The sequence below is a fragment of the Convolutriloba macropyga genome, chromosome 4 (assembly GCF_964194025.1).
Source record: "Convolutriloba macropyga chromosome 4, txConMacr16.3, whole genome shotgun sequence".
In the NCBI taxonomy this organism is placed as follows: domain Eukaryota; kingdom Metazoa; phylum Xenacoelomorpha; order Acoela; family Convolutidae; genus Convolutriloba; species Convolutriloba macropyga.
The window spans coordinates 18,517,900-18,589,988 of NC_134471.1; the positions used below are offsets into that span (position 1 = coordinate 18,517,900).

At 35.0% G+C, this 72,089-nt stretch overlaps 2 protein-coding genes across 2 annotated transcripts; both read right to left on the bottom strand.

Moving 5' to 3' along the window:
- Positions 1–6,709: 6,709 nt before the first annotated feature.
- Positions 6,710–26,528, bottom strand: LOC142337500 (golgin subfamily A member 7-like). The gene is made up of 5 exons (XM_075386776.1): positions 26,120–26,528; positions 18,806–19,019; positions 15,122–15,272; positions 10,785–10,937; positions 6,710–7,524 (listed from the first exon to the last, which is right to left on the bottom strand). Exons 2-5 carry the CDS (start codon positions 18,814–18,816, stop codon positions 7,393–7,395), a joined length of 447 nt encoding a protein of 148 aa, XP_075242891.1. The 5' UTR covers positions 18,817–19,019; positions 26,120–26,528; the 3' UTR covers positions 6,710–7,392.
- Positions 26,529–26,611: 83 nt separating this feature from the next.
- LOC142337498 (NADPH-dependent 3-demethoxyubiquinone 3-hydroxylase, mitochondrial-like) lies at positions 26,612–49,793 on the bottom strand. The gene is made up of 7 exons (XM_075386771.1): positions 49,654–49,793; positions 45,508–45,801; positions 34,261–34,375; positions 33,822–33,906; positions 31,596–31,659; positions 31,459–31,527; positions 26,612–26,919 (listed from the first exon to the last, which is right to left on the bottom strand). The coding sequence occupies exons 1-7, from the start codon at positions 49,657–49,659 to the stop codon at positions 26,842–26,844; spliced, it is 711 nt and encodes a 236-aa protein (XP_075242886.1). The 5' UTR covers positions 49,660–49,793; the 3' UTR covers positions 26,612–26,841.
- Positions 49,794–72,089: the final 22,296 nt, after the last annotated feature.

A 72,089-nucleotide genomic window follows, 5' to 3' on the forward strand; every position in this document is an offset into this window, starting at 1 on the left:
TAAGAAAAATGAGGCATTTTGATATATTTATCGCTTACATCTATTTAGTTACTAACAGGGTGTCTGTTTACAGTATTGTTGATAAATTGTATAAGGAGAACATGGATTGTATTTTTTACGAACTAATTTATCCCCTTGTATGTTTCTTCAATGGTCGCAACTGAAGGCTTTGTGAGGTTTCTTTAAGTGCCAACTATTTAATCGGAATTCAAGTCTCAACGCCACACAAACCCAGATTGAAAAAGTAGACACCTTACATTACTACTTACCTTTCAATTATAATCTTCTTTTTTTTTAGCAAACCAGTGAATCTCGTTCGATGTCGCGCTTCATCGAAGTATGTTCCGAGCAGTGACCGAATACAAATTTTGAACAGTTTTTTTAGAAAGGTTTTTCTACTTTCGGCTTGGTACTCTGTCAGAATGGCAATCGTTTTTTGTTTCAGAAAACTGAACGATAAAATGTTTTGTTTTGCTTTTTCGTCAATTACTCTGGGGGCCTACTGTATTTTGGAATCGATGTCTGCTGGGTTCCGCATGACCCTGTCTAGTTTTGTCTTTGCCCTGTTCTCCTGGATCTGGTCTTGTGCCCCGTCCCTCAGATCCTGTTGTGTCAGATCCTGTTTTTTTGCAGGCTTTTGCTGTCTCTTGGGATTATTTTGCCTGTTTGCACTTCACTTGAAATGATCGGACTAGTGTTCAGAGGACTTATCAATAAACAATTAAAAGATTTGTTGGCTGGAGCTGTTGACAATTGGCACTTCAATTGGTGCGGCTTCAAACTCAAATTCTGATTTGTAGAGACTGCCATCAAACTACAGACACTACATGCTGACATTTTTACAATGTGAGTTTTCGACTTCGGGAAAAACGGACTAAGAAAATTTATTTCTTTCATTTTCCGATACTACTTTCTTAACAGCTATGTTTGTTTCAAAGTATTATACATTATGGTACCAAAAAGCTACTGATAGCAGAATTAGTACCCATGAAGCTTTATTTTCGCTCATAAGTTATATTTGAACTAAGGCGTGAAAAATTATGAAGTTTTGCATTTTTAAGCGAGATATCAATCTTTTTCTGCCAACACTGAAAATATGGGTACGTTGCTTTATTTTTTTACAGTTTCCCGACTCGTACGATTCGAAAGTTCCAATTTTCATGAGCAAATAACAAAAGCAACTCAGTTTACAATCATGGCCAAATGCACGGCGTGCATACGTAATGTCATGCTTATCCCTAAAATAATTATTGCACAATTTCACTTGTGAAGTAAAATGATCTAATCAGCAACTAATTTATGTGGAGGTCGTTTTCCGGCATTATAATTTATTCGTCTCTTTTGACTATAGCGTGTTCACTTTCATGTCATGGGTTACTTATTCCGCTTTGTGAACAACTATCTGTTTATATAAATTAGCTGATGCTAATTCATTCTTTTCGTTTTGCACTTCGTGTTTAAGTTGCACAATTTATTCTTCTACTCGACTCTCATTTCTAAGGATAAATTGATCTAGTGACAATTTGAATTAATTGTCAGTGTATACGATCGGCGAATCTAGAGTAGTAAAATTGCAACTCAAACACGCTCAGCAAAATCTCTTCCGATAAATTGGAAAGCTAACTCGACGTTCACAATGGGTACACTGACGACCAAGTCTACGACACACACGTGCAAAAAAAAGGCTCAAGGCATCTACAACGACAGAATTGTGCGAGTTCTTCAAGGAAATGAAACATCGCTTCTTGACAAAAAAGCCAAAAAAACACAGTTTGGAAGAGCAATTATTTATGTTTTGGGGTGTAATACAATAAGATGGACTGCAAAAATTTGTTAGAAGTATACACAAGCTAAAAACTCTAGGTTACGTGGAAATGATAAGAAAGAAAGATAAACATAACCGACTAACGTCGGGCGGATTGCTCTCAAACGACCGGCGAGTGGTTGGCTTGTCAGCACCTAGTCATTGTTTAGTGAGGCTATCTTTAACTTGATTGAATAAACGTGAGGTTAGGGAAATAGACGATGACATCACGCCTCTTAACAGCCGCTGAAGTGCGGCGTCAACAAAAGAATTAAGGACGGAGAGAGAGAGAGAGAGTGCGAGAGATAAAATTTGAACGACAAAGAGAAGGAAAGAAACTCCAATCAACACAGATAGAGAGAGAGAGAGAGCTAGAAATATTGTCCATGAAGAGATTCGACTCTGCCACTTACAGTTTTCTAGCCTTGTTAGTAATTAAATCATATAGAAAAAAACTAAAAGGCAAAATTTATAAAACATTTCGAGATTTTGCAGTAAAAAGTTCAAAACTATTTTTTTTGTCTCTGGATTTCTCTCAAGTAACCCATATGCAAGACTTAAAAAGTTGTCGTTGGCAAGTAATCGCTAAATTCAGAAAAGGACAAATTTTAAAAACAATAGCAAATTTTAACAAAATCTTGCTAAAATTCGTGATATTGATGTTTCCAGAACCAATTCGTTGTCTCAAGAGGCTACGCAGATTCCCTATTTCAAGCTTTAAACAGTTTCACTGGCGTATAAAGATCCATCAACTTGTAACATGATAATAATTTTTCAAATAATAGAATTTTATCAAAAAATTGCGAAAAACGCAAGTCATTAAAATATTGACATTTCAACATCTCTAGAAACTATGCAGCTTACTATCAAACTTCAGAGGAGGTTGCTAGGCCCCTGGTGCACGAAAAAATCCCAAATTCAAAAAATATTTTAAAAAACTAGAATAGTTTGCAAGATTTTTAAGAATTTGCCCGAATTCGTGATATTAAAGTCTTGGAAAACATTCCATTATATCTAGAAACTATGCAATAACCTATCGTCAATCCATAGACGAGGTTTCTCGGCTCTTGAGGCTAGATAAACCTAAAAAACTACACAAATTTTTTAAAAACTTGAAAAAAACTGCAAGTTTTATCAAAAAATTGATAAAGCTTGTGATATTAAAAAATTGAAAACTACTCCATGGCCGGGAAAAAATTTTCAATAACTTATTATCAAATCTTAAAGAGTTTTTCTGGCAACTGGGTAGGGGAAAAACTTGAATAATGACAAAAAATGACAAAAAAAATGAAAAAAATGCAATTATTGTTTAAAAAAATGCTAAATTTCGCGATACACCCATTACCCCACGCACAAGCCTTGAAAGGTTTTATTGGCCAATAAAGATAGAAAAACTGGAGGAAAAAAAATAATTTTTTAAAAAAAATGCAAACTTCCATTCAAAGTTTCTGATTTTCCCAATATTAATATTTTCAAAACCATATTTTTGCCTCTCATATCTGGCCAAAAACCCCACTGCAGGACCTAGAAAGGTTTCAAACTCTTAAGTACCACTCTTCATGCCATGTATGCGCGTCTCAGGACGTTTTTGAGGACGAAAAGTCAGATAGGTCAAACCAGAATTTTCAAGCAAAACATTGCATAAAAAATACCACAGCGGACTAATAAAATACAACAAACTTTGTTTGAGACCAATTAAAAATCATATCTGATTTTATTGACTAGGGTCTCTCAATAAATAGTTCAAGTTTGATATAGAGCGCACTGAATATTAGAGTTTTAAATTTTTGCCTAGCATGATTTTTCCTGTTGCTCTGAATGCTCTTTTACATAGGAGACAGCTAATTCGCTTTAAATTTTTTTAAAGTAATTTTAATGTCTTCGCCGCGTAAAGTTGAAACCAATTCCATGTTTTTTTGCATCATATTTGATTTTCCACACTTAGAAACATTTAATCTAAATGAAGGGCTATTAGATTAAGGCTATTAGAAGGGCGCGTTTAATTAAGGGCTATTAGATTTTAATCGAACCGGAATGTAATCAAAGTATATCACATGAAAGATATTAAGGTCTGAATTAAACTTTGCCAGAACTCAACATTCGAAATTGAAACTTTTTGCCTACCATAACTGAGACCATGTTGGTCTCAGTAGCCGTTAAATCGGACTTTAGCTTGTTTTTCTCTATTTTAAAGCTATCGATCGGCCCATTTCCGACTTTGTATTGGCTTCCAAGGACCATCAAGGACATCGACATATCTTTATGAAAACTCATTCACGATAGCATGTTCATATAACCAACCAGAACATTCTCGACAGAAAGGGAAAAGAATAAAAATCCTGATTTGTTTCATTTCAAAATTCAGACTTTGTTGCTTCAACATCATCACTATATCAGTGCAGCATATCGCAGTTTTTAACAATAGCCAAAAACTAAACAAAACCAGAAAGAGGAAAAAACCGATTCTTATTTATGAGTAAATGACCAGCCAATGTATGCACGAATAAATTCCGAAAGTCATTGAAACTCGAACAAAGTTTAGTAAATAATAAAATAATCAAATTGGTGCAAGCCAAGTCAAATGGTCCGGTAAAGCATGAGACACTAAGCCCAAGCAATACTGCATCCTAAAAGAGAATAACTCCAAATTGGGGCAAAAGTAAAAAAAATAATGGTATAGGTCCTTAACTTCTTAACTTAAGCCAAAAAAAACGTGAAAAATATTGGAATTATTTTTGAAAAACTTACCCGGCAGATTGCCACCGTCGATTCCCGCAACCAAGATTGAGATTGAAAGAACAGAAAAAGCTAATGAACAAAATGATTTTAAAGTGCAAACCATTTTGATGTCATTTTAGCCGAACATACTCCTTTTTCGTAGGGAGACGATACAGGGGCTGGCATCAGTGCCAATAAGCATTAGAGATGGTAACTAAGAACAAAGCTCCAGTGACGTGCATCTAAAATTGGGCTTTATGGGTTTATCCCGTTTCTATTTCTGATTTCGTTTTTTGATATTGACTGTCCATTTTGAATAGCTTTGCTGAGCAACTGCTGTCTAAAAACACTTTTAGCAGAATGAGAGAAGAGTAAAACTAGCCTACAGAAGCCAAAAAGATTTTACGCAAAATGTTGAATAAGCAGTGAACAAAGGTAAAGCGCAAAAAAACTTATTCAACCAAGTAAAAAAACATAGCAGGACAAGTCCTGACGTACAATTCATAGAATTTTCATTGACTTAACAGAAAAACTAAACCTAGAATGGACTATGAGTGAATTGAGAAAACCATTTCTAAAAAAATTAGAAAAAAAATCAGAAAAAACAGAAAATCAATGTCAAAATACCGCATGTGAACAAAAAAACCACTAGCGAGAAATGAAAATTTAATTCAAACAAAAAACTAGGACTAGAATGGCTTTGAATGGATTGGGAAAACCATTTAGAAAAAAAAATCCGATCCGAAAAATCGCAAAAACAGTACAAATCAGAGTGAAATTGCCGCATGTGAACAAAAAACCACTACCGAGAAACCGAATTTTTGTTCAAACACGGTTTTCTCACTCTACTTTAAAATTAGAGCAAAAAAAATTCACGCCGCAAAACCACTCGCTTTTTCGCTCCATTTCCTGTTCCGGTGTGACCAAAATCACTGCTCCAATTTGACTTCAAAAATCATGAAAATGTGTGAACAGATCTTAAAAAAAAGACAGCGCCCCAATACAATTCAAATTCTTGGAATTGTAAAAAAACATAGCAGGGCAAGTCCTGGCGTACAATTCAAAAAATTTTCATTGACTAAACAGCAAAACTGGACCTAGAATGGACTATGAGTGAATTGAGAAAAACATTTTGAAAAAAAATCAGAAAAAAATAAAAAAACAGAAAATCAATGCCAAAATGCCGCATGTGAACAAAAAAACCACTAGCGAGAAATGAAAACTTGGTTCAAACAAAAAACTAGGCCTAGAATAAGCTGTGAATGGATTGGGAAAACCATCTACAAAAAAATCGATCCAAAAAATTGAAAAGACAGAAAAAATCAAACTGAAATTGCCGCATGTGAACAAAAACCACTAGCGAGAAAGCGAACTTTTGTTCAAACACCGTTTTCTCACTCTACTTTAAAATTAGAGCGAAAAAAAAATTCACGCCGCAAAACCACTCGCTATTTCGCTCCTCTTCCTGCTTCGGCGTGACCAAATTCACTACTCCAATTTGACTTCAAAAATCATGAAAATGTGTGAACAGATCTTAAAAAAAGACAGCGCTAATAGCCGGCTGAGAAGCTGAGGCGGCTACTAATCAAAACAGACGAAGGTCGGGCGAATTGCTCTAACTGTTGAGCGTCTGGCTTGATCTGTGGCTAACTGGGTTTTAAGGAGGCTATCTTTAGCCTAATTTCCATGATTATCCCGCTTTTGAGGACGAAGAATTAAAAGCTTAAAAAAATCGGTCAAGCGAAAATGACCAATATAATTGCTACAACTTCGTTTGAGCCAATTGCTCGATTAACCTGATTTTCCCCTTTCTTTCAATGCTTCGACAGAAAAACGAAAAAATGATGTCAGTCAACTTTTCAGTGCCTCATCTGTTTAACTTGCACGCCGCCCCTATCAAAAAATATCAGAAAACCTATATCCTCTGTGACGATTATAGTTTGCAGTCTGTTTTTTGTATTAAGTTGTCTCTTGCGGTTATGCTGTGCATGCGTTTGTGTGACTGTTCATTGAGCCTTCGGGTTTTCCATTTTTTTTCTTGGCGTGTTACTTGGAAAAAAAGACGTGTTCAGTACTGATTTGCTCCGAGATCAGAGTCCCGAAGACTTCTTAACAATAATCGATCAGGACAAAAGTTGTCACGCAACTTACTTCTGGTCCATAGACCAAGAATGTCGTTAAAAACAATAGATGATACATAAAATTACTAATGAAGAGCTGAAATAAAAGAAATAATCATTAATCTAACATCAAATATGTTACAGTAAAAGGATTAATTAAATTGCTGCTCAATTTTCTGTTTAATCATAACTGCCTTAATTATTGTTTCAAAAAAAAATTCATCGCTGACAGATTCTGCGTCTTGTATACTCAAGCAAGCCTTCATAGCAAAAGTAGATCCATTTAAATTGGTTATTTGATGTTTTCATGAAGTTCGGATAAAGGACAATAATTATTTTGTACACAAGTTTAAATATTCACGATTTTCCCTATCGAGTTTATTCGCATTTTCCAGTTGGGAAGCTTTCTCATTAAAAAGGCAACACATTTGTGTGTACTGTTTTGTGAATGCGGTTGAACAAAATGTAAAAGGACGTCTTGTTTGTTTGTCGAAAGTTGGAAAATGAGGTGTTTGTTGCACAACTGTAATCCTGAAAATCACGCTTAAAAGTGCGTTGTTGCAGCGTTGGAATTATTTCCACATTCCAATTTTCTTGTTCGAATGAAGGCTATTGTTTTGCCTTGTCAGTTGTCCGAATAACTGTAAAGATGCTTGAGTTAACGCGTGGATGTATGTGGTATAGGCAGGTTGGTGTCTTGGGTTGTTGAATAAAATGGGGGTGGCTTTGCGGTGGGTGAGTTGAAAGGTGTCATCGCTGGTTGAAAATGAGAACTTCTATCACCCTTAGCCCCCTCTCCATTGGGCTGATCATGTGTAGACCCATTGGGTTTAGGGTGCTTCTATTCACGTTCTCCAGGAAGTGATGCAGGCGCTTTAAGCACTGAAGCAGAAAGCAGAAATGCAATGTCAACAAGGCGGATAGGATAGCTAATGTGGGCTTAAATTAGATCCGGGATCTCGTTGAAAATTTGAAATTAAAAATCTTGATATGCAAATCCAAAGTTAATACCCAAAAATCAAACGATTTCCAATGAACGCCGAGCTTCGGAAACATTAACTTCTTACAAAACACAAAGGGCTCTACGAGAGAAGGCAAAAAGGTGGGTTCATGTGAACAAAAAAATAAAGTCTGAAAGCTGCCGGAAAACAGCCCCGATTGACTTCGTTCTTCATTGGGATTGAAAAGGGGCAACGCACAGAAAAAAAGTATTAAATGACAACTAATCTTAAAAATTTCAGATTTGGTGTGTAGTTTTTAACTGAACTCAATTAATCCAATGCACTCAGATTTCCTTCAATGCAGAAGTCATTTCTTTAGTGAGGTAAATCAAGATAATAAAAATCAAATTTTTAGCCTAAAAACTAACGCTAAACATTGTGAAAAATGGTTTCAAATGCCAAAAAAGGATGCTGAGCTATAGAAGTCACCGAAAAGCTGAAAAGCCACCGCAACAAACAATTTTAAGCGACAAACTTACTATCGAGCTTGTAAAAAGTTCACCAAAAATTCAAATACGAAAATGACCCTGTAACAAAAATCCGTTTTTAGAAAATTTGTAATTTAAAATTTCAAACTTAAAACCAATAGCTACATATTTGTACGTTTTCCACAGATCAAAGCATGCCTCAATCACTAGCACTAATTTTCGGGGAAAACTCCAGGAGTCACCCTATTCATGAGTTTAAAGCACACATACACACAACACTTTCTCATTATCATCGGTAAGAACTCAAAACAAACAATTATTGCAAAAATAAACATTCAATTATACTTTTGGAAACAAAAATATTTTTGATAGCCATGTATGAAAAAACAGCATTCTACCTTTGTCAATGCATTCACGAGAAAACAAAATCAAATGTAGCATGTAAAGAAAAATACTTTCGCGACAAACGAATGAATGTTAGCTCACTTTTTCAATGTGGCCACGATTACTAGTTAAATTTGACACATCTAAAAAAAAAGGAAAAGCAACACAATATCCGATTCTTAGATTGCAGAAACTGCGAAAATAGGGTGACTCAGCGGTCGCTTCGGGGCTACTAACAGTCATAAAATGTTCAATTTTCATTTAAAAGCGCTATAAGAATAGCATGAGAAATGTATTACAAATAGAGAACATAGATATTTAACATTCCCCGTAACAAAATCTGCATGTAACAATGAGTCCAAGAACGGACTCGGACAAACATTTAAAAACAAAGCCGATCAAAAAATGGAAAAACGAAGATTGACAATCGGAAACAACTAATTTTTGATCAACAAAAAAATTTATACCGTAAAACCCCTTACTTTGCGCTCCATTTCCTGCCTCGGCGTGCAAAAATGTGTCAAGATATCTTAAAAAACATAGCTAGCAGATTGCAGTAGCTCAGCATTCTCTAAAAAACGATGACGATCTTTTCATTAATGGTTCAGATGTTATACTTCCATTAAAAATATCTATAAATTATAGCTACTTCTATTAGCTGGTCGCAAATAGCCTTCAATAGGAGTGGCGCACACTCAAACGACCTTATCTTCTTGCATTAAAGTAAGAAAAGTCATATCAAAAGCGAGGAAAGTCATTTTTGAGACTGAGTAAATCCATGTGTGACCACGCTAATGAACAAAAATTAGCTACATTAAGAGTGAAAATGACGGTCACGCACGCAATTCTTGAAATTGCATGAATGAATGAAGAAGCAGACTAGAAGTGATCGAGACGTCATTATGAGCGTAACAAAAATCTTGACGACGAACAACAACCATATCAAAAAGTCCACAATTACAATCAATAGAATTTAATGACCTCGTGAGCTGAAAATTACCACCTTTACAGCGTCATCAAAATAACGTCAACAAAGCCCAAGACCCTATTTGAGCAAAAATGAACAAAAAAATCTAAAAGCAATCAAAAATTGTCTTTTTTACAAGATCTAGTGCTTTAAAAATTCGCAATAATGACAACACTTTATGAAAACATTGACGCTAAGCATCCTTAGAATTATTACATATTACAACAATTTTTCGTGAATCAATGTAAAACAAACTATTGAAATTAGCAAAATCTGATTTTTTTAAATCAGTGGCTCAAAGTAAGAGAACCACATGTCAAAATCCTTAACCACAGCGTACAAAAAACATTAGAAATCATAAAAATCCTATAGCAATTCTAGAGACTGAAAATTGCAAAATAAAACTACAAATGAAGGCCAAACTCACAAATTCACTTACCAATACTAAGTTTTGGAAATGGTGTCGAAACCAGAAAACAATTGCTTTCAGCTCAAGCAACGAAATATATTCACTTAGGCCTCATTAGCAACAGATAAAACCAGTCATTTTGAAAAACAGACATGAAAAAAAAACTTACGACAAAAAAAAAACAGCTATAAACTTTGATCATCGTCAATTGAAGACCCATTTAACAAAAAACTACATCATTTTGTGCTCGAAGACTTGGGCATTTCACTTTGCACTTAGGCCTTACCGGCAGCTTCAACACAAGTTACAGAACACAACTGCACCAATACATTCTAAAATCTTTGGATTGTGAAAAAAGTACATTTCAAATTCTTTGGATTGTAAAAACAGCTCCTCGATAGAACTCAAATTCTTTGCATTGTAATAAAAATTACGATGACATCAGCAATAGCCATGTTACCGTTTAGCGGCTATTGATAAAACTACGCTCCACCAATATTGCTCTTCGAGTGGTCGGAAACCATTAGAAAAATTTTGACGTGTAAAAACCACGATGCCACAAGTAACAGGCTCAGTATAGCTTCGCCATTATCATTAATAAAATCGTCAAAAACTGAAGCAAAATTGTCACGCTTTCCAAAAATTCTGCGAACCACGATCAAATCTGGCATGTTCACTTAGCGTTATTGAATAATATTTAAGTTTGCGCGGGTAGTTTTCGATATTAATAATGATTTTTTGTAACAAATATTTTGCTAACGAAGCATTGTCTTGAGGAGTTCTATAGTTTGTTTTGTCTGTATGTATAAGATCATTTAAGCTGCTCATATGCGGTGCAGAGACAAACTAATCAGTACGAGTTTTATAACGAGACAACTAGCTGGCAATAGATTTAAATGGACATGGCAATAATTTTTTTCGAGACTGATGAAGTGATGACTGAACTGAAGTACCTTGTCGTAGTTGGACTCGAGACAGAGGAAAATGATGTAAGCTGTGAGACAACCAAAACAGCCCTCAAGATAAGTCCTTGCACCTAATTTCTCTGCATCTGCGAAGATCTCGTTGATACCTTTGATCACTTTGCCAAACATATCGGCAGGGATCTAAAACGAAGAAAGACAGTCGACAATCGATCATCTAAACAACAGTCCCCCTAATTCGTGATGTTTATCAAAGAGTTCTAATTGTGATAGAGGAATTAAAATTGAACATATTCTTGAGATTTACCTTCTTAAAAAATACTTAACATTTTTTCTATCGTACAATTTATTCAACATTTCTTGTGACTCATTGTTCTTTATATAAAGTAAAACAGTCTGGATAGGTTCTTCCAAAAGGATGAAAGGCCCCTAGAATTTTAAAAATTTCATCAAGAAATTTTACTGAGGCTGGCTCTAGCTTAATTGAAGGGGCTTGAGATGAGCGCAGCGGGGGGGGGGGGGGGGGGTAATGGGGCAACAGTTTGCAACGGTTAGAAGGGGGGTTTGGCTGCACGGGGGCCCTTACGGCCTGAACGATGTGCAGGCGTGGGGATTGGTGGGGGGGGGGGGTGTGAAGTGAGAGGGGGTGTTATGGAGTGGGGGGTGGGGGTGGGGGGAACCTCTAAGAACCACCCTTCACACCATAAGTATAAGGCTCCAAAACAGTTCCTGTGAATCGCATACTTGCAGACTAGGCTCTAAGAGAACTTAATGACAGCTGGGCGCTACCTGTTTATCCCGTTTTCGAGGACGGAAAGTCAAATGGGTCAGACCAAAAATCCGTCAAGCGAAAAATCGCATAAAAAAGACCGCCAGGACTAATATAATTGCTACAAACTTCGTTTGAGAGCAATTAAAAATAAAGCCAGGCACGAATTCAGAATTCATGGTATTAACAATGTCATAATATATCAAAATAAGCAACTTAATACTAGAAGACTATGCAAAAAACAGAACACTGGAGAAATAGTTAGAAATCATTTTAAAAACCAAAACAGGTCGAAATTGGCCTTAAGTTAATAATTTTGGTTGACAAACAATTTATTACTAATACCAATCAAATCAAAATATGATCAAAGCCACTATCGAAAGCTATTAACATAATCCGACTACCGTCGGATGAATTGCTCGCGAACGGCATATAATGGTGACAAAAATCCTGACCCCAGAGGGGATCCAACACAAAATCTCTAGAATAACAGTCTAACATCTTAACCACTAAGCTACACCGTCTTTGCGTCTGATCCACTCACAGTCGCTTTTATATTAGCTACAATTTTTATTTCCATTTTTTTGGAATTTCTAGGGTTTAAATCAGCCAAAGTGCTTCTGCTCCAGAAAATATGCCGCAACAGCTGCATTACCACGTGTTTAATCAAAATGCTACTCAAATAAAGCCACTTTTGGTAGTTAATCATGCAATTGCAGAAGGCACACAGAGCTAACTTTGTCACACAATGAGGTGATAATGCCTCGTTGATTCTTCTATTCGGCTGAATTAAAAAGCGGCACGATCAAAATTGAGATACCGCAAGCCACGATAGAGATATAAAAAGAAGTCTGACAACAAGTAAGATAGATAGAAAGCAGAAGGAAAGAAAGACCGAAGGAACGTTCACCACTTTGACAAGCTATTAACGACTTGATCTAATTTGAGGCTAAAGGGCACGTATAAAAAAAACCCGGCAGATTGCCGAAAAATAACCGCCATCGATTCTCATAACGACGACTTGGAATGAAAAAAACCAGAAAATAAATTTTATTGTACAAAAATGACTCCGTTGAATCTAGATACCTTTCCTGTGCACCTGCTGCTCAAAAGCACTTGGAGCTAAATGAGAGAAGAGTGAAACTAGCCAAGAGAAGACAAAAAATATTTCACGCAAAATGTTGAACAAGCTACGGACTAAGTCAAAACGAAAACAATTTTCGTTCAACGAAGTAACACTTCTACGAAGTAGTAATACTTCTATAACAGCAGTCTGAGATGAGGCCGGCTTTAAAAAAAACTACTACAACATAGCCAAAAGACTCCGGAACCGAATTGAATTAATTATTCAATTAATTCAATGTTCATTCTAATGCACCAGTCAACTACTCACTAAATAACATGAACATCATAATTAGTCTACTAATCATTTTGAAACAAATATGGTTAAAAAACCCATTTTTTTATATATTGCGAATTAAAAATGCAAAAACCATACTAGCAAAAAACCTGCAACATCAAAATTTTGCAGTCCCTTAACAACTACCAGCTCATATCAAACAACGGAAACGGCATATAAAACAACAGAAAACATGAAAAATTGCCATTTTGTATCATTTAAATCAGTGAAAACTGCCCTGTCTAACCGCGAAGTGTCACGTTTTAGTAGCACCTCCTACAGAAATGCTTGCTTGAGATAATAAAAATTTAACGATAAAATATAAAAAAGCTCACAATCAGAAAATTGGTTAGACAAACTGGTTAGAAAACAGACCAAAATTGCCTAAATTTGATTAAAATTTCTGCAAATTCTGAAGCAAAAACAACTGAAATAATAAAAATCAGAAAAAAAACTGAAGCAACTAAGTGCAACAAAAACATCCCTCAAAAGCGATAAGAATCAAAGAATGTTGCAAAAACGGCTAAAGCGCGGGACCAGTAACGAAAAAGGTGATTGAAACGTCAAATGAACTTCAAAAACATAAGACAAGTCGTGAACTAGAACTCAGAATTCCTGTACAAACAAAAAAACTAGACCAGGAAATGACAAGAAATTGATTCGGCAAATAACTTCAAGAAAAACAACCGATCGAACAAAAGAAGTCAAAGTTCCGCATGTGAACAAAAAAATCACAACTGGGAAAGTTTTATTTAAACATCGTTTTCTCACTCTACTTTAAAATTAAAGTGATTAAATTTCACGCCATGGGTGAAATGGACAAATTTGAGTGATTAAATGGGCAGATTAGATTGATTAAATGGGCAAAACTACTCGTTTTTCTGCTACATTTCTTGTTTCTTCGTGACCAAAATCAACAAATCAACACTCCAATTTTTCAAAAATCATCAAAATGTGTGAACAGATGTTAACATAGCCCGCAGATTGCCATTGCCAGATTAGCTGGGAAAGAATAGACTTGCGTGCCGTATAATACAGATAGAAACAGATACAGATCTAAATTAAAAAAAATCGACGCCGCTCAAAAAGCTATGTAAAAAACATTCAGCGATAAATTAATTAAGCTTGTTGAAATTCATTCCGCAGAAACCTTTTATTAGGGACCTTTACTGCACATATGAGTTCCTTTGACCTTAAACTAATTCAAATTAAAGCGCAAAAAAGATTTTATTGAGTGAGGTAAGTCACGTATGATCAAAATCTAATCACGCAAATGCCTTTAATTCTTTTTCTAGAGAGAGTGAGAAATGACGTCACGCGCGCGAACGCTGTTAGTGAGAGGAAGAAGTCATTCAGAAAATTTGACTTTTTCATCTTTGATGTGTGAACAAATGTAGAACGAAAAAGAGCGTCAGACGACGAAACAAAAAAACATAGCAGGACAAGTCCTGACGTACAATCCAAAGAATTTTTATTGACTAAACAGAAAACTAGACATTGAACGGACTTTGAATAGATTGGGAAAACCATTTAGAAAAAAATCGGATCCAAAAAATCGAAAAAACAGTAAAAATCAAAGTGAAATTGCCGCATGTGAACAAAAAACCACTAGCGAGAAATCGAATTTTTGTTCAAACACCGTTTTCTCACTCTAATTTAAATTTAGATCGGATAAATTTCAAGCCACAAAATCACTCGCTTTTTCGCACCACTTCCTGTTTCGGCCTGACCAAAATCACTACTCCAATTTGACTTCAAAAATCATGAAAATGTGTGAACAGATCTTAAAAACAAGACAGCGCCCCAATACAATTCAAATTCTTTGAATTGTAAAAAACCAAGAGCACCGCAATATAGCTCCGCTCAGCTTACAGCTTCGCAGCTATAAAAAGAGATTACTCCAATACAGCTCAAATTCTCTATGAATTGTAAAAAAAGAAAAGATTCTAAATAGAAGCCTTAGAGAGGCTGATGGTGACAATTAAAAATCACTCCAAGTTCTCTAGCGGCCTTCGACTTTTGTTCAGCAGATTGACCTAAACATAGATAAAAATATAGACCTAAAATATATCACCGATACTCCTCTTTAAAAAATTAGACCATTATAAAGGCCGGCTGAGAAGATGAGGGCGGCTATTAATCGTATTGCGACTCAGTTTGTTGGTTAAATAAAGAGAACACTGTTGCGCATCTACTAACTTTTCCGTTTAGCTCTTCGGGTAGTTTTTCTTGGAATTTAACGGCTGTACCCTCACTGTAGTCTCGCTGGACAAATGTTTTCGTAATGGGCACATGGCCTACTGGCTGGGCACCTCCATGAATCACTGATCCCGGTTGTTGCTGGATAGAACTAAAATTTAACAAAAAGTGCAAAAAAAGAAAAGTTGCTTAACAAAAAGCCTTAAAATTTCTACCCTATTCCAACCTCATCGCGCATTGCACATACGTAAAGGTCAGATACAGATCTAGTATAGCATACATCCATTACTTGCGATAAGTTGACAAATTAAGTTCTAGAACACATTTAACAAATTAATGAATAGACTGAAATTAAACAAGACAAGCAAACTTTGTGTTAAGAAAAATTACAGGGTTCTGGAATGCTGAATTGTATTGGGTTTTATGTTCAAATCAAGTTTTACATGGCGATAATTTTACTTGGCTTTAAAGAGTCGGCATGTTATTCCCACTTTTTCCAGCTTCTAGAACTTCTAGAAATAAATAACATAACCGACTAACGGGTGAATTGCTCTCAAACGACCGACGAGCGGTTGAATTCGTCAGCAGCTAGCCACGGTTTAGTGACCTCTGGGCTCTACCTCTTTACCCGTTTCTGAAGACAGAAGTCAAATGGGTCAGACGGAAAATCGGCCAAGCGAAAAATTGCACAAAAGAGACAAACAGGATTAATATATTTGCAACAAATTGCTTTCGAGAGCAATTAAAGATGATTTCCTAAAAAATATATGTTAGGTCATTTATGACTTAAAAAAACAATTCTACTATAACTCATTGTTAATGAGGATCACAGATGATGACATAACGCCTTATAACAGCAGCTGAAGTGCTGCATAAACAAAAAGAGAGAGTGTGCAAGAGAGAGAGAGAGAGAGAGAGAGAGAGAGAGAGAGATAAAACGGGAACGAGTAAGGGAAGGAAAGGAACCCTAACCGACAGAGAAAAAGACAGGAAAATTTTCCATGATGGGATTCGACTCTGCAACTTCTAGTTTTCTAGCCTTATTAATAAATAAATCATAGAAAAAAACTGAAAAAGGCAAAATTTAAAAAAAGTTTTCAATTTCGCAGCAAAAACAATACAAAACCATTTTCTGTCTTGAAAGTTAAGTCAAGTAACCCATCTCCGAGACTTGAAAAAATTCGTAGGCCAGTAATGGTCGTTGAACTCAGAAAAGGACAAAAAATATTTAAAAATTTTGGAAAAAATTTCAAATTTTAAAAATCTTGCTAAAAACTCAAAATAATAATATCTTAAGAACCATCTCACTGACTCAGAAGACTATCCGGTATTCCTATTTCAAACTTTAAAAAAAAATTAAAGGCTCATGAAGATCCATACAATATGGAACATAAAAATTATCCAAAAGGATTGAAAAATTGCAAATATTTTAAAATTTGAAAAATTGCAAATATTTAAAAATTGCTTAAATTTGTGATCATAAAATATTGAAGAACATTCCATTACATCTATAAACAATGCAGTACCATATTATCAAACCCTAGAGGAAGTTCCCTGGCTCTCTAGGCTAGAGAAACCTAAATATTGACAAAAAATTTCAAAAAAATTAAACGTGCCAGCTTTATAAAAAAATGCTAAAGTTGTGATATTAAAAAATTGAAAACTAATCCAAGACCAACAAAAATTTTCCAGTAACAATATCAAACCCTAACGGAGATGTTCTGGCCCTTGAGGCTCAAAAAACCTGAATAATGACTATAATTGACAAAAATGAAAAAAAATTGCATGTTTTGACGAAAAAATCTTAAAATTCGTGATGTTATAATCTTGGAAGACAATAGATTACATTTAGAAACCGTACAGTAACCTACTGACAAACCCAAGAGAATGTTCTTTGGCTCTTGAGGCTGAAAAACCCTACAAAAGGACAAACAATTTCAAAAAACTTAAAAAAATTGCAAGTTTCATAAAAAAAATTCGTGACATTATAAAGTTAAAAAACTATTCCATGACCAACAAAAATTTGTCAATAACTTATTATCAAATTCCTCAGGATGTTTTCTGGCCCCTGGGTCTGGAAAGACCTGATTAAGAAAAAAATAAAGGTCAAAAAATTTGAAAAGTTATTGCACATTTTGTCAAAAAAATGCTAAAATTTGTGATGTTAAAAAATTGAAACAATTCTATTACCATTAGAAACTAGGCAGAAAAAAATTATTAAAACCTAAAGGAGGTTCCTTGACACCCAGGGCTGATAAAAACAAAAAAAGTCAAAAATTTTCAAAAAGCTTGCAAAAATTGCAAAATAGTATAAACTTGCGTTTTTAGCAAGCGGTTGTTCGTCAGTAGCTAGTCACGGGGGGGGGGGGGGGGGGGGTGCACCGGGGGCTGATGGGTGGGGGAGGGGTGGATCAACACTGGGGTGTGGGGCAACAGCGCGTTGTGGGGATGGGGTACAATTGTGGTGGGGGTCAACAGTGGGGGTGTCTTCAACCTCTAAGAACCGCCCTTCACTCACACCATAAGTATAAGTATAAGTCTCCAACAGTTTCAGCTGAAACAGAGCTGAACGACTTTAAGAGAACTTAATGCCCTGGTGGGTGCTACCTGTTTATCCCATTTTTGAGGCCGAAAAGTCAAAAGCGTCAGACGAAAAATAGGTCAAGTGAAAAATCGCATAAAATAAAGACCGACAGGACTAATATAATTGTTACAAAACTTCGTTTGAGAGCAATTAAAAACTGAATGCAATCGTTGAATTATTGATGATCAAATGTATGTTGTTGTTGACTTCGTAGCTGTTACCACAGGGTGCTGTTTTGCGAACAAAAGTTTAATTAACGCTGCAAAAGAGATGCTATCCGAAACATACCCGGCAGATTGCCGGAAAATAGCCGCCGTTGATTCGAATAAGCATGATTGGGATTGAACGAATAGAATATATTGAAAAAAAAAAGATTTTGTACAAAAATATTTTTTAAGTCCGATTTATTTTGATGGCATTTCGTAGTTGAGCATACTTCTGTTTCTTAGAGAGAGGCTACAGGGGCTACTATCAATACCAATAAGCATTAGAGATGGTAACTAAGACTTATAGGAACGACGTTCAAATAGCGGGCATCTAAAATTGGGCTTTATGGGTTTATCACGTTTCTACTTCTGACTTCAATTTTTATACTGACTCTGTTCATTTTGAATTGCTTTGCTGAGCAACTGATGTTCAAAATCACTTTTAGCAGAAGAGAAGAGAGAAACTAGCCTAGAGAAGTCAAAAACATTTCACGCAAAATGTCGAAAAAGCGGCAAAATGGTAAAGCGAAAAAAAGTTTGACGAAGTAAAAGAAAATACGAGCGCAATAATAGCCGGCTGAGAAGATGAGGGCGGCTATTAATAAATATACCATTAAAACTCTAGGATCACCATAAATTTGGATCACCATTAAAAGTCATTAAAAGTTATTTTTTTAAAAATTATGAACAACCAGGAGTACAGATGTAAAAAACTGGATCCAATGAACACAAAAACTTGTGCAACTCAATATTTAGTTCTAAAGAGTGTATGAAAAGCATAGTCACGATGAAAAGGAGAGTTCATCTTCACAGAAAACCAGAACCACATTTTCATCTGTCAAAATTTTGTTCTCTTCATAAAAATTCCACGAACATTCAATTGAGCCAATTTACCTGGGCTGCATGACTGCCTGTCTGCCCCAGAAGTCTTGACTGCTCTTGGACAACTGGAACTCTTCCACTTTCCAATTTGCAGGCTCCGTCTCTTCTCTCCCCTCCCCCTCCTGTGCCTTCCTCTGCTGCTGCTCTCGTTTACTCGGCTGCTGGCCCGCAATGACCGCTCTCTCTTTCTGAGACAACTGCGATTGAGCCTCTAGGTCAACTTGAGCTGAAAACACCCACTGAAAGTGATATTTTTCTTCAAATACCAACAGATTCTGCGAAAGAATGAACTATACACAGGAGTTCAAACCTCTTCAGATATGAAAAGGCTAGAAAACTCGGTTATGTGAGTTCGCACATTGTTCCGACACATCAACTGACCGCAAAAATCAAAAAGAACAAAAGTTTAATTAACGCTGCAAAAGAGATGCTATCCGAATACATATACCATTAAAACTCTAGGATCACCATAAATTTGGATCACCATTAAAAGTCGTAAAAAACCATGTCTTTGTAATTTTTTTTTAATTATGAACAACCAGGAGTACAGATGTAAAACTGGATCCAATGAACACAAAAACTTGTGCCACTCAATATTTAGTTCTAAAGAGTGTATGAAAAGCATAGTCACGATAAAAAGGAGAGTTCACAGAAAACCAGAACCACATTTTCATCTGTCAAAATTTTGTTGGATTTGGTAGAAAGGCTTCATATTTCCTCTTAATAAGATAGATGCGAAAAGATAATTGATAATACCAATATGCATAAGATCAGGTAACGGCGACTGAGTTAAGACAAAGTTTAAATAACGGGCAGCTAAATCTTTAGAGTTAGTCCCATTTTAATTTTATCGGCGTTTACAGCCGAAAGAAGCCGACTTCGGACGAATTGCTCTCCAACGACTTGAAGGGCAAACAATTTAGAAGGGGGCATTATGTTAGAGAAAATTTTATTGTTAGCAAAAACTTCAGACTCGGGAGGGTCTCGAACCCGAGACCTCTCGGATGAGAGTTGTCGACATTACCGTCCAGACGTCACTGTCCATTTACTCATTGCTCGCAGCCTGTTTTAATTTAGCGACGATTTAATTTCTGAATGCGCGTAGTTCAAATCACTCAAAAACCAAAAAGTCAATTGTCAAAAAATCACACAAGAAGTGAACTCGAAAGAATGTTCTCGATTAAAAATTGTTTCACTAAACCACTTTGTTTCACAATTTGGTTTAGTAAAACAATAAATTGTTCCGACCCCACTTGTTGTGGGAGGAACTATATACTCAAATGGTTTTTTTTTGTTCAGACTATTTTGGCCGATCGATATAATCGTCGTAGAGAAATGTGAGTTTTATCATTGAAAAGGACGTCAAGCGTAGAAATTGAAACAAAAAAAGATTTTTGTGAATTTCTTTTTTTTAAAGAGTTATCGAGGATTGAAGTTTTGGGTGATCACAAAACTTTGGCTTCATTTTGTCCACTTTTATTGTAATTTTTCTTCAAATTAAGATATTTTTTGTTAAAATATTAATTCAAAATTACATTTCACGCCATAAAAAGGAACAATTTTGAGTTCCTAATAGACGAAAGGCGATAAAAAAAGTAGTTCTGGTCTCATAGGGAAGTTTACTATCAAAAAAATTCGAATTCTACATGAGAGCTTTTTTTGAAAACTTTTCAAATTTTTGTTTTCTTGGGTCACCTAGAGACTAGTCATTTTTCATATCTAGGTGCCGTTAATGACAAACCTGACTAACAGTCAAATGAAGTCCAATGAGCAAAAAACTTCGTTTTCAAGGGATCGCGTTTTCTGCTTCGACTCTTGAGTTTTCGTAATTTTAAATGTAATTTTGATTTTTTTTGAGGTTTTACTAAATTTTTGGAGTCCTATGGCATAATCTCGTGAACTAACATTGCAATAGAGTTCGTAATGAGCATTATGTGAACCTATCTAGAGCTTTCAGTGGACAGCTAATGGCTGTCATGACTTTAAAAAAGATTTTTTGAGAATTTTTTACATTAACGGATAATAAACTTATTTTCGTAAGTCAGTCTCAGTAATGACAGGACCCCCTTCATTTCTACTGCAACCACAGTAGTTCTGTATAGCTGTTTTATCTTCTAAATAATTGTTATATAACTTCAACGCCACAGGATTTTAAAAATTCTTAAAAAATTTTTGGATATTTTCTTATCATTGGTTCCTATTGAAATTTTATGACATTATCCTGATATTGATATCTCGCATTGGCTTGGAAGAGACTTTCAGTAGATCATGGATAACGTTTTCAGAGAAAAGCTTGTGGTTTAAATGGCTTTGACAATTTCTTCTCGCATTTTTCTCGAATTTTTGGTTTTTGCCTGTGTTTGTTGTTGCTTCCATAGTCATAAGACTTATTGTGATGTCTTATTGATTACCTATGCATGACAAATATCCTTGTCCTGCAATTTAGGCGTACGCTCTAAATGAGCGTAGTTATTAACTTCCGTTGAAAGCTATCAAATTTAATGGCTGTTAAGACTTTATAAAATTTTTTTTGAAAATTAACCGACCTTAAAATATTTTCGTGATCTGTAAGTCAGTATCAGCAATGAACGGACCCCCTTCTTTTCTACTTCAACCAAAAGCAATCTAATTAGCGGTTTTATTTTTCTAACTATTGGTCTTTTGACTTCGATACAAGAGTTTTCATATTTTTTAAAAAAACTGTTGGACTCTTTTAAATTTTTCGTAATTTTGTTTCCTTTTGGAATCTTGACACAGTATCCTTATATTGATTGTTGCATTGGCTTAGAGATGACGTTGAATGAATCAAACACAGTGTTTTCAGAGAAAAAAATGTTTAAATGGCTTCGACACTTTCTTCTCGCTTTTTTCTACTTAATTTTTGGATTTTGCCTGTATTTGTTGTTAATTACATAGTCAATGACTTATTGTAATGTTTTATTGATGACTTATGAATGACAAACAACCTTGCTGTCTCATCGGGTTGTAACTTAGCTTATTTATTAGCTTCCGCTGAAAGCTATCGAATTTAATGACGTTGATACTAAGGGTTTTCTCAAAAATTTCGTGGTTTTAATGTATTTGTTCATGTTTGTTGATTTATTGGAGTCAAATTGTTACTTCACTAATTTGTATTTATGCAATGTTTGCAATTTGCTGTTCTTAATTTTTTGAGCTTTTCTGTATATTTAGTCCATTCCTATGGCTTAGTCTAACCAGAGACAGGTCCTATTTGTTTAATCATGACTTATTAGTAAATTTATCAAGAATTATTTCTTAAAAGCAAAATATTTTTTGGGACTTTTGAAATTATTTGGTTTAAAAACGTTGATCGATTTTTGAATTTCACCTCTTTATTTCTTCTTTTTGTCGACTTGATACCTAGTCTCATTAAGAAAAAAAAACCCAACTGATGTGTAGTTAGAAAAAAGTAAATTTCTGTAGTTAGAGTTTTGTCTGATTGTAATTTGCTTTTAAATTAAGATATTGAGTTTTCGTCGTGAAATTTGTGTTTTTGCTTTTTTTGTTGTTTTTTTTCTCGTAGCGTTTTCAATGGCAGATCTCGTTTTAATGAATCATGGCAATAATTAATTCAATTAATCGTTTGGTTGTGTAACGATTTTTTTTAAACTCAAACATCTATTTTTGATCATCTCTTTGCAAAATTGTAAATCAAAAGACAGTTAGGTCAAGAATATAGATGAGCGCGGGTCGGAAAATCATGTGCAAACGCACATTAAGAGCCTCCTTGTTGTTTGACCAAGTAAAGGGCATCGGGTTAGAGCGCGCTTGGTTACGGGTGTAACGATGTGCAGGCAATGCGGGCGGCTATACACAGTTGGGTCGTTAATGGAAAAATACGAAAACCCATGTCCGTGATATCTATCGCTCGATAGATGTTTCAATAAGAGCGAATAGGGTGATAGATAAATGAATGCAGTGGAACCAACCTTAATTGTTGCGTCTAAACAAAGAATGAGAAATCGGATTTTTTCTGCTAGCGCCCCCCCCGCCTTATATAGCCGTTAAATTTGCACCCCCCAAAATCTAAGTTTTTGTGAATTGTAAGAGCGATATTTGCATTTCATTGAAACAAGAGTGTCTAGGTAGATTGAAGGCACTTTTAGAATAGTTTCCTTAAGAAGTTTTAATAAATCAAGCCCTTATTGTAGCCGATAACACAAAAAATGATCTAATGCAGAAATTTTTATTGATGCTTACATTATATGCAACAAATTTTGGTTGAATACGTAATACTTTCAAACCATAGCTGTGCTAGCTTTTAGTAAATGCATATTGCTCATATATGTTCACGTATAAGATTACTTAGCTTTAACAATATGTTTACACATTCATAAATGGGGGGTCAATGAAACACGGAACTAAAACGAACATTTCAGCATCTATTGCACTATCTACCAATAGAAACAATAAATCAATTTTAATGAAAACATTAAGTAGACGACGCAAAAAAGTAGCAAAAATACAGGCAACGTCGAAAACCAAGGGTGTCGAAGCCAACTAATTTATTAGCAACAAACCAAAACCATTCAAAAGGTTCAATTTTACTTATTTCGAAAGCAAATGAGATCTATTAATAATGACACTAACCAACAGGACAACAGAAACATTTACAAAGCGGACATAGTCCTAAAAGTCTCGAGTAATTTTTAAAAGAAGTCGTGTTAAAGTCGTTAAAACCTGCAGCTTTGAACTTCAAAAACTATATGAACTTAAACCGATGTCTAATAAAACGCCAATGAGACCAATCATAAATGAGATTTAAAAAACTGCTAATAATGAGAATAAAGGACAGAAAAGTTAAAACAAAGTATAAAATATTTTTAAAAACAGTTAGTGTCAATGTCGTTAAAACCGTCTATTTCAACTCAAATCAGTAAATTAATTTAAACATGCCTCAAAAGAGCCATTGATACCAATCATTTACAAGACAAAATAAAAAATAACAAAAAACTACAAAAACAGGCAAAAGTCTTTGAAAACAATTAGTTGTCTTTTGAGGGGTTTAAACAAGTGCAATTATGCATTATTAGAACATAGGTATTGCCTTTTAAGAGTATTGGTACTGAAAATGAAAACAACGAAAACAAATCACATGAAAAAAAATGCTCCAAAAAACCGAAAATCTGTTTAAACACCATTTTCTCACTTCACTTTAAAAAGCACGTTGAAAAAATTCATTGAAATGTAAAAACGTAGCAGGACAAAGTCTTGCATTAAAATGCAGTGCATTGAACAAGTTAATAACCAACAAACGATTGAATTAATAACAATTGACTTCAACTGGTTGAAAATAAACGCCAACAAAAAAGCACAACGAAAATGGTCTCGAAAATGAAACTCAAAACTCTGCTCTTGAGACAATTGAGAGATTCAAAAAACGCAATTAAATAACATTGAAAAATATTAATCACTCACAGGGAGGCATTCGCAAATAATGAATAGACAGTCAACACAGAAGTCAAATTGCAGCAAGTGAAAAAAATTCTCCTTCAAAAAGCAACTAACGAAATTCTGAAGTTTTAAAAATTCATCTCATATGTCAATGTAAAGATTAACGCAAGAACACAATCTTTGTAAAACACTAAGCAAATGAAAGCAGCAAAAGGAGCACTTGAGATGCCGCATGAAAAGATTAACACATTGCTGCTCCGAGATTTCCGGCGTGTAATTAAAACGAAAATGAGAATCAAATGAACAAACTGAAAACACGACAACACACTTTCAGAGTAAACAATAAAAATTATTGACAAAACCAAATACAAGTGCTTGAAAATTTAAAAAACCCGATTAAAAGTTATTAAAAAAACAAATTTTGCCTCAAACAACAATTTGAAAAATGCAGCGCAAGAAGTTAACGTTGAATCACCACTCGCTTATTCAATCTATTTCCTGTTTCAAAATCACCACTCCATGTTGACTACATCAACAAAATGTGTCATAATAAAACATACCCGGCAGACCGCCGGAAAATAACGGCCATTTATTCCCATAACACCGATTGGGATAGAAGCAACAGAAAAACAAAAAAAACAATTGATTTTTGTTCATAAGTTAGACATACTCCGTTTTCAAAATGAGAGGATACATGATTTAGTATCAATGCAAAAGGCAAAAAGATGCTACCTCGACTTATAAGAACGAAAGTTCAATTAGCGGACATCTATAATTGACATTTAGAGGTTAATCCAGTTTCTATTTTCGAGCTCTTTTTTCGATACTGACTCCGTTCAATTTAGACTGCTTTGCTGAGCGGTAAAACGAAGAAAATTTCTATTCAAAAAATTTGATCTCTTCCGGAAAATTTTTCTTCGCCTCGCTCTCCCTAAGAAAGGGGCATGCGTAAACATATCAGATAAACGTCGGAAGAATTGATCTCGTCATTAGAGGTCATTATGTACCACTATTAAGATATAAAGTGAAAGAATTAGACTAATTTCTGTGCAATTTTCATTTGACTTTTAGTAGTTATCTGCCGCCACTTAGGTTCAGCTGCTTAAAAATTCGAATGAGAGAGAAATTTGATGAGTGAAAAAATTAAAAACATAGCTGGCAGATTGCCAGAAAATAGCCGCAATAGATTCGTAGATCGGCAGTCTAAAAAAACAGTAAAAAAGACAGACCAAAAAAATTCGTCTTTTCATTGAAGGCTGATCTGTTATATTTTGAATAAAAATCTGTAAAGTTATTGCTGCCTCTATTAGCTGATCTCAAATAACCTTCATTTAGAGTGACACACACCCATTTGACCTTATCTCTTTGAATTAAAGTAAATAAAAGTCAATTTCAAAGTGAGGAAGTCATTTTTGAGAGTGAGGTAAGTCAAGTGTGACCAAAAATTTAATCACGCACATGAACAAAAGAACTCGCTCCACTAAGAGCGAAAAATGACGTCACAAATGCAATTCAGTTGAAATTGCATGAACGAATGAACAAAAAGTGGCTGTGACGTCATATGGTCGTAACAAAAATCATGACGACGAAATAAAAAAAAACCAAGAGAAGGCCAATAATAGCCCCAGCTATCGCTGTGCGGCTATTAAAAACGCGAAAAGTCAAAGGTACAACAGCCACTAAAAAAAGTATCTAACAGTAACAGTCTAATCTAAAGTAACAATCTAAAGTAAGTAACAGTAGCTACAACTATCAAGCAAACAATTTTGCATAAAAAGACACACACGTTTACAATAACTGCTTCAAATTTCGTTCGAGAGCAATTACTCGTCAGTTTTAATCCAGTTGTTTTTGTTCATATGGATAACAATTATGCGTCTAGAAAGCCTTTAACTTAGTTTTTATGCTTACCAATTTTACAGCGATTGAACGTTTGGACCTCTTTGGTCGACCTGTTTGAGCCCTGGTCCACCAGTAATGATTCGCTTTCGTTAACCACTCTATCCACTGGTTGATAATCTAATCGCCCTCTCACTCTCACAGTTCTCTCTGGCTGATGGTGCTGATAATGATATCTTTCAATCTGCTGAGGGGGCGGAATTTTGACGTTTCTTCTGTTTTGACAATCGGAGGATGGTAACTGGTTTGCAAGTCAATTGATAGTTGCTCGATTTGTTAGACTCAGTGCCCAGAGACATTCAAATGGGTATTCTCTTTGATTGCTACTGTAGATAGCAGGCATGTGATACTCTGTTGGAGATTTCAACAAGTAGCTCTCACAAAAATTAACATTCTCAACCTGAAAAACATTCGTTCATCTAAATTCAAACAAAGATCCTTACTTTCTGTACATCAATTTCTTATCCCTCAAATTTACTACTTCAGAAACAGAAACATCAGATATCGTTGACAAAACCATATATCTGTATTAACGCGCCATCTATAATAATGGAAATATTTGATTCCTAAATATGAAACATTTGAATTCGCTATCATAGTAAATTCAGCTCAACTAATAGTTCAGAACTCGCTCAATTCCATTTTTGCGAGTCCACCTGGAAACAATTTTTATCATCATCGAATCCGTCAGAAACAAGAAAGTGCAACACAACTTCTAATTTGTTGAACAGTTGTCAGACTTTCTCTGCAGTTAAAATGGCAACTTTGCATCCCGTCTTGATCACATTTTTCATCACAGAGTAAAAGGGAGCCTAAAACACACATAAAACGCATACTTTGAACAATGGAACTACTCATAATGGTATTTGACAAGTTACAAAAGCTGAATTAAAATCAATAGATGCAATAGAAAAACATACCCGGCAGATTGCCGGAAAATAGCCGCCGTTGATTCAAAGAAAATAAAATATCAACAAAATTGATTTTTGAACAAAAACAATTTTAAGTGCGATTTATTTTGATGTCATTTCGTAGTTGAACATCCTCCTGTCTTTCAGTGAGAGGATACAGGGTCTAGTATCAATACCAATAAGCATTATAGATAGTAACAAAAACTTATGAGAACAAAGTTCAAGTACCCGGCATCTAAAAATGGGCTTTATGGGTTTATCCCGTTTCTATTTCTGACTTCGCCTTGAACCACGAGTGAAAAACGTGATATAGGACATTTCTTGTCTGATGTTACAGAGTGGTTTATTTTCTTGTCTAGATGTGACAAAGTGGTTTATTTTCTTGTCTAAATGTTACAACGGGGTTTATTTACTTGTCTAAATGTTACAAAGTGGTTTATTTTCTTGTCTAAATGTTACAAAGTGGTTTATTTTCTTGTCTAAATGTTACAAAGTGGTTTATTTTCTTGTCTAAATGTTACAAAGTGGTTTATTTTCTTGTCTAAATGTTACAAAGTGGTTTATTTTCTTGTCTAAATGTTACAAAGTGGTTTATTTTCTTGTCTAGATGTTACAATGTGGTTAGCAGCTTTCGTGACATTAAATCACCAAGCAAGTTTGATCGCTTCTAAATTGCCGGATTCTCAGAGTGGTAATAAAATACAAAACGGTTCCCATATATTAAAAATTATTGTCAACTATGATACCTATATTTTGGTTGACATTTTCAGAACAGGCCTGTCCTAACTAACATAATGAGCACCGTAAACCAACATGTGATATCATTTTATAGCTATCTGCTTTAGGAACCCAACTCACAAATTTTCAGGAGACTTTTTCAAAACCTACCGGAAAATTTCCGGAAAAAAACACCATTGAAGCACTTGACGCACCTTGGGATTGAAAAAAGACAAATCGACAATTTTTTCTACTTATTTCAGCTTCTAAACTGAACGCTATTAAGCTTAATACAAATGCCAGTTCACAATGGCTCTAACGAACTTTCATAACCTAATGCACTATTACTCAATGACCGAGGCTCATCCCGTTTCTTTTGATTTCGCTCTTTTGATATGGACCGTATTCATTACATTGCGCAATCCATTGGGTGAACGAACTGAAAATCCATTCAGTTGAAACAGTGAGTGAGGTCAGAAAGGAGTCAAACGTGACTTATGTAAAACGAAAAACGTCGAAAGGTTGGGCGAATTAAAAAACGAGAGAAACTAAATACTCGCCTTTGAGAGGCTGACGGCGGCTATTAAAAGTATATCCTTGGTTCTTAATGAGGGCATTGTTTCCGATAACTAGGATTTGGATCGAAAGAACAGAAAAAATGAAATCACATGTACAATAAAATCTTTGACGCCAAAACTATTTTGATTTCATTTCGTAAGGCATACTCATGTTTCTTAATGAGAGGACACCGGGGCTAGTATCGATACTAATAAGCATTCTAGATGGTAACTAAGACTCATAAGAACACACTTCAAGTACAAGGGACATCTAAAACAGAGACTTATGGGGGTTTAACCCTTCTCTATTTTGATATAGTTTTTCGATACTGAGCAGCTGCTGTTCAAACGCATTTTGAGCGGAATGAAACAAGAATGAAACTAGCCTAAAAGTTTGGCGCAAAATGTTGAACAAGCTGTGAACTAAGGTAACTTTTTTCGACAAAGTATGAAACGACCGAAAGGATTCCAGAAACAACTCCAAGTATAAAATTGATAACCCTAAATGACAAAAAAACTACTTAATTATACTAATCATTTTGAAATCAGAGCAGAAAAATAACATGGGAAAAGTATCTGGCAACAAAAACAGATAAAGCATATGATACAATCAACAAAAAAATCATAGAGAAAACCGAGGAAAGAATGAAAGATGAAGCTCTACAAAAATCTGGAACAAAATTATCCACAAATGCTGAAGAGCTACTTCCCAACCACTTCTTGAGAAAAACATTAATTATTTCTGCTAAAGCACTTACCCAACCAACACCTGACACAAATAATTAGTCAACAAAAAAAAGAACTAACATAGCCAGCAGATTACCGGAATAGCCGCGAAATATACTTCCATGCCGTATAATACAGATAACAAAAGATAGATACAAGTGGATAAAGCTATCGACGCCGCTAAAAAAATATGTAAAAAAATTTAGCGATAAGATAAGGATTGATAAAATTCACTCCGCAGAATGCGTTTTATAAGGACCGTAAAAAAAGCTCCTTTGACATAAAATTATTTCAAATGAAACTTGAGTTTTGAAGCGCAAAAGTCAACACCAGAACAACAAAAACAAGCAAGACTAAAAACTCAACCTTTTTTAAAAAGACAGGATCTACAACAAAAAACAACTGCTGTGAACTCAAACCGCCATATATTCCTCTATTTCTCATTAGCAACCTGTAATTAAATGTTGATGAGTGCTCTCACTAATAATATTAAATAATAAGACCAAAATAATCAAATCGAAATAAATCTCGCTAAAACTTTTTGAAAACAATTAGTATAAAAGTCACAGAAAAGCATAGCTACTGAAGGATGCAATCACATCGATTATTTGAGTCCTCAATGACCACCGTTGCGACCTGTCATCAATGATATTAAGTGACAAGACAGCAAACATAAACCGACAAATGTCGGAAGAATTGCTCTTGAACAACAGGCGAGGCTGTAGCTGTTAATTCAGGGGCTGTAGCCTAGATAACATTTTTATGTGTGCAAAAACCTTTCCCGTCCGGGATTCGAACCATTGACCTCCCAAACCGTGACTCCAAGCACTTCCAACCGCGCCATCAGACTCTTATTCTTGGCTAAAACTATCAAGCAAACAATGTTGCATAAAAAAAGACACACACGTTTACAATAATTGCTATGAATTTCGTTCGAGAGCAATGAATAAGTACAACAAATACTAGCAGAACTAAAAAAAATCGCCAAACTTTTTTAAAAACGAACGAGCGTATAAGTCACAAAAAGCAATAGCTATGAGATGAAATGAATCGCTTTAATTGAAGCCTTTTAGCAACTAATTAGACCTGTCGATATTGAGACTGAGTTAAGACGACAAAGGAGAAAAGAATAACTCGATAAGAATAAAAAAATTGATAATTATTGAAAAACAATTAGTGTCAAAGCCATAGAAAGCACTAGCTTTGAAAAACGAATAAATCGATAAACTTAACCCCTACTAGCAGCATCAGAGACCTGTCCCCAATGAGATTAATTCATAAGACATCAAAAAGTACAATCAACCCTTAGCAAACAACCAGACCTGTCATTGATGATACTAAGTGATAAGACAACAGATAATTTAAAAAAGGCGGCAAAAACTAAAATTCTGAAATATTTTAAGACAACATAGAGTGGCAAAATCATAAAAAGTTTTAGCTGCCCCTTAATGAATTCAAGCAAAGCAAAATAGACACAAACATAAACCGACAAATGTCGGAAGAATTGCTCTTGAACGACAGGCGAGGCAATTTCATTCAGGGGCTGTAGCCCAGATCAATTTTTCTTTATGGGTGCAAAAACCTTTCCCCCGCCGGGATTCGAACCATTGACCTACCGATCCACAACCACACGCACTAACCATTGCGCTACGAATCACTTACCTCTGCTATTCTGCAATCGAATTTATAATAGCAACACGCTTTACTTCGGGGCAATAGAGATCACTCAAAAATGAAGAACGAAAGCGTGAAAAAGTCACTTGAGAAGTCAAAGTATGTTCTAGAAAATCGCAAAATTGTCAAGCAAAAAATTTGCATAAAAAAGACACACACGTTCACAATAATTGATATGAACTTCGTTCAAGAGCAATTAATTAGAACACATATGCACCGTCTTAAAAGCATTGAAGGAGAGGAAACTCTGAAAACAGAAAACTCTGAAAAATTGACGCACCTGAAAAAAAATCATCTCAAAAACCGCCAAATTGTTCAAACACCAATTTCTCACTCCACTTGAAAGGTATTTTGAAAAAAAGTCACGCCTCAAGCCTACTTGATTTTTCGCCCCCTTTCCTATTTAAGTGTGCCCAAACTCACCACTCTAATTTGACTTCTCACTGACGTGAAAAAAGCCGGAAAATGTGAACAGATCTTCAAAAAAGACAGCGCAACAATACAATTAAAATTCTTTTTTACAATAAAACTAAGTTCTAAAAAAGAAGAGCGCCTAAATAATAGCCGTTGAGAGCCTTACGACGGCTATTGATAATTAACTCCGATAAGAGCCTTACTGGTAAATTGCCAATATAACTCCTATATCTTCATAATTTTATAACTCAGACAGCTTAATCATATTAATCTTAGTAATTGAGGGCATGACACAGAAGGCTTGCTTAAAATGAGTAAAGGCATGATTGCAGAAATATGTATTCGAGCTTACAGATTCTGAGTTGTGTTCTTTGCTCAAATCCATGTGGTGCTGCTCTTCATCTCGCATTTTAGACAAAATCTGAAAAATTGCTGCTGTGCTTCTATCAGTCAATTGAAGTACTCGTTCCAAATTTCAACAAAACCCACCTTAGCAATATCTTCATAATCATCCTCGTTCTCGTTTTGCTTCTCCAGCAGGACTCTAATTTGGCTGAAAAGAAATAGAACAAAATTTCTTAGTTGATTCACCCAGGAACTTCAAAAAAACTGTAAAAATCTTGCTTCAGTAATATTATGCAACAGTGGTTTTGAAGCTTATCTAAAGCAACCCTGGTAGATTCCAAAAACAAACATAGCCCGCAGATTGCCGCAAAATAACCGCCGTTGACGCACTTGATGCACATCATGATTGGAACAGAACATAGCGGGCAGATTGCCGGAATAGCTGCGAAAGAATAGACCTGCGTGCCATATAATAGAGATAGAAACAGGTACAGATCTAAATTGAAAAAAAAATCGACGCCGCTCAAAAAACTAGGTAAAAAACATTCAGCGATAAATTAATTAAGCTTGTTGAAATTCATTCCGCAGAAACCTTTTATTAGGGACCTTTACTGCACATATGAGTTCCTTTGACCTTAAACTAATTCAAATTAAACTTAAGTTTTAAAGTGCAAAAGTCATTTTATTGAGTGAGGTAAGTCACGTATGATCAAAACCTAATCACGCAAATAACCTAAAAACTTTGCAAAAACGAGTGAGAAATGACGTCACGCGCGCAAATGCCGTTAGTGAGAGGAAGAAGTCATTCAGAAAATTTGACTTTTTCAGCTTTGCTGTGTGAACAAATGTAAAACGAAAAAAGAGCGTCAGACGACGAAACAAAAAAAACCAAGAGCACCGCAATATAGCTACGCTCAGCTTACAGCTTCGCAGCTATAAAAAAAAGACAAATTGACTGATTTTTTTCTGTTTTTTTAGTGTCAAAAAGTCTTCTAATTTGGCGTGCAGTTTCAGTTAGATTCTAAAACTAAAATTAATACAGCTTCTAAACTGAAAGCTAATAAGCTTTATACCGATATCAGCCAGCAAACACTCTAAAGAACTTTGATAACCTATTTCTCAAGGACTTAATGACAGGGCTTTACCGGTTCGTCCCTTTTGATTGTGCTCTTTTGACTTTGACCGCATTCACTAGATTGCGCAATTCAATGCATGAAATAATTTAGAATCCATTCAGTTGAAACAGTGAGTGAAGTTAGTCAGAAGTCAAACGTGAAAATCGTGACTTATGTAAAACGAAAAACAAGATCAAAAGGTAAAGCGAATTAAAAAACATAGCAGGACAAGTCCTGATGTACAATTCAAAGAATTTTCATTGACTAAACAAAAAACTAGACCTAGAACGCACAATGAGTGAATTGGGAAAACCATTTCTAAAAAACCAGATAAGAAAAACAGAAAATCAATGTCAAAATGCCGCATGTGAACAAAAAAACATTAGCGAGAAATGGAAATTTGGTTCAAACAAAAAACTAGGCCTAGAGCGAACTATGAATGGATTGGGAAGACCATTTAGAAAAAAATCCGATCCAAAAAAGCGAAAAAAAACTAAAAAATCAAAGTGAAATTGCCGCATGTGAACAAAAAGACCACTAGCGAGAAAGCGAATTTTTGTTCAAACACCATTTTCTCATTCTACTTCAACATTAGAGTGAAAAAATATCACTCCACAAAACCACACTTTTGCCTTCCACTTCTTGTTTCGGCGTGACCAAAATTACTTCTCTAATTTGACTTCAAAAATTGCGAAAATGTGTAGAGATGTTAGAAAAAAGACAGCACCCCAATACAATTAAAATTCTTTGAATTGTGAAAAAAGGAGAGCTCCTAAATAATAGCCGTTTGAGAGGCTGACGGCGGCTATTAACAACACATATTTTCAAGAAATCTTGACTAATCAAATTCTTCAAAAATAGTTGCCAAGCCGACATGCTTGGCCTGAGGAACAGGCAGCGAACTCAGTTGAATTGATGAACTTGCAATGCACTTAAATTCTACTCCCAAAAAAATTTGGCTTCGAAGAAATTGATTGAACTGGCTAGATTCATTTTAACAGCAGTGACCAGTAGCTCGATTCATTATCAGTAGCCTCCTTAGTTCTCTTTTTTGTCTCTGAAGAGGTTTATAAATTCCGCCTTGATTGATACCGGAGTGAATTAATTCAATGCAAAAATCAAATAGATTGACGCATAAATTTTTCCTTAAACGAATGCTTAACTTCGTTCGAGAGCAGTTAATAACACACTCAACGTCTCGGTGATTTTTGTTTTCAGTGGACAACAATGTGATGTTTTGACTCTGAATACTAACTCGTTATAGTGGTCAACAATAGCTTCTTCGACAGCATCAGTACAGGCCATGGCAGCTTTTTCTCCCATCAGACCCGAAGCAACGCCTAAAATGATGTCAAAGTTTTCAAGCCGCTTTAGAAGTGGTGAATTTGTAAAGCAAATAATCCCCATCCAGTCCCAATATTCATGAATTTATAATAAGAGTGCCTTACGAGTTCGCTCAGGCGAACAGAAAGAGAATATTATTGCAAACAACTAATTGAAACTGGCAATTTTTGTGAAATTGTCAACCACTAATATGCCATGAAAATGAAAGTCTCAACTTGAAATTGGCCTCTTCATAATTCAAGCAAAATCTTTTGCTTAAATATCCAATTTCTATCACGTTTTTCAATTAATTAATTACTGGTGAACACATACGATGAACATCTGGGAGTTCATAAAGAAACAGAAGTAACCTAATGTGTATCCGGCGCATTGCCACAGCGGTCGCAACAAACTTGGACGAGTTCTCTCTTTAGGCATGAGCTGCTCAAGTATATTCAGGTGCTTCTGTTCGTGACTCCACATATCCTATAAACATATAAAACACACGTGCATACTTGACTAACGTCAGAAGAATTGCTCTCGAACGACTAGTGGGAACTCTAATCAATTGCAGCCTGCTTCAGTCGGGGGGGGGGGGGGGAGAGGGAGGGCGGGGAGCTTAAATGGGACTAAGTCCAATAGTGGGATTCAAATAACCACATTAGAGGTTAACATATACCACTATTAAGATTTAATGTAAAAAATGGCACCAGTTTCGGCGCACTTTTCATTTGACTTTTAGTATTATTCCGCCAATTGAATTCAGCTGCTTGAAATTGTGATTGAGGGCGTAAAAGTCACTCGAAAAGTCAAAATTGTCAAGCGAAAATTTTGCATGAAAAAACAGCCGGTAGAATACCGGAAACGACTCGAATCATCGTGCATTATATTCTCTAATCTAACCTAACCTTACCGAAATCAGAACATCAAAATAGACATGAGAAAAAAAAACAAAAGTAGCCCAACAAACCACATTAAAGTGTTTTCAAAATGCCTACAATTTTTTAGGTGCGGGGGAGCTAGGTGGGGTGGGTGGATAGATAGGTTGGGGAGGTGGGTAGTGCTGGGGTAGTTGGGGGGTAGGTGGGGGTAGCTAGGTGAAGGGAGGGGGTAGTAGGTGATGGGGGGTAGGTGTTGGGGGGGGGGGGGGTTTGTCCGGTGTAGTTTTAGTTAGGGGTGACTTATATAGGAACAAAACAAAAAATCTTAAAATGACCTCTTCACCTTGAGCATTACCAGCAGTTCCTAATTACTATACATTACAAACGACGCTACTGTTAAAGTCCAATGTTCGAAAACAGAAGTCAACAATCAAAAACGGAGGTAAATGTTCGAACAGAAAGAAGTCAAAATTCAAGTCATGAACAAACTTGCTTTCTGCTAAAAAAAAACTGTAGAATCTCAATACTCCTCTTCGAGTCGTAAAAAGACATATACAATTACAATAACTGATATGAACTTCGTTCAAGAGCAATTTAAAAAAGCCAAAGACTGCAGTACAAGAAGTCAAATGCCAGAAGTTATATTTGCTTAGCCAGAAGTTGACATCCGTGAACACAGTAAGGTTACGTGACTCTGTAGAAGTCACATCTTTGAAATTTTGGCTTAACACCTCGATCTGCTTCGCCGTTCTCGATAAACGCCAAAATTTCTCAGTAACTTCAAGCAGAGTCAGATAATTTAGTGTGGTTCACATGTACTTACCAATGGTTCACATGTATTTACCATGTACTTATGGGAAAAGCTTATTTTTGATTTTCTTTACTCGCGACTACGATACAAATTGAACAGTTGTCAACGTGGATTCCGAAGAGAACATTCAACAATAACTCACTTGATTATTTACTTGGACGAGGTGTATTCCAATTTTGACGATAACGTCGAGCAAGTCTTGATTTACCTGGACTTTGCTAAGGCTTTTGACACCGTTAACCATGCTATTTTGCTTGACAGGTTAGCTTTATATGGCCTTGATAACAATTTTTTAAAACTTATTTTTTCCTACTTAAGTGATAGATGGCAACGAGTAAATGTCAATGGGACTTTATCAGATGAAATCATGGTTACTAGTGGAGTTCCTCAAGGCAGTGTCTTAGGACCGTTGCTGTTTCTTGTGTATATTGACGACATGCTGTCCTTACCGGAAGTCTCAAGTTGTTTCTGCTTTGCAGACGACACAAAGTTGGCATGTGCGGGAGAAGACATGTTTAACAAATGCCAGGAAGACCTTGATAAGCTATTTACTTGGGCTGCCGATAATGATCTTACCTTCAACGTTGACAAATGTGTGTATCTTCAAGTATCTGAAAAGTGCGATAGTTGTTTGAGTATTGGGTCCAATTTGATACGAAAAGTTGACAAAACAAGTGACTTAGGCATAGAAATCTCGAGTAACTTAAAGTGGAGTACTCATGTGAGGACCAAGCTAGCGAAAGCTCAAGAAGTTTTAATTATCTTCGACATAATGTGCCTCACAGCTTACCGAACAGCGTCAAGCATAATTTATATTCTGCCTATGTTCTGTCAATTCTGCTTTATGGTTCTCAAGAGTGGTTTCCTGATATTAGCCATCTTAGATTAGAAAATTTTTATTGGAAGGGTTTACGCTGGTGCTATGGAAGGAATGACTACAACACACTTCCTCGTGCGTCAAATAATACTCCGATATGCTATCAACTGATTGAACGTGAACTTGCTTCTTTATTTCCATTGTTTTGGGCAATACGTGCATAAAATTCGAGGACTTCTTCTCTATCAAGACATATTCTAAAATGCTTCGAACTAACTCTCATGATCATATTGTAGTGAGCCCCACGAAAAAGCAGCTGACAGCTAAATCATTTTTAAGCGGGTACAAATCTATGAGAACGACTTCAGCGACACTGGTAACTTCAACATCCTGAGGCCACCAGCCAACTACAAAGTTTTACTGAAAACTTTTTTCTCCACACTGCCTGACTCAAAGTTTAATCCGAACGTGACCTGTAGTTGGTCCATTAAATGCCGTTGTGCCCTTTGCCGTTCTAAAATTTTTGTAATTAATTTTTTTCCCTTAGTTGTAATAGCTATAGTTAAATTTTCTTGTTTGTACCATATGCATAGATCTTTCTGATATATTGTATTAAAATCCATCAATTGGTCAATTGAAGTCTTTTACTAATACTACTACTACCACTACTATAACGTAGAAAAATAGAGAGGGAGAAGCCAGGTAAAAAAACAGAAGTTACATAGCTTGATCTACTTACACGAAGAGTAGACTGTAAATCATTAGATTATCAGTTAATAGAAAAACGTGATGATAAACAGCCAAAAAAATACAAAAAATGTATTTCAAAGTTTTTCTAAACAACTCAACCATAGCTGACGAAAGGCTCTTGAACGACTTCCCGTCGATCGATTCGATGGGTTGGAGCGGCATGCGGTTTAGTGGCAATGGGTAGGAAGCGACTTAAATTACAACAATTAATAACAACAACAACAAACTGCATTTTAATCTTAAATGAGCAGCAAAAAATTTTTAAAACTTCAGACAGCACGCAAGTTTTATTCAACAATCAAAAACAACTTTTTAAATGCCGTTAAATTTTTTAATGATAGCAAATTTTTTAACGTTTTAGAACTTGAAATATCAGAACTGAGAAAATGAAATGAAGCCTCTTAACTGAAATCATATAAAGATCTATTCATCAACATCGATTCATCCTGATTAATCTGATGAGTAAATAAAACCAAATGGAGGCAGAGCTATCAATGATAGAGCTAAGAAAAGAGGGAAAAGAACTTGAAAACCGGCAGATGGCTAGACAAAAAGCTGCCATTGATTCCTAAGATCCCGATAGGGATTGAAACAAGAATTGATAGTTTTACAATTAATGGCAAAAAGCGCGCTATTAAGAGGTTCGGCACGCTCCTATTTCATAATGATAGGTAGGATGCATGAAGTAGTATCATCAGCAATCAGCATTAGAACTGATTGGAACTAACACAAAAAAGTTCATCTAAAAGTGTGCTTCTCACTATTTCGTCTCACGACAGATGTTTGCGTTGAAGCTGCTTGTAGATATTGCGTTGGGGAATTTGTGATTGCCTGATTATTTTGGTGAGTGAAATGCCTAGCGAGAGTTAAAAGTGGTTGGACCATCATTTGTACGGTTTGTTGATTAATTTATGTCTCATGGCGCTGTTGTGATGTGTTTAGTATGATCAGTTGAGCATTAAAATGAACTGAGTTCTGCCTTTGCAATCGCGGTAGCGGTGTATTTGGTTATTGGGCTAAAGTATTATTTAGGTTTTGGTTTGTTATTCGAGGAGTTCTGTTGAAATATTTCGTTGTTAATGATTCTATTAGTTACTAGTTGTTTCAACAAGAGATTTGGTTTTTATTGTGTAAGAAAACATTGCGAGTAATGTTGATTTGTATCCATTGGTTCTGTATGAACTATTGAGCCTAAGGTTTCTTTGTCTTGTGCACACGTCTCTAAGGAGCTATTTTGTGTTATTGTACTATCCACTGTGAATGGATGAGTTTCAGCGTTATGGTTTTCAAATGCAATTGCGTCTCAACCAGTGCAGATCAAATATGTACTATAAAAGTTTGATTTTTGTGCGAAATTTCTTTGGTTGATTTATAAATATGGCGTACAAGGCCTGTATTCTATAACAAACTGTTTCAAGTTTGGGTCGGAGCGGAATGGGAGTTAGTTGCAGCTTAATTAAGCGTGCGGTGGGGGCAACTTTACTATACGCGCATTTTTATTTGATTTTCAATAGAAAAGTGTCTCAAATTTAATTTATCTGCCGAAAAAAATACTCAAAAAGCGATTTAGATTGTGCAAAAATTGGGATAGAGAATCACTCAAACTCAGACATTAAAGTAAAACTTCTGCGACAAAAATGCCTCAAATTTCGCCCAATTCAATTGAGAAATAATAACACAAACTACACTTAAAACTTAATGAGCAGCAATTTTTTTAAAACCTCAAAGACAGTACGAAAGTTCTATTAAACATAGCCGGCAATGATTGCCGGAAAATAGCCGCGATAGACGTTTGTGGCCTCCCATGAATTGAAACAACTGAGGAAATAAGATAGAAAGATTGACCGCGAGTCCTTTAATAGACCACTAGACTTTTTGGGTTAGACTCGGATTGTCATTTTTATGACACATACACTCTATAAGGAAAAAGCCCTAATAGAGCTTTTTCAGAACAGATATTCGAAATCAAAAACTCAAGACTCTAAAAATCAACAATTAGGGCACATACGTTTGGCACTACGTAGATGCTCACTATTGATCTTTAACTAGTAAATGTTCGTAAAATTTAAAGTTCAATAAGTGAGTTCAGAAGCCATTTTGTTGAGTGAGGTGTCACGCAATTGACCTAAACGCAGAAATGACGTCACGAACACAAATTTTAGCTGCAATGTAGCAGAAGTCACCGAAGTCATTGAAAAAGTAAATTCCAAGAAGTCAGGGTAAGACGAAAACCTTAGAAGTACTCTACCTGACCAGCAGATCAATTGAACAATGCCAGCTGAAACACAAAAATCATCTCAAAAAATTGAGAAACTAAAACAATCAAACAAACTAAACAAAAATATACTCATTACTAAAACTCTTGAAGCTTTTACCCCTTAGACAAAATTTCATGCCTTTAAATATATCTATTTCAAAAACATGTTCAAGACCAATTTTTGCTTTTGAAATCGTTCCAGTAATATATCTGCATGACCTGAAAAAAATTCATTGGCCCTTGAAGATCGATTAACTCAAAAATGAGCAAAAGAAATAAAAAATTAAATCAATTGCAAACTTTAATGAAATTTTGCTGAAAAGCGTGATAGTAATATCTTCAGAATCATTTCTGTGTCTCTAGAGGCTATCCATTATTATTAAAAAATCTCCATTATTATTATAATTATGGCTATCCACTATAATTATAATTAAAATCATTACTATTATAATTAAAATCATTAAAATCATCAATTAAATCATTATAAAGACAAAAGATTTGAAAAACTTAAAAAAAAAATTGCAAATTTTATCAAAAAATTTCTAAAATTCGAAATGTTAAATTGTCTAAAGCAAATCCAACTGAAACTAACATCCTTGCAGTGACTTTTTATCGGACCTTGGATTAGGTTTTCTGTCACTTGAGAATGGACAAATATCAAAAATTGGAAAAAAAAAACTTTACCTTGAAAAAATTGCAGCCTTTATCAGAAAAATGCCGAATTTCGAGAAATTAAAATGTTGAAAGCAATCCATTATTAATCGAAAATATGGAGTGATCTATTATCAAAACACAAAGGACATTTCCTGGCACCTGAAGCTGGAAAAACTCAACAAAATGACGAAAACTTTCAAAAAACTTGAAAATTGCAAAAATTAGTATCATTTTGCTTGTTTGTATTTGTAGTGCCAAAACATATAGGCAAAATTACCCCCTTGGCAAAATTTCATGCCTTTAAATATATCTATTTCAAAAACATGTTTAAAAACAATTTTTGTTTTTGAAATCGTTCCAGTAATATATCTGCATGACCTGAAAAAAATTCTTTGGTCCTTGAAGATCGATTAACTCAAAAATGAGCAAAAGAAAAAAAATTAAATCAATTGCAAACTTTAATGAAATTTTTCTGAAAACCGTGATACTAATATCTTCAGAATCATTTCTGTGTCTCTAGAGGCTATCCATTATTATTAAAAAAATCTCCATTATTATTATAATTATGGCAATCCATTACCATTACAATTAAAATCATTAAAAAAATCTCAAATTTCGACAAGTAGAAATTCGTTCTATTAAAATGTTGAAAACCGTTCAATTGCCCACTAGCATCTATCTGATAACATACTATCAAACCCCGGATGAGGTTAGCTGGCTACCGAGGCAAAAATAAACTGAATAAAAGACAAAAGGTTTGAAAAACTTAAAAAATTGCAAATTTTATCAAAAAATTTCTAAAATTCGAAATGTTAAATTGTCTAAAGCAAATCCAACTGAAACTAACATCCATAAAGTGACTTTTTATCGGACCTTGGATTAGGTTTTCTGTCACTTGAGAATGGACAAATATCAAAAATTGGAAAAAAAAACTTTAGGAAACCTTGAAAAAATTGCAGCCTTTATCAGAAAAATGCCGAATTTCGAGACATTAAAATGTTGAAAGCAATCCTTTATTACTAGAAAATATGGAGTGATCTATTATCAAAACACAAAGGACATTTCCTGGCGCCTGAAGCTGGAAAAACTCAACAAAATGACGAATTTTGCTTGTTTGTATTTGTAGTACCAAAACATATAGCTCATAAAATGGCTTTAACAATTAATTTTGCCTCGCAAAACACTTTCATCGTTTTTCGAAAACTTCAACCTAAAATTAATCAAACAAAAAACTCAAAAAATCACAAAAAAACATGAAAAATTGCGACATTTCGAGCCCAAAAACTCCTAAAAATGACCTTTTAACCTTAAATTAAGGCCATCCCAGCAGCTGCACAACTGTAAGCACTTGAAGGACTACTGCTAAAGCCTACTTTGGGCCTCTAATGAAACTTAATGCCCGGTGGGCTTTACGTGTTTATCCCGTTTTGAAAGATCAAAGTCATTGAAAAATATGTGAACACATCTTAAAAAAACATAGCAGGATGAACTCCGGAGACGACGAAGGAGAAAATTGCCCATAATTTTGACTAAAACACTACAACAACTATTGTGAAGCCTAAACCTCCACAAATGCTATAAAAAATTAAGGAAGAATAGAAACAGCATTCAAAAACAAATTGAACAAAAGAACTAAAAAAACTTAATGAGTTTTTTTTAATAGTAAAAGGAAACATAAAGCAGAATAAAATTCCTTTCCAATTAGAGCAATGAAAAGCTCGCAAAACAATGGGCACGTCATAATAGGCTAAGAAACTTGTATAAGATTTAAAAAAAAAGAAAAATTGCAAAAAAACAAGAAAAATGGTGTAAAATTTCTCAATTTTTCTGTCATTTTTCCTAAAAAAATATTTTATACCATCAGTTTTATAACAGCAGTAAAACAAAAAAACAGGCAAAAAATCATTAAATTTCGTCTAAAAATCAGCAAAACTGATCAAAAACCTCCAAATTAGCATTTAACTCAAACTTACCACTTGAACCCTACAATTCCTATCAAAACAAGCCTAAACCTAATACAATATCATAATCAAACCTCATAACCATCAAAAGTTGCAAAAAAACTGCTTTTAAAAGCCGCACGTGAACAAAAAAAATTTCACTTGCTTAAAGAAAAATTTTTCACACATCAATTTCTCGCTCCCTCAAAAATAGTGGAGCGAGAAATCGCTCTCCCGCTCTTTACTTTTGTTCAGCACCAAAATGACTCCAATTTTTTTCACGCGTTTCATTTTCCGCTTCACAAATCACTCCAATAAAACTGATAAAAAAGGATTTCTCCAAAACTCCTCTTCGAGTCGTAAAAAACAGCGCCCCAATACAATTCAAAAAAGACAAAAAACTCGCTATTACGATTGGATTTCGTGGTTCAGCACGCTCATGATAGGATGCAAGGAGTAGTATAAGACCTGGTAACTAAGACTAAAAAGTTGGCTTTATGGCTTTATTCCATTTCTATTGTTGATCTCGGTTTCGGATGACTGTTCAACTTTGGCTGCTTTACTGGCCATTAGTTAAAATCACAATCAGTTAGTACAGACAAAAGAGAACAACGTTGTGTGTTTTGAAGTGCAAAAACGTTGATCAAGTTCTCCAAATTCTTTCTCTTCAATTATGGTGTTCATTTCACACTCTTGGCTACATATCTAGGTTTATATACCCTTTTGAAGGCCCCAACCGATATATAACCGCTTAAAAATGGCCACAGGACAGTACAAGGCACAAAAATGATTCGAATAAAAGGCTCAATGTATTCGAATTTAGCATCCAGTTGATAACAAACGCAGTCTGTATTGTATTTCACACCACAATGTGGCCCATATTATGGGCGAATCTCACGCACACGGGTCAATTAAAATAAAAAAAAACATATCAAAGACAAACTAAGATGACACGAAAAGATAGAAACTCAAGCATCGGCAAAATACAACACAAAACTGTAAGAAAAACTAACAGAAAACACGTCCCCTTTTTGCGAGAACTGATTTTATTTCGACATGATTCGACAAAAAATCTTAATTTAACAGGATTCGATAACTAAACTTAATTCGGCAAAGCAAAACGTAGCCTGAAGATTGACAAAAAAAGCAGCGAACGGTCCGCGGAGCCGTAGAACACAGGATTGAGTTGTAGTTACCGATGAAACCTACAATACCAACTTAAAAACAATCAATGGAATAATACGTGCTTAAATAACTAAACCCTCCGACACGAACTGATTAAATCATTTCAGTCGAAATGCTTTTAAATTATATGCCTTCATTGCACAGGAGCACTTCAATGACCTTGAAAGGGGTTAGAAAAAAATAAAAACTGGACAGGGAAAACTACTTCAAAGAACAACAGAAAATAGGCAGAGAACTTTAAAAATAGAACATAACCGACTAAACGTCGGAAGAATTGCTCTTGAACGACTAGTGGGAGCTCTAATCAATTGCAGCCTGCTTCAGTCGGTGGGGGGGGGGGAGGGGTAGGCCTAAATGGGACTAAGAAGTTCTATAGTGGGCATCAAATAACCACATTAGAGGTTAACATACACCACTATTAAGATTTAAAGTAAAAAAAATGACACCAGTTTCGGCGCATTTTTTTTTTGACTTTTAGTATTAAATTGCCGCCAATTGAGTTCAGCTGCTTGAAATTGTGATTGAGAGAGAATTTTAGATCACGCGAAATTCAAAAAGTCAAGGGCGTAAAAGTCACTCGAAAAGTCAAAACCGTCAAGCGAAAATTTTGCATAAAAAAAAGACACACACGTTTACTTATAATTGCTATGAACTGCGTTCAAGAGCAATTAAAAAATCACCATCTATAAGCATCTAAAAAGCACACTGAAACGCCACAAAACTTCGACTAATTTTTAAAAATTGAAAAACAACACAAGGATCACTACAAACGTTGAATATTGGAAGAAAGCTGATAATTGTCAATTTTGTCCACAAATTTTCAATTTTGTGAATTTTGTCAATTTCGTTCATAAATCATAGTTATTTTCTAGAATTGTCAATTTTGTTCATAAATTAAAGTTATTTTTTGCAAAATATAGCAAACTACAGTTATTTGCAAAATAAGCCAAAAAAAAGTTAATGTCTGTGATGTGAACATAAAACACCGCGAAAATTAACAAAGCACGAGTAAATCCCAACCTCACACAAATCAAAAAGAAATATGTATGATTGACACTTAATCCTAATTGGAAAACGGAAACTAAAAAATATCTGGTATGAACTCATGAAAACTTGCCAAAATCACCATAACAGTTAAAACCAGCGAATTTTATCACAAAAACGCCCTATAGCTACCATAATATCAAAAACGTCATAACGACCATAATGCAGCAATGACTTTTGCATCCTTTTTTACTAGCATTTTAGCAATTACGTCAATGGTATTTTTTCTCCGAGTCATAAGCAAGGTTACCGCAATATAGCTACTCTCAGATTACCGCTTCGCAGCTATGAAAAGATAAAAAATCAATCTGCTCAAAATTGTGGATGAAAGCAAATTAAAAATTGATCACGATACTCGAAAAACCAAGTCTAGCATAACCGACTAACGTCGGATAAATTGCTCTGGAACGACTAGTGGGAGTGCAAATCTATTGCAGCCTGTTTCAGTCGGTGATGGGGAGAGGCTAACTAAATTCAAATGAGAGAATGGGCTTCACATGACGTCATTATATACCACTATAAATACTAACAAAATTTTAAGTAAAAATGACACCAATTTCGGGGCTTTTCATTTGACTTTCAGTAGTGAACTGCCGCTAATTGAGTTCAGCTGCTTAAAACGTTGAAGTAGAGCGAAATTTAGATCGGTCAAAACGCAAAAAGTCAAGGGCGGAAAAGTCACGCGAAAAGTTAAACCGGTCAAGCAAAAAGTTTGCATAAAAAAGGCCAACACATTGTTTGCAATAATTGCTTTAAAACTCCGTTCGAGAACAATTAAAAAGACGGGAGAAAAAGTACATGACAAAGTGAATATTTTGCATAAAAATCATAAGGACACTGCTTTTTTATTTGATGCATTATCCTTGTCAATGATATGAGCTCATTGGTTGAGTTTGCTTATAAGTTACACTGGTATCACCTTAATAAAAAAAAATAGAACCAAAATCAAAGTAGCGCTGTTTTACCGCTATCCACTCAACCCTTTTCTTAATAGTTTTCCCCACTCCCTAATCAAGTTCCATGAAAATCAATTCTGACTACTTTATGATAGGAACATTACATACTTGCCACTCGTTAATTTAAAACTAATGAAATTAAAATTTTCTAGTCTTTTCAGAAGATAATCACATCGAAAAAATACGCAAAATAAAAGCAACCAAATGTTTTCTTTGAGAGCCATAAAGAGTAAAAAGCTACACCTCTAAGCTATATACACGTACAAAAAAATTGTCAAAAATTCATGAAATTAATTATAGCTGTCACTTCGCAAATAACTGACCTGAATAACCGAAGCGGCTGAAGAGTCTTTGCCCAATGCCCTCAATTGACCTTTATATATAAAATTAGCTCCAATTTCACCCGCGTGATCAACTCTTAGAATCTTGTCCAGTACTTCACGCCTCTTTCGCCTCCGTTCACACGAATCCAGGGTCAACTTTTCACGTACACTTCCGGTTGACAATGTTTGCTCAGCTTCTGTTGAACTGTTGCGTGTTTGAAATGCAAGGATCTCTTTTGTTGTGATGCATCTTGAAACGAAAGCTCTTCTGCAGAGCACACAGCGTTTGCTAATCTAAAACAAACTGACTAACCTCCGATGAATTGTTCTCGAACGACAGGCGGGGCAATTTTATTCAGAGGAGATTGCAGCTTACATCATTTTTATGAGTGTGCAAAATTAACTGATTGGGGAGGCTTTGCTATCGCGATAAAATTGCTTTTTTTTATTAGCAACATGCTTAAATTTTGGAACGAGAGCAATTTAGATCACCCATAAAAAAGAAGTCAAGCATGGACAAGTCATTAAACGCCAGGGGGGGGGGGGGGGGGCTCGCAATATATACCCCTTAAAAATTATGGTATACATACCGTAATGGGGGTAACATACCACAATACAAAAATAATTACTTCAAACTTCAAATTATCACCAATACATGTAAATTCAACAATTAAGTAAATTAGAAACCTTTTCATCATTCGCTATAAATGGTATCGGGATTGAAACAGAAAATAGAAATTGACAGAATTTTTCGACAATTCAATGAAAATTTGAAAATCCATTCAGTTGAAAAAGTGAGGTAAGTCATAGTTTAAACGTGAAAATCGTGGCATAATTAAAACAAAAACGAGATCAAAAGGTAAAGCGAATTCTAAAAAAAACGGAGAGTGCGCAACCACTCAAACAAATTTTGATAAACTAATCCACAATGATTTAATGACCGCGCTTTATCGGTATCTCAGTTTCTTTTGATTTGGCTCTTTTGTCATTGATAGTATTCACTGCATTTCGTAATTCATTAGGCGAAAGAACAAAAAATCCATCTAGTTAAAAACTGAGTAAGGCATCAAAGTGGTGACTTATGCAAAACGAGAAAAGTCCTGAATTACAACTCAAAGATTTGAAGCAACTGAAAACAACAAGCAACCATAAACAGCCTCCAATAACGAACATAACCGACTAACGTCGGGCGAATTGCTCTCAAACAATCGGGGAACCGTTCGCTTCGGTAGTACCCAGCTGGGGCTCAGAGATGCTAGCATTGGGGGGAGGCGTTTTTCCGGGGGGTGGAGGCAACTGAAAGGTGATAGTATTGGGAGGACTGGACAAGAAGGGCGTCAAAACCTCAACGTTGAAGAGTGTTGACTGGGAGTGGGTTGAGGGGGAGGGGGGGGGGGAGGGGGGAATGGGTGAATAGGTGGGGGTTATACAACATTTTCTCATTCTACTTAATTATTAGAGTGAAAAAACCCCACACTTTTTCGCTCCACTTCTTTTTCCGGCGTGACTTCTCTAATTTGACTTCAAAAATCACGAAAATGTGCGAAGAGATGTTAGAAAAAAAGAGCGCGCCCCTATACAATTTAAATGCTTTGAAGTGCATAAAAGGAGAGCGCCCTAATAATACCCATTCACCTAATGCGGCTATTAATTACATCAAGACGTCCAGCGTGAAAAAGTATCTCTAAAAGTGTATCGCTCCAGCGAGCATTAGACTAAACTAGAACAAAAAGGTCAACAAAAGTAGTCGAATAAAAAAAATACGTCTGCAATAATAGCTTTGAAATTTTTTGAGGGCAACTAAAATACATAAGCTTAATAGCGTCGGGAAAAATTTCTATAACGACGGGCAAGGCAAACAATTTAGAAGGGGGCATAGGCTAGAGAAACATTTATGGTACAAAAACGTATAAATGATGGAGGTTCGAAGAGCGCCCTCTAATATGAGTCGTTGACAATAACGTCTACACTTCACGGGACATGTGAGGCCATCACTCGCAATCGGTTTTTTAGCAACCGAATTAATATCTGACTGCGCGAAATTCAAATCACTCAAAAAAACGTGAAAAAAGTCAATAGAGAAGTGAAATCAACAGAAAGCTCTGAACGGTCAAGCGAACAATTTTTATGAAACACACACACACACACACGCACACACACACACACACACACACACACACACGCACACACGCACACACACACACACACACACACACACACACACGCACACACACACACACACACACACACGTTTACAAAATCATCTATTTTACACACATAATTCAAAATATGAAATTTAAAAAAGTCTTTGTTCAAGCTGGTCAAACATATTTAAGATAGACCAATGTCTCAAACTATGTCAATACAGTCCAAGTAAGCTGAATGACTCTTAAGCTTGATCAAAAGATGGCAAGGCAGCAGCACAGACAAAACTCCTTCAAATATAGTACGCATGTTCAGGCTACTATCGTACTTGAGACTTTACTCCCACTGAAGTTTATGAAACAATAAAAGGTCTGAATAACAAATGATCTACTGATATGTTTGAAATCAGTAACGTAATTCTGAAAACGTTAAATCCTGCGATCCGCAAGACGTTATGTATATGTTTTGATCTCAAGTATTCTCCTGAAATAATAAAAACTTCTAATACCTTTTCAAAAGAGTGGCTGCCAAACAAACCCAAACAATTACAGAACAATATCTCTCGCCGGTGCTTAGCAAAGTGTTTGAAAAAATGAATTTCAAGAGCGTTGTCATATTTTTTTTTAAATAAGAAGTCTAAGTCCTAATCAGTATGGGCTCAGAAGCAAACGACCAACTATCGATGCAATTGCTCAAATGGTAAAAACTATGCGCTATAAGATAAACAATAGTTAATCATTATATTGTGTATTTCTTCACCTCAGCAAACCCTTTGATACTGTCAAAAAAGATATATTATTAGGAAAACTAGAAATATCTGAATTCAAGGTCCATTTTTCAGTCTATTGAAATCATATTTATATGAAAGAAATAACTTTGTTTCCATAGGAAATTTTTAATCAGAGACAAGAGCCATGAAACGCGGTGTTTTTCAAGATACAGTACTAGGACCCATCCTTTTTTTAAAATATTTCAATTATCTTCCGCTGGTATACAATCCTATTTGCGGATGATACTTCAATCTATGGCTCTCTAAAAGAGGGGCACCAAAGCATTGAACGAGATCTTCAAAAAATCTGCGACTGGATGCAGGAAAACCAGCTGAATATTAATCATAACTAAAGTAAATTTTCGAAAATCAAATCTAAAAACCCAAGGCGTATATAAAAATTCAGAATTTTTCAATAATAAATACAGAAACGATGAAGCATTTGGGTGTTCTGGACCAAAAACTGTCGTGTGCCGATTATATAGAAGAAATGACAAAGTTGAAACGTGTAACAATTTTTTTACAGTTTCAAAAAGTTCTGCAGTCGAAAAACACACGTACAAAACGTATGTTCCACCAGTTATTCAATATGGAGTCTTATTGTATGGCCCTTTAAATCTATCTGAACTTTAAAAAAATAATTGGTCCCAAAATCATAAAATTATTTTTGGTCTTCGCAAAATTGAAAGCGTTTCCAAGGTCAAAGACCTGACAATTTTTAACGCACAGGAACTACAACTCTAAGAACTTATTAAGGTGCTTTCCAGGGTTCATAGACAAGACTCACCACACTATTTTTCGAACGACGCCATTAAAAAGTTTGAATTAGAAAAGCTTTTAAGTGCGAAACAGAACCCCCAACTTTTTTAACATAAAATTAGATTACTTTCTAAATAATCCTGGTACGGGTCAGTAAATTAGCTCTTCAGTTTATGCTTCATTTTGTTCAATGTTCTTGAAAGGAGACATCACTCGACATTTTCCGGCCTATTTGAACGTCTCTCAAACGCTGATTGTACTAATGCATTGTAATTTTTATACAGCGTTTGGAAACTCAAATCTATTCTAATCTGATCTTATATCACAAGTCAAATTTTGTGATTCGTAAAAAACCACAAGTACCGCAATTTAGCTTTGGTTAGCTTACACCTTTGAAGCCATATATTAATTCATTATGTATGGTAAAACCTGAATAGCATCTGAATGCTTAATTCCTTAATATAGCAGCTTACATTCATTGTTACTTGTCCACCAATTCCTGGATCTCTTGTCTCCTGCTCGCTCTTTCTTCTCTCTCAATCGACGCTTGTCGGCCTTCAACCTGTCCAGAGCCTCTTTCCTCTTCACTTCTGCACTTACGGGTGGAGGTTTGTACAGACTCAGCTAAAAAAAGTAACCAACATGTTTTTCAAACAACCTTTAAAACATTAAATTTAATTTCCCAATTCAAAATTATGATTCAGTGGAATTTCGATAAGTTGACTTTATCTAATTCATTCACTTAATAATTTAAATTGAGTGATAAGAAAAATTCTGGTTCTGCTTTGGAAACTTTAATGGCATTCGCCTCTATCTCATAGCACGCTAGTACGGGTCCTTTATATTCTTAATGAGAATTTTTGTTCAGAAAATATGACTGAAACTGTCTATTACCAAAAATTACTGCTTATTAAAACTCTGCTACACTGACCTTATTTCCTCAATTCAACTTGAGTTACTGAGTGTAATAATAATTTCTTTGAGTCCGGCAAGTCATTCAGCTCATACACTATGGCACCAAAAAGCTACGTATAGCATACTTTCGGCTCTTAAAGCACGATTTGTACCGAGGCGTGACAAAAGTGTGAAATTTAGAAGTTTTCATAGAAATCATTCTCATTTTCTCCACTTAAAAAGAAAAGATGGTTAAACCGCTTTGTCTTTCATTCAATGCTTGCCAAGTTGTTACGCTATAGGATGTCGGATTTTTAAGGACGAAAATACAAAAAGCAACTCAACTTGAACTCAAGATCCAGTGCACAGAATGCATATACGCGTTACCTTAAAAATTACATTTTCGAGGCCGAAAAAAAATGAGCAGCCGACCCCCAAAATTGTCAAAAAATCCAAAAAAGTTGGTTAACAATGTTTTAGATCTAAAAACCTCACTGGAGCGTAAAAGAGTGACTCATAACGCCTTCCTTTGCTACGATACAATTTCCAGAGGAACAGTCAGACGAATTCTCAAAAAATACGGAGTAAAACTCGTCACACGACTGACGTAAAAAAGCCACACGAATAATAGCCGTCGAGAGGCCCGTTGAGAGCCATTAATAAAACATAGCCGGCAGATTTCCGGAACATAGCCGCGATAGACGTTTGTGGCCTTCCATAAATTGAAACAACGTTTGTGGCCTTCCATAAACTGATGAAATAAGATAGAAAGACTGACCACGAGCCCTTTAATAGACCACTAGAATTTTTGGGTTCGATTCGGACTCATTTTTATGACACATACACTATAAGGAAAAAGCCCTCATAGAGCTTTTTCAGAACAGATATTCGAAATCAAAAACTCAAGACTCTAATACTCAACAATTAGGGCATATACGTTTGGCACTAATTAGATGCTCACTATTGATCTTTAACAAGTAAATGTTCATAAAATTTAAAGTTCATTAAGTGAGTTCAGAAGTGTGGTGACTCATTTTTTGAGCGTGGTAAGTCACGGAATTGACCTAAAAGCAGAACAAATGACGTCACGCACACAAATTTTAACTGCAAAGCAGTACAAATCACTGAAATTGAAAAAGTCAATTCCAAGAAGTCAGGTCGCAAGAATCATCGATGGAGACGACGAATTAAAAAAAACGATGTCCCCAATAATAGCCGCTATCGCTTCGCGGCTATTATTAACCAGCCCGCAAATTGTCAACTATAGCCGCCCCTGACGCACATCGTGCGGGGTTACACATAGAATGAGGCGGAGGAGGGTGGACAGGGAGCGCGGGGGAGCTGAGCCAAGTGTTGGTGAGTTTAAGAAACCTCACGAATTTGTGTCTCGGTGAATCCCATACTTAGAAACTGGTGAGCCGCGAGGCTCTAAGAGAACTTAAAGCCCTTAGGTGCTATTTTGGGGACGAAAAGTTGAGGTCAGACGGAAAATCGGTCGAGCAAATCGCATTAAAAAAGACCACAGGACTAATATAAATGCTACAAACTTCGTTTAAGAGCAAATAATAACGGACATCACCGAGCCGCCTTGTTATTCGAAACGATTCACATTTCGCACACATGAACTGCAAAATAACATCTTCAAACTCTCTGAAAGTCAAAGAGTAAAAACGGGCAATAAAGTCAACACCAGTCAAAACAAACCTTTATGATGGCTTCGATTTTCTTCACGCAATCTTTCAAGTTGTCCGGCTGACTTCGACTAACTTGTGACGTCACAAACAGCTCACCCTGCTTATTAACACTGTGAGGGAACCTGTAAGACACGAAGTGTGAGAATAAGTCAACATTTGAACAAGAATGACGTATTCAGAAAATAAACTTCCTGAGTTCAAAACTCTTCATCAACAATTCCGTAACCTCATCAACGCAAAATTCTGAGCAGCTTTCTACCTCAATATTTGTTTGCTTTATTTAGATTTCAGTTCGATAACTGATGATGACGATGATGATAAAATCTGAGTATCGTGTCACGTACTGCAGTTCACGTTGCGAACGAGGGAAAAATGCTTGATTAGAGTCGGTTGTCGTCAACCCACAAAGCTTAAAATTTGAGTTGCTTTTTTTGTGTTGAAAAGCTGACGTGCAAATTTTGAAATGCCAGATCTTTGCTGTAAAGTGGATACCGATGGGATCAAAATCCTGTGTATGATCTGTTTAATAAAAAAAGCCTTACACAATAGCATAAAGATAAAAATAGATTCATATCGTCACAAAATCTATTACTTATTTCAACTTTATGGAGGTATGTGATAGACGTATGTGACAGGATGTGTGTGATATTAAACCGATTAGTTTTATAATGTTTTTCAGTCGAAGACCAGTATTCCAGTTTCCAGCCTCGAAATATTTCTGATCCTTTTTGTCGTCCCTCGGTTGATGTGTCCAATATGAAATACTTTCTACGAAAAAACGGCAATAGTGTTTCATGCCCTTCGAGATCAAAGTTGCTAGAAAAAAGACAAAAAACATATTGTTTACGACCATTCAGCAGTGGCGTATTGCGTTATGAAATGAAGTCAGTGCCTGTCGAGTATCATTAGAAAGTGAATCAACTCTCCTTGATTTCTCTCTCAATTTGATTGCGTTTAATTAAGTTTGCCGCACTAAATTTAGGCGGTATTAAAGTTCAGAATTTATGATTTTGTAATTTAGATATTGTTATCAGAAAAGCAGAGCTTTCACATCAAAGATAGTTACTTAGCATTACCCACCGGAGCTTAAAATATAGGGCTCCCGTGAGGCTGTTCATAGCATAGAATGTACCAACACGCCTCTAAGGGCGGTTAAAAACGATTCATTTGTAGTCTGAGAAAAAGCTAATATTGGATTATCATAAAAATTTAAAACATTCTTTTACAAAAACTCTTAATCACCAATTTGGTGTCACCAAAGGGAGTTGAATTGAAATAGTAACACTATTAACAGCACTATCATGCTCGCTTGCCCCTCGCCAACCACAATCACTAACGCGCAGTGCATGCCGTGCTGACTTTGCTTCCGCTTTCATCCAAGAGGAAGTATCCCAACAAAATGCAGGAGCAGGCAACTTCCACGCCTACGTTAGCTCAAGTCTACTACGAGATGTATACATGTATATGTATGAATAGGTAACAACAAAATATTGTTTCCAACAAAATATCGTTTCCTATGAAAGTTTATTTTCCTTGAAAAACAATCAATGAAAACAATGCTGTTGAAAACACTTCAAGAAGTCAGAAAAAATGCAATTCGCAAAATTACGTTTTGTACAAAATACTATTATTTTTCAAGAGAGCGTAGCGATGAAAAATTGGCATTTCAATAGAGTTGTACTTGAAAGAAGCCACAAAAAACCAAAAAAAATTTGTTAATAAAGCGTTACCAAAAAAAAGAAAATATAAAACAAAGTTTTCAATTTTTTCCACTAAATACTAAACGTCTGCAAAAACTGAAACTAAAAAGTTGTAAGCAAACAAATGGCTTCCAGATTTTTTTGGAATTCGAAAAACGATCGAGTTGAAGAAAACTTCCGCTTCCATCGTAGAACAACTAAAAATTAATCTAGACAAATCGATTAAAACTAGAACGTGATACAATTATCAGGTATCAAGCTCTATTACGCGTTTTTTTTGTGCTTTATTCCTTAAAATTAACATATATTTTTGTTAAGACTGTCGTAAACTTGGAGCAAATGGACACAGTTCGTGAACCTTGAGTTCTCTATTTCGTAAAACGTTACGTCTTAATAAATCGTTACGTCTTTTAGTTACAACTAGAGTTTTGCCAGAAAATAGCCGCAATAGCTTTGTAGATCTGCAGTCTCAAAAAAACAGTAAAAAAGACAGACCAAAAAAATTCGTCTTTTGATTGAACGCTGATATGTTATATTTTGATTAAAAATCAGTATAAGTTTTTGCTGCCTCAATTAGCTGCTCTCTAATAGCCTTCATTTAAAGTGGCACACAACCATTTGACCATATCTCTTTAAATTAAAGTAAATAAAAGTCAATTTCAAAGTGAGGAAGTCATTTTTGTGGGTGAGGTAGTCAAGTGTGACCAAAAATTTAATAACGCAAATGAACCAAAAACTCGCTCCACTAAGAGCGAAAAATGACGTCACGCACACATTTCAGTTAAAATTGCATGAAAGAATGAACAAAAAGCAGATTTGAAGTGGTTGTTGCGTCATATGGTCGTAACAAAAATCGAGACAACGAAATAAAAAAATATAGCAGGACAAGTCCTGACGTACAATTCAAAGAATTTACATTGAAAAAACAGAAGACTAAAACTAGAAGGGGCTACGAGTGAATTAGGAAAATCATTTCCAAAAAAATCAGATCAAAAAAATTCAAAAACAAAACAGAAAACCAAAGTTAAAATGCCGCATGTTATTAAAAATCCAATAGCGAGAAAGGGAAAATTGATTCAAACAAAAAACTAGGCCTAAAATGAACTATGAATGGATAGGGAAAATCATTAAGAAAAAAAATCCGATCCAGAAAATAAAAAAAACAGTTAAAATTGAAGTGAAATTGCCGCATGTGAACAAAATTCACTGGCGAGAATGCGAATTGTTGTTCAAACACCGTTTTCTCACTCTACCTTAAAATTAGAGATAAAAATTTCACGCCTCAAAACCTTTCACTTTTTCGCTCTGTTTCCTAGTGACCAAAATCACTACTCCAATTTGACTTCAAAAATCATGAAGATGTGTGAACAGATCTTAAAAAAAGACACCGACCCAATACAATTCAAATTCTTTGAATTGCAAAAAAAACCCAAGAGAAGGCCAATAATAGCCCCAGCTATCGCTGTGCCGCTATTAATCAATTAAAAGCTGAGTTGAAACCCTCTGGTTTTATTGTTCTAAAACCAACCATTTTGAAATCGAAACATTTCATAAATCCTCCTTTTTGGTAAAACTTTATTTCAATTTTAGCGAAACTGCAATTCAAAAGCAGAGCAAGATTTTCAGGTTGAACTCAACGTTGAGTTCCAGGATACCTACCTTTTCCGTTTTTCTATTTGTTTTACCCAACAAACGATATTCCAACAAAATATCGTTTCCTATGAAAGTTTAATGTTCCCTGAAAAACAATAAATAAAAACAATGTTGAAAACACTTCAAGAAGACAGAAAAAATGCACATCGCAAAATTACCTTTTGTTGTACAAATTACTATTATTTTTCAAGAGAGCGTAGCGATGAAAATAAAATTTGTTAATAAAGCGTTACTAAAAAAAAGAAAATATCAAATAAGGCTTTCAATTTTTCCCACTAAATACTAAACGTCTGCAAAAACTGAAACTAAAAAGTTGTAAGCAAACAAATGGCTTCCAGAATTTTTTTGGAATTCGAAAAACGATCGAGTTGAAGAAAACTTCCGCTTCCATCGTAGCAAAACTAAAAATTAATCTAGACAAATCTATTAAAACTAGAACGTGATACAATTATCAGGTATCAAGCTCTATTACGTGTTTTTTGTGCTTTATTCCTCAAAAGTAACAAATATTTTTGTTAAGACTGTCAATTAGGACAACATCGCCGTAAAAATTAGAACGTAAACTTAGAGCAAATGGACACAGTTCGTGAATCTTGAGTTCGCTGTATTTCGTAAAACGTTAAGTCTTAATAAAATGTTACGTCTTTTAGTTACTATAGTCTAGGAAAATGAGAGTTTTGAAAGTCAGACCCTCAAAAAAGCCGAAAAGAAGAACTTTGAAATTGAAATGGACTCAAATAAAATACAGCTGGCAGATTGCCAGAAAATAGCCGCAATAGCTTTGTAGATCTGCAGTCTCAAAAAAACAGTAAAAAAGACAGACCAAAAAAATTCGTCGTTTCATTGAAAGCTGATATGTTATATTTTGATTAAAAATCAGTATAAGTTTTTGCTGCCTCTATTAGCTGCTCTCTAATAACCTTCATTTAAAGTGACACACACCCATTTGACCTTATCTCTTTAAATTAAAGTAAAAAAAGTCATTTTCAAAGTGAGGAAGTCCTTTTTGCGGGTGAGGTAAGTCAAGTGTGACCAAAAATTTAATAACGCAAATGAACAAAAAACTCGCTCCACTAAGAGCGAAAAATGACGTCACGCACACATTTCAGTTAAAATTGCATGACAGAATGAACAAAAAGCAGATTTGAAGTGGTTGTGACGTCATATGGTTGAAACAAAAATCGCGACGACCAAATAAAAAATATAGCAGGACAAGCCCTGACGTACAATTCAAAGAATTTACATTGAATAAACAGAAGACTAGACCTAGAAGGGACTAAGACTGAATTAGGAAAATCATTTCCAAAAAATCAGATAAAAAAAACTTTAAAAAAAAACAGAAAACTAAAGTTAAAATGCCGCATGTTATTAAAACCACTAGCGAGAATGGGAAATTTGATTCAAACAAAAAACTAGGCCTAAAATCAACTATGAATGGATAGGGAAAATCATTAAGAAAAAAATCCGATCCAGAAAATAAAAAAAAACAGTTAAAATTAAAGTGAAATTGCCGCAAGTGAACAAAAATCACTAGCGAGAATGCGAATTGTTGTTCAAACACCGTTTTCTCACTCTACTTTAAAATTAGAGTGAAAAATTTCGCGCCGCAAAACCAATCGCTTTTTCGCTCTGCGTCCTGTTTCGGCGTGATCAAAATCACTACTCCAATTTGACTTCAAAAATCATGAAGATGTGTGAACAGATCTTAAAAAAAGACACCGACCCAATACAATTCAAATTCTTTGAATTGCAAAAAAAAACCCAAGAGAAGGCCAATAATAGCCCCAGCTATCGCTGTGCGGCTATTAATCAATTAAAAGCTGAGTTGAAACCCTCTGGTTTTATTGTTCTAAAACCAACCTTTTTTACTTAAAATCTACACATTTCATAAATGCTCTTTTTTGTTAAAATTTTCTGGTTTCATTTTTAGCAAAACTGCAAAACGACAGCAAAGCATGATTTTCAGTTTATCTACGTTTTCCGTTTTTCTATTGTTTTTACCCCCCTTGTTTTAATCACTTCATGAAATCTGGTTTCAAATAATCTCTGTGATGTTATATAAATTCGACTCCAATAACACCGAGGAAAAACAGCTTCAATTTAATTGATCAATACAATCAAGCGACCGACTAATTTTATTTGCAAGGACTTCAAGAGGGATAGAGTAATATAGGTGAAAGCATAAAGCAAAATGTCTAAATGTTAATTGAACAAACATTAGCATAAAACATCAGTATAGCATTCCAGTTTCAGTTTTTTAAAAAAAGAATTTATACGTGCAGAAAAGTCACCCAAAAAGAACTCCAATCGTTCATGAAAGCTTCGGGGGAAAAATTACCAGCGTTAAAATATCATATGCACAAGCAAGGAGAGTAATTAAAAGTTGACACGAACGTTAAAAGCAGGTTCTGATTAAATCAACAGATATGAGGAATTTAACGTCACTCAAGAACTGTGTGTTCGCCAAATCAATTTTATAATTATGTAACCAAACTGGTGTAACCCAATGTGGAAATGTGAATCAAATTGTGCTATCTATCTTCAGTTCATATTTCGGGAATTATTCATCTACTGGTCAAAATTGAACGTGAATAACCTGATTGGCAACTTCTGTTTAGCTTCAGCTGGTAACCAGTCTGCACTATCAATGTGGAATCGAACTTCAGCCTTTGTGTTCACCTTGTTCACGTTCTGACCACCTGGGCCGCTACTTCTAGTGTAGCTGACAGTCAGTTTGTCTACAAAAGAAATAACTGAATCATAAATATACAAACTATTGCTGTAAAACAACAAAAAATCCGGATAAAACATTATAATTTGCTCTCAATTGTTGAATAATTTGTTGCTAATTTCTTTAATTTTAATAGCTACTGGCTCATACCTACAATATCAAAAAAATGAATTAAAAATCTTAAACGTAAACTCTTTAAACGTAAACTCTAGCTGAGCCGCTTAAAATTCATAGCGGGAATAGGTTTTAATATATAACTAATAAACTTTTAAAGTTGGTCACAACATTGACACCTATTTATGGGGTATAAAGGTGTGCTCCTCGGGAAATATAAAATCGGCGGAGTGCTCCTCTGAGATATATATTAAACATAGCTAGCAAACTGCTAAGTACCTTGGGGACATCGACTGGCGTGTCGTGTAATCAAGATAGAAACTGATACAGAAACTATAGGCCAAAGTTTGCGATGCAGCTTAAAAAACAAGAACCACTTCTATTACTTTATTCAACTGGAAAGCCCTTACTTGTAGCGACCCCCACTTCTGTTTTTTTTCAAGTGCGAAAGCCATTTTATTGAGCGAGGTAAATTACGTATGATATAAATCCGATCAGGTCAATTATCTGAATACGCTAAAGAGAGAAATACTGTCACGCACGCAAATGTAAGATAGGTAAAGTCAGCAAGCAGAACTGATTTTAAGACTATTGTGAGTGGACAAGGGTAAAACGAAAAAAAAAAACAGCGCGAGTCGACGAAACAAAACCACAGCCGGACGATCCCTGGGACGACTATAAATTGACAACTGTCTCCCACTTTATCAATCTACTTAATAATAGTCTAAGACGAAACCAAGCACTTTATTTCATCTGTCGTGGAAGCCCAGTAGTTGTTTGGAGATATTGAGTAACTATTGAAGGGTTTTTATTAAACCATGGCTTGGCTACCGAATCAAATCGTTGTTTCTATCACATGTGTTTATTTCCATTTTCGTCATTGTCAATTTCTGCGGGAGTTTTTAAAGGCACGATCTTGTTGATAACATCATCAGTCGAGAAACCAAATGAATTAGAAATAATAAGACTCAAACAGAAAGACATTCACAGCAGAAATCTTCAAAGTGCAAAGAAATGGGACAATTTCACGAAGACTCAGTTTATCACAATAAAAAGGTCAAATTTAGAGCTGAAAATATGAGCCAACTGGTCATGAAGCCTCTTCCTTCACAAGAAAAACTAAATTCAAAAACCGACTAAATTAACTAACAGAAATAGAAATTTGGAGCTTCGAAACAGGTATGCACATTTAAATGCGGTTTTCAATGTGTTTCTTATCATCGGGTCATCAGAAACTCAAGGAAAAGAGGAACCACCAAAGCCCATGATCGACCAACTTGTATTTTAAAAGTTGAAAATTATATTAAAACTGAGGAGGTTAGCTCAGACGATAAAAGAAAACCCACCAGCAATCGCACTCAAAGACACGTCAATTGTTGAATTAGTTTTCCCCGAATTATTTCAACTTACTTAATTTTTGAACCACTAATTTTTTCAAATTACTTATGAGCATCACAAACCAAAACAGAGGTTCATAAAAAATTTTCACGAAATTGATGATCAGCAAAAAGCCGCACGAAGTGATACGGATAATACAAAGTGCAATAAGACCCCATTAGACTGCAAAATTCAAGGAAGACAGAAACGGGTCTAAAACCTGAAAATGGCCGAACAGCAGCTAGCTCTTAACAGAAAGTTTGTCTCGCTCGCTGGCAATTTTGTCCACCAAGTGCAGTTAAAAGAGCAGCAGGATAGTTGTCAACCTTTCTTGGGAGCAATTGAAAAGAAAGTAAAATTTTGATTGAACCGAACTCACATCCATCCATACGTAAATAGATTAAATTTTGTGCAATTTATCAATACTATTTACTCAACTTGATTTCGTTTAATTTGATTTACTCTGATTTCAGTTTAAAGAATATAAAGAATATATTTCTAAAACAATTTTTAATGAGGAAAAACGGTGTCAGGACAATTCACACAATTCCATTTTATCCACTGCCATTATGCCCAACCTATCATTTTACCCAATGCTATTTCACCCAATGCGATTTTTGTTTCACCTTATACTTAAATTTACAAGTAGTACAAAATATATAAGGATGCTTTATATCGCGATAACAAGAACTCAAGGGAAAGGCGAACTACCAAAGCCCATGATTGACCATCCTCTACTTTAAACCTTAAAAATTATATTAAAACCTGACGAGAATAGCTTAGAAGATGAAAGACAACACACCAGAAATTAATAACATCAGTTGTTGAATTAGTGTTCACTAATATTTTCAACCTATTTAAATGTCTCAGCTTCTGAGCATCAGTAACCAAAATAGAGAGTCAAAAAATATTTACAAAACTGATAAACTGCAGTGTAAAGTGGCACAAATTGATATCAAATTTCAGTTGATGAAAACATCAGTTCGTGGAGAATGCTTCACGAGCAAACATACCCGGCAGATTGCCCGAAAATAGCCGCCGTTGATTCCAATAAGCATGATTGGGATCGAAAGAATAGGTATTGAAAAAAAAAAGATTTTTGTACAAAATTATTTTTTAAGTCCGATTTATTTTGATGGCATTTCGTAAATGAACATACTTCTGTTTCTTAGAGAGAGGCTACATTGGAAACTATCAATATCAACAAGCATTAGAGAGAGGTAACTAATACTTATAGAAACGACATTCAAATAGCGGGCATCTAAAAATGGGCTTTATGGGTTTATCCCGTTTCTATTTCAACTTCAATTTTTATACTGACTCTGATTCATTTTGAATTGCTTTGCTGAGCAACTGATTTTCAGAATAACTTTTAGCAGAACAAAAGAAGAGAGAAACTAGCCTAGAGAAGTCAAAAAGATTTCACGCAAAATGTTGAAAAAGCGGCAAAATGAGGTAAAGCGAAACATTTTTTTGTTCGACGAAGTAAAAAAACACAGCAGGACAAGTCACATAGCTTACAATTCAAAGAATTTTCATTGACTATACAGAAATAAAAACCAAGAACGGACTATGATTGGATTGGGAAAACAATTTAGAAAAAAAAACGATCCAAAAAATCGAAAAACTGTAAAAATCAAAGTGAAATTGCCGCATGTGAACAAAAACCACTAGCGAGAAAGCGAATTTTTGTTCAAACACCGTTTTCTCACTCTACTTTAAATTAAGAGCGAAAAATTTTCACGCCGCAACACCACTCGGTTTTTCGCTCCACTTCCTGTTTCGGCGTGACCAAAATCACTACTCCAATTTGACTTCAAAAATCATGAAAATCTGTGAACAGATCTTAAAAAAACATAGCCAGAAGAATTCCGGAAACGACTCGAAGTGAAAATCCATTTGAACGCCATCCAACTACTCATCAAACAAAACGTGCCTACACTAATTTATGATTATCTTGAAACAAAGTCATGAAACAAAAAATAAAAACAATAAAATCAAATCTGTTAAAATATGATAAAAAATCTGATCAAATTTTGTTATCAATTGAGATCCCGAAAAAAACTATCTCTGCCAAAACAACTTCATCAAAACAATTAGTACTTACAAAAACCACTTATGTGAATTTTGAAAAAATACTTTAGGCTAAAATTATGAGGCTAAAATTAGGCTAAAATATAAATCCAAAGAAAAATTCCCTTCAGCCAGTAGGGTATCCAGATGCTCGCAAAACAATAGGCAAGTCATAATAGGCAGAAACTTAGCTAAAAAGAGAAAAAACGAAAAACTGCAAAAAATTAAGAAAAATAGTTCCAATTTTCGCCATTTTTTGTTATATTTCTCAACAAAAAAAAATATTCTTACCCACAAAACTGTAACCAATCGTTATCATAAAATTGCTCAAGTAGAAGGGGTTTCTTCAATACCCATTTGAGCCAGTAAAACGAAATAATCGTGAAAAAAACGCATAAAATCAGCAAAAGACATTAAAAACCTCCAAATTATCATAAAATTCACATTAATTTCCAGAAACCTCCAAACCACTACCGAAACCAGCCTTAAATTAAAACAAAATCATAACCAAACCTCTTAACCAAAATAAATGCCAACCAAAAAACTGCTTTAAAATGCCGCACGTGAACAAAAAAATTCCGCTCGCTTAGAGAAAATTTTTTCACACATCAATTTCTCGCTCTCCAGAAAACAACGGTATGAACAAAAACCACTCTCTTTTCGCTCCGCTCTTCACTTTTGTTCAGCGCCAAAACCACTCCAAATTTTTTCACGCGTTTCATTTCCCGCTTCAAAAATCACTCCAATAAAATTGATTTAAAAAAAGGACTTCTCCAATACTCCTCTTCGAGTCGTAAAAAGACAGCGCCCCAATGCAATTCAAATTCTTTGAATTGTAAAATTCTTTGAATTGTAAAAAAAATAGGAGCGCTATAATAGCCGGCTTAGAAGATGAGAGCGGCTAATAATAAGACCCCTTTAGACTGTAAAAAATACTCAGCAAAGACAAAAACAGGTCAAAAACCTAAAACGGAAGAAATTTGCAGCTAGATCTTACCAAGAAGTGTTTCTCGCTCGATGGCAATTTTGTCCAAGTTCTGTTGAAAGAGCAGCAGTACTAAAGTATTGCCACTTTTTTGGGAGCAGTCAAAAAGATAGTCAAATTTTGTTGTAACCTCACATCCATCCATACACACACCCATGAGCTTCCGCTCGCACGTACACGCACACACACACACACACACGCACACACACACGCACACACACACACACACACACACACACACACACACACAGACACGCTCGCTTAAGACACTAAATGCAGCCGGGCCCAAAAACAAATAAAACCCAACTCGCCCATTAGAAATTGCGCGAAGTATGATTCTAATCATCAGGGTCTGCTAAATTTTTTCGCTTACATTCCTAGACACCTCTCAATCGGTCCCCTTACCATGCTGTTCAGTGGCGCTCGTAAACATGCCCTTCAAGAGGCCTCTTAGAGATGCAAACATTAGAGAGCTCGACGTTATCTTCTAAGCAAAAATTTCGAGGCTGAAAAGATTAATGATCCGGAAATATATCCACATGTTTATGCCTCGAATAAATTTTACTTCATTTGTTTAGCTCTGACCACTGAGACCAATACGATGTACCAAAGTGAAAATCTAAAACGAGCAAACGTGGCTTTTACACGAAAACGGCCTCTTTATTATTGTATTGCATCTTTATTATTCGGAATTAATTCTTCTTTGACATTTTATTGATCTCATTGGAAAAAAATCACTATTTCAGTTATAGAACAACTTACTCAAAGGTACACGAATGTCAGAATCACTCGACAGAACTCGCTTCAATTGAAAATGTGCAACGATTAATCCTCGAATAGATGTTGGTACACTATCAACTATCGAAGCTATCAGAGGTTGCGTCAGCTGCCTTTTCAAACATAGCATATAAATCTGAAAAATGAACACCCCACGGTCGAGTTTTCGGCAATTTGCCAATACCATTTACTTGATTTGATTTAATTTGAGTTGATTTGCCATGATTTCAGTTTAAAGATTGTATTTCTCAGATAATTTTTAATAAGAGAAAAAGGGTGTCAGGAGAATTTACCCAATTCCATTTTACCCACTGTCATTTTACCCAATGCCATCATACCCAAATTGACATCGTACCCATTGCCAATTTTGTTTTGCCCTTTTAAATTTACCAGAAAGTTTTTTGTATGAAGATACGAAGGGCCATGGCCAAGCCTCAGCGGCCTGGGGGACAAAATATGACAATATCACAACCGAACATGGGAATATAATTATCCGCTCAAATCTAACATCCTTGAAATTGCGACTGCTAATTTGCAATAGAATAATTGAACAAAAAAGCCAAAGCGCATTAGGTAATTAAGAAAAACTTAATTGTTGCTGCGAGGTATTTGACAATGAAAATTTGCCCATAATCAATTTACCGAATTTTCAATAATGAAAATTGATCCTGCCTTTCACTTTTCTCTAGAGCCAATAAATTTCTCTTTAAAATTAACGCTGATACTTAATTAAATCTTGAGAACAATTTCAAAAAACATGGGATCTTTGAGTTCAAAAACTTGGGTTCATAACTTCCAATTTGAAAATTAAAAAAAAAACAATTATGTAGTCATGAAATGCTTGTTTTGTTTATAAAACAAGCGAAAAATATGACTATAAGAAAAAAAAATTGATCAAATGGTAGACTTTGATCGAAAGTTTAAAAATTAGGCAATTTGCATTGTTTTTTACCCCAAAAACGACAATGACAAATATTTGAACAGAAAACAAAAAGGAAAACATTAAGCAAACTATCCAAAAACAGCATTTTTAAACTGTTTTCCATTCCCGAACACTAGTGACGAGCATATGAACAGCAAGGACACAAATTTCCATAGTTATGTAGACCAGGTAGAAAAACTATGATTTGATTCAAGATAACTGCTAAGATTCTAAAAAAAATCCATGAGAAAACTCGAACAAAATATAGCGAACTTCAAATTCTGCACACATTATTACCTTCCGACAAAATAAGAACAAAATTTTGATTATAAATTACATTTCCAACTTAAATTTATTCAAGCAGACCCGGAAAACTTTGCATTTTTATTGAATGTCTTAAAATAATGGAAATTATTATTATTTAAAAAAAATTTTGTGTAAAACTTTACTTGCATTTAACGGCTTTCACAAATTGTCATAAACTTGTGCAAAAGATTTGGTGTACTATGTAATGAAAATACCTGCAATTGGGGATACAAATTCAAATTTTTCTATTTCTGCTTATCTCCTGTGTCAATAGAATGACACCCAAATCTATAGAGCATACTTCTGAAATACTTAAGAAAATCAAATAACCCAACGAGCGAGAGTTTGATTGTTAGGCACTTGAAAATAGTTGGCGTGTAACCAATCGGGGAGGTAAATTTCGAAAATGCAGAAAAAGAATTTCTACCGCAGAGTTTTGTTTCTATGCAACTAATCAGCGGCTAGATCAAAATGTTGTCATCCTGGAGTTAGGATTTTTTTTATTACGTTTTTAGTTTTATTGAAAACGAAAAAAAAAACGATTAACTCGAATCAGTGACTGTTCCACACAATTTACTCCTTTTTCAAATCGTCTCAGTATTTGGCCAGGTTGTCTCATAATAGCAAAAAAATTATGGTTTTTCTCATTCTAGACTACGATGACCACCTAATTCTTGCTCTAAAAAGCGCATAATTACTTCAGAATAAAATCTTCACTTTGTGAAAAATCATTTGCTCTTAAACATAACTTTAAAATTTTGTTTAAAAAATGGCAAAAAAACGCTGATTACGAAAAACGCCATTATGAAGCCGATAACGTCTTCGTTGCACTTCGTTACGCAGTCTTATAAAAAGGAGAGTTTTTCTAATTAGGAAACAGAAAAAGGTAGAAAAAGGTGATAAAAATCGGTGGCTCAGCGACAATTTTTTTACACCAACTTTTCTTGCTCTCTCTCTCTCTCTAAAATGTGCAGAAAACCACTCTCTTCTCTCAGCTCTTCGGCGATTTGACCTAAACACTCTCTTCACGCATTTCACTACCTGTTGTAAATAAACTCCAAAATTACCAATAAAAACGACGCTCCAACAACACTCCTCTTCGAGTGGCAATAAAAAGACCGCGCACCAATACAACCCAAATACTTCGGATTTTTTTCAATTGAAAAAAAAATCATGAGGCATCGGAGTTGAATCAAAATTTGTAGTAACTGTAGTCATTTTTTAAACAAAAAAAGACAACAATCATTGAGACCTTGAATGTCATTCATAGTGACTGGTCAACCCGTTCTTCTTGTAGCTGGATAACTATGCTCGAATTAAATCTGCAGATATGCATCTCACGATTAAAAAAATTTATCTTAAGCACATTGCCGATCCTCCTTGCAGAAAATAGTATCTTTATTTTTACATATGGTAAAAATCACTAATTCTAAAAATATAAACGTCCGCAGATTAATTGCTTCAGCATTTCAACGGTTAAACTAGAGACCTCTTTAACCTCAAGTTTCAGTTTTCTAAAGAGAAATCACTGATGTAATACGAGTTGGTTATTTTATTTCTAATTGGTGGTTCAGAAATTTCAAGCTCAAGTTGGCACAACTTTTAAAAAAACGTACTCAAAATAGCTCAGAAGATAGTGCTTATTTTTCATTGCTAATGAAAGAAAAACAACAAACATAGCTGGCAGATTGCCAGAAAATACCCGCAATAGCCTCGTAGATCTGCAGTCTCAAAAAAAACACTAAAAAAGACAGACCAAATAAATTCGTCTTTTCATTTAAGGCTGATATGTCATGTTTTGATTAAAAATCTGTAAAAGTTTTTGCTGCCTCTATTAGCTGCTCTCTAATAACCTTCATTTAGAGTGACACACATCCATTTGACCTTATCTCTTTAAATTAAAGTAAATAAAAGTCAATTCCAAAGTGAGGAAGTGATTTTTGTGAGTGTGGTAAGTCAAGTGTGACTGAAAATTTAATCACGCGAATGAACAAAAACCTCGCTCCACTAAGAGCGAAAAATGACTTCACGCACGAACTTCAGTAGAAATTGCATGACCAATGAACAAAAAGCAGATTTGAAGTGGTTGTTACGTCGTATGGTCGTAAAAAAATCGCGACGACGTAATAAAAACATAGCAGGAAAAATCTTGACGTAAAACTTAAAGAATTTTCATCGACTAAACACCAAACTAGACCTAGAACTTACTATGAGTGGATTGGAAAACCATTTCTGAAAAAAAAAGATATAAAGAATTTAAAAAAAATCAATGTCAAAAAGCCGCATGTGAACAAATAAACCACTAGCGAGAAATGGAAATTTGGTTCAAACAAGAAATAGACATGGAATGAACTATAAATGGATTGGGGAAACTCTTTACAAAAAAAACCGAACCAAAAAATCGAAAAAACATAAAAAATCAGAGTGAAATTGCCGCATGTGAACAAAAAACCACTATAGAGAAAGCGAATTTTTGTTCAAACACCGTTTTCTCACTCTACTTTAAATTTAGAGCAAAAAGATTTCACGCCGCAAAACTACTCGCTTTTTCGCTCCACTTCCGGTTTCGGCGTGGACAAAAATCACCACTCCAATTTGACTTCAAAAATCATGAAAATGTGTGAACAGATCTTAAAAAAAACAAAGCCGGAAGAATTCCGGAAACGACTCGAAGTGGAGATCTATTTAAACGCATTTCAACTACTCCTCAGACAAAACGTGCCTCCACTAATTTATGATTATCTTGAAACAAAACCATAAAACAAAAAAATAAAAACAAAATCAATTCTGTTTAAATATGATAAAAAATCTGATCAAACTTTGTTACAAATTGAGATCTCGAAATAACTATCTCTGCCACAATAACTTCACCAAAACAACTATTACTTACTGAAACCACTTATGTTTTTATTTTTTAAAAACTTGAGGCCAAATTATGAAAAAAAAGCTTTTGAAAACAACTTAAAAATTGGAAAAAAGGTAAAAAATTTTTTAATCTTACAAAACCATAAAAATCCAAAGAACGTTCCTTTCAGCCAATAGGGTATCCAGATGCTCGCAAAACAAAATGCAAGTCGTAATAGGCCAAGAGACTTGCCTAGAAACCAGAAAAAACGAGAAACTGCAAAAAAAAAATAAGAAGAATAGTTCCGACTTTGGCCATTTTTTGCCATATTTCTCAACAAAAAAATGATTCAAATCCACAAAACTGTACCCAATTCTTATCTAAAACTTGATCAAGTAGAAGGGGTCTTTTCAATACCCATTTGAGCCAGTAAAACAGAACAAGCGTCAAAAAATCGCACAATTAGCCCAAAATACATGAAAATCCTCCGATTTAGCATAAAATTCATACTAATTTCCAGAAACCCTCAAATCACAACCAAAACTAGCCTAAAAATAAAACAAAATCGTAACCATAGCTCTTAACCAAAAAACGAAAAAACTGCTTTAAAATGCCGCACGTGAACAAAAAAACTTCGCCCGCTTGCAGAATTTTTTTTCACACCTCAATTTCTCGCTCTCTAGAAAACAGCGATATGAACAAAAAACACTCTCTTTTCGCTCCACTCTTTACTTCTATCCAGCAAAAAATTCACTACAAATTTTTTCACGTGTTCCATTTCCCGCTTCAAAATTCACTCCAATAAAATTGATCAAAAACATAGCAGGACAAGTCCTGACGTACATTTCAAAGAATTTTCATTGACTAAACAGAAAATTAGACCTAAAACGGACTATGAATGACTTGGTAAACCATTTCTAAGAAAACAGATCAAAAGAATTTAAAAAAACAAAACAATGTCAAAATGCCGCATGAGAACAGAAAAACCACTAGCGAGAAATGGAAATTTGGTTCAAACAAAAAACTAGGCATAGAATGAACTAGGAATGGATTGGGGAAACGCTTTAGAAAAAAACCGATCCAAAAAATCGAAAAAACAGTAAAAATCAGAGTGAAATTGCCGCATGTGAACAAAAAAACCACTAGCGAGAAAGCGAATTTTTGTTCAAACACCGTTTTCTCACTCTACTTTAAAATTAGAGCGAAAAATGTTCACGCCGCAAAACCACTAGCTTTTTCGCTCCACTTCCTGTTTCGGCGTGACTAAAATTACTACTCCAATTTGACTTTTTGACTTCAAAAATCATGAAAATGTGCGAACAAATCTTTAAAAAAAAGACAGCGCCCCAATACAAATCAAATTCTTTGGATTGTAGAGAACCAAGAGAAGGCCAATAATAGCCCCAGCTATCGCTGTGCGGCTATTAATTATACACGACAAGCTTGAGACGTTTGGTGGATCAGTCTGTGCAACGCACAGACCCTAGCGAGCCGTATTGAACAAAACACGCCACCATATTCTACAGGTTGAAGGAGGGGGCGGATGGAGGTGGTGCCTATTGAGAACATTACCTAAAAACACTGATTTAGCAATAAAACTTTGCTATTTGTTTACTTTAATTTATATAAATTTACCTATATAGCATATACAACCTTATTTTATATAACTAAAAATCTAAACTAATTTCAAATACTGCATTGCACCAGAACTCGATATTGCATATATAATATATTGCGTCGCAAATTGATTAAGTAACCAAAACATTGTTGAGACTAGCGACCATCAAAACTAAGATGACAGCAAAATGGTTGCACACAGTACTGTAATGGCATAATTACCCTTCCCGAACTGAAATAGAACCCAATTCATTTCCTAATTGAGATCACAGGTTAAGCTAAACAATTAACACGTTTGATTAAACTACATGACAGTGCGAGGAGAGGAAATGTCATTTTGTGCGTGAGGCAAGTTCACGTGTGGCCGACAAAAAATTCACGCCAATGAACAAAACCAGTTCCAACATGTCAGCAAATGTCGCGCGTTCAGTAAAAAAAAAGGTGTATAACATGAAGAAAACTGTATGATAATTTGAACTGAGTGTTGTCGTATGATCGGAAATAAAACCTTGACGACGAAAAAATAAGAGGAAGCCAATAATAGCTCCGCTCAGCGATCGCTATTTAAGATTCTAAAACAAACAAATTAAAACAAACTAACACCGGACGAATTGCTCCCGAAAGACTGGTAAGGCAAACAATTTAGAAGGAGCATATGCTAGAGAAACTTTTATATTGCAAACTTTTCTGAATGCAGAGGAGTTCGCACCCACAACTTCTCGGCGAATAGTCGTGGAAATTAACATCTACGCTACATGGGCTATATATAGTCTTCACTCACAATCGTTTTTATTTCCTCACAATCGTTCTTATTTTTAGCAACCGACTTAATTTTTTATTGCCCGCAATTGGAAGCACTCAACAAAATCAAAAAGCCAAGCGTAAATAGTCACTCAGAAATTACTTGGCAGCTAACAGCAATCATGCCCGACATTATAAAATAAACAAGTCAAAAGCTAAAACTGTCAACAACCTTGAAAAACCAAGCAAACATTTCTTAAGACTCACTAAAAGTTCGGTTTTCAAAACAAACATAGTGTCGCTAAAATCTTCACACGAGCACATATAGATCCCAAAAATTTCACCTGCCTCGTGAACAAAAAAAATGGGCAAACAATTAAAGAGATTAAAAATGTTCATTATAATTTTTCTGAACACAATTTAGTGAAAATTTTTCCACCAAAGCCTACAAAACAATCCTGAATTCTAGCATCCCAACAACCGCAGCACACTTAGCTCTTAGGACTACTAGAGCCAGATTAGGCCCTCTAATGCATAAAGGCATAAAGGCTCTTTGACTAAAGGACATATTTCAATTGTGTAAGGTGGATGCGGGAACATTTCCGTTCTTCAACAAATCAAAGTCAGGAAAAAAATATTAACTTTTTGAGTCAACGTTGCTTTAACACAAACATTTTACAAACAGTTTGTAAGAAACTTTTCAGTATTCGCTTTAAACCCCGAGCAATTAATTCCTATTATCATTCGTTCAATAACTTTTTTACTGCATTACTGAATTCGGCTCATACCGGGCTGTTTCCCATTAACACAACTACCAACAAATCCTTGAATTTTAAATTTGGTTAAAGAAAAGTTATATACCAATCGATCTCGCGGTATATGTTCATAGAGAAGATAAACTTGTTGAAATATTTAACGCAAGAGAAATAAAATGATAAGTATAAACTCTTTTCCTTCCATTATTTAAATCATGTCTCCTCATTTACATGGCCGAGCGGAACGGCAAGAAGGGTTTTCGGTGAGGTGCTGACAGCTTTTCTAAATTCTGAATCTCTTCAGAAAAAGGTTTCAACAAGTTTTAATTCTTAAAGCGACTAGTTGTTTTTATATCGGTTCTTGGGTCTCTTTTATTTACCTCTCGGGTATATTTTTCTAAATAAGTCATAAAACAAATTTATTGTGTATAAATCAAGATGAAAGCGCCTGTTGGCACATAAACAAGATGGATAAACAGAATTTCAGCAAAAGAATTTACGAAGTAAACATTTTCAGTGGTTTTGCAATGCCAAATAACTATATAGTAAGAAAGTCAAAAAAACAAAGCCAGTGAAATTGGTTATTGGTAAGCATACTTCAAAAGTTTACAGGATATTAAAGAGAACATATATTAATCTATTTGGTTTAATAAAATTACAATCTATTTATGGTCCTAAAAGGGCAAATGATTCTTAAAGTGCAAATAATTTGTAAAGAGAAACATAACAGTTTAAAAAGTTCTTTTAGGACGTTACACTACTCGACTTAAAAATTATTGTAAAAAAATTTTGATGTTCACTGCAATGGGGAATATTAAACCTTGGATATATATTTTATATATATATATATATATATATATATATATATATATTCCACCCAAACTTTCTTTTGATTTTGTATATGATTTGCCTGGAAATCGGAGAACTGAGTCAAACTCAGGTCGCTGTCTCTCGAATTCATCGTCTGCCCAGTTGTTTCTTTTGTCTGTTTTTGTTGAGCTCGTCGAGTTTCGTCTGGAGGTTCCTGGGGTGCGAGATTATTTGTCAAGTTGAGAGTGGAATTGTCTATCCGATTGATTCGATTCTCTCTCAAATCTATAAGTTGGTTTTGCCATTTTCGTCCAATTCGTTGGATCATATCTTTGTTTTCAGGTGAAGTTGTTACTACTGGTTTTAAGTTAATTTTTTAGTTTTCAAATTTCATGAATCGAAGTGTGAGTTTTTTTAATATACTAGAGCGAAGGTAAAGATAAATTGCAAGAAAGTGGATAAATTTCCAAAGAAAAGTACTATTGTTAGAATAGGAGAGAGTTTAAAAGGGAAGTATTCGTGTAATTTGTTAACTAGCGTGTGATTCATAAGCTGCATGTCTTACTATTGGTGCAGCTATTCTCTGTAATTTGTTATTATCAAAGCTCAAAGCGGTTTTGATCAGTTCTGTTTTCACGCGTTTCACCAAGGATAGGCTCGCATCAGTTTTTGTATCGAAGTAAGTTAGTTCCGTTATCTTTGGTGAAGTTGTGATTAGCTGCTCGAGAGGATCTGCCAAACGAAATTCTACATTTGATGCTGGTAGTTGACTACAGTGCTGTAGATCTGTGCGAATCTTTGTGTTTACTTATTAATTGAGTTCACAACCAATGTAATAATACAGATGTTGCATCCAGGATATTCTCGCAGACTGTGAGCGCTGTAATTGTGGTATGAAAATACAATGTAGCGAGA

What these genes read in the sequence shown, in the direction of transcription:
- LOC142337500 (XM_075386776.1), bottom strand. An exon ending in CCGAAGAGCTAAACGGAAAA is followed by an intron (nt 10,938 to 15,121) that starts GTTAGTAGATGC and finishes TCTTCGTTTTAG; the next exon opens with ATCCCTGCCGATATGTTTGG. An exon ending in TCGAGTCCAACTACGACAAG is followed by an intron (nt 7,525 to 10,784) that starts GTACTTCAGTTC and finishes TTTCTGCTTCAG; the next exon opens with TGCTTAAAGCGCCTGCATCA.
- LOC142337498 (XM_075386771.1), bottom strand. An exon ending in ATGCGCCGGATACACATTAG is followed by an intron (nt 33,907 to 34,260) that starts GTTACTTCTGTT and finishes ACATCATTTTAG; the next exon opens with GCGTTGCTTCGGGTCTGATG. An exon ending in AAGAACACAACTCAGAATCT is followed by an intron (nt 26,920 to 31,458) that starts GTAAGCTCGAAT and finishes TGTGTGTTTTAG; the next exon opens with GCTCCCTTTTACTCTGTGAT.